The sequence below is a fragment of the Rhinichthys klamathensis genome, unplaced genomic scaffold (genome assembly GCF_029890125.1).
Source record: "Rhinichthys klamathensis goyatoka isolate OS25496 unplaced genomic scaffold, OSU_Roscu_1.1 h1tg000121l_1, whole genome shotgun sequence".
Taxonomy (NCBI): domain Eukaryota; kingdom Metazoa; phylum Chordata; class Actinopteri; order Cypriniformes; family Leuciscidae; genus Rhinichthys; species Rhinichthys klamathensis.
The window spans coordinates 7,412,521-7,484,609 of NW_026606658.1; the positions used below are offsets into that span (position 1 = coordinate 7,412,521).

A 72,089-nucleotide genomic window follows, 5' to 3' on the forward strand; every position below is an offset into this window, starting at 1 on the left:
GTCTTCTCACAGAGTGCGCGTACTTCGACCCGCATATCGTCCCCGGTCAACTGAGCGCGCAACAGCACTCATATTTGACATTAAATGTTGACTGACATGAACTTTTACTGATATTGGAATGTTCATTTTATGTGCATTTTTATAAGAAAACGTTTAAGAAATTGATCGATTGCTGAATATATGATAAAGAAGATATCAAGGGATAAATATATAGCGCAATGCCACGATATTAGTGTTTTATCGTTATATGTTACCTCTTAGTACTGTTTTTTATTCTCTTGTCGCGGGGTGTGTCCAGCAGAGCAGCACTGAGCGCTTGTCGGAGTCTGTCCGGATGTGTATGATGTCTGATCACTTGTTCCTCACCACTTGCACCAGTGCGCAGCTGGCGCGCAATGGATTTACTGTGGAAATTCTTCTATTTCGTATTTAACAAGTTTCCCTGCTCTCTGAATGGATCTGAATAAAGCGACGATGATATTCGTAACTTTTTGGATAATGTTGCCTGTCCTTGGTAAGTTGCGATGCATGTGTTCCAATGTTTGTTTGCGTTTAAATCAGCAAAAACTATAACAAATATAGATAATATTGTAATTCAGATGCATGCATATTTTTTGTTTAATAATGATGAGTATTATAATAACCTATTAGTATTAGTATTTCTAAACCTTGTAGGAAACAGATAGATTTATCTATCTGTTTTATAAAAAAAAGTGTTTTGTCTTTTACATAGCAAACATATAAGTTGTCTCTATTTGTATAAATGGGGTTCACTAACTAGGTGAGTGCTATTACCATGATTATGAACATTAGAAAATCGTAGTAAAAGCCAACTGTGACAGTTTTGCCATTCTGTCTCATTCACATTTGTAACTTTGTCTTTTCCCTGCACAGATCTAGTGCTCTTCTCAAAGGCAGATGCGATCGCACAGTCTCGTTCGGTTCGAGTGGACTGCGTTAGGGCTCATGAACAGTGTTTGGCGAAATACATCTGCAGCACTAAGTACCGAACCATGAGACAGTGTGTGGCCGGGAGAGCCAGTAACTTCAGCATGCTGGCTGAACCCGAGGCGCAGGACGAGTGTCGGAACGCCATAGAGTCTATGAAACAGAGTCCTCTGTACGACTGCAAGTGTAGGAGAGGAATGAAGAAAGAGAAGAACTGTCTGCGCATCTTCTGGAGTATATACCAGAGTTTACAGGGTGAGCAAATCCATGCGTAACACCACAGTTGAACAGAATGAAAAATGTTCATGCTCTATAGACCCCCCTTTTTTAGTCTAAAATGCATTTAAAATGCTGCTGTTATAACCATGCGTTTAACATGGATAAAGTTAAAACTTCTGGTTCTAAGAATGGTGCATGTAAACAGTTTGAATTCTTACTTGCTAAATTATTATTTCTACTACATTAGCTTACTTTGATGGTTTATCTTCCAGCCAATGATTTGCTGGAGGACTCGCCATATGAGCCAGTAAACAGCCGTCTGTCTGATATTTTTCGTCTGGCTCCCATCATATCAGGTAAGTCTAATGTTATATCTCCACCTCACACTTATCTGTCAGTTCACACTGCGTAGCCTACAAATCAATTGCCAGCTTTTGGTTTTATCTGTTGATTCTAAACATATGCATAAGGTGCTTAATTAATGCATAAGGTATAGGCCTATGTGTATGTCCTATGGATAAAGGTGTCTGCCAAATGAATTAATTTAAATGCGTAGTGGCTTATGAATGACCTGCCTGCATCTGTCATTTATGAATGTGTGCTTTGTAATGGATTTTAGAGATTTGAGTGAACATATTTCAGTGATGTCCTTGGAAAAGAGTCAGTGCCGCATACATTCCTATATAGAGGACTAACAGAACAAGTGCTGCTGGATGGAGAAGGTATAGTTATGCACTGTAGATGGAGCTGTTCCTCCCCTGTTCAACTACTGTGAGATCTGCTGGTGTTGAAGATAACTGACTGCATCTCTCAATCTGAGCTGTTTGACTGCAGAAGTTTTGCAGTAAATCTCCATGGTGACAGACTGTAGGTCTGTTCCAAAACCTAGTGAGCTGCCCAGTTGCCAACTGCCTACATGGGCAGCATTCTAACCATCATTGAAACTCATTGGTGACACTGCGTAAACAGCACCTCCATGCGGGACACAATACTCCGCACCCATTTTAAGACTCGACTAGCAATTTATTTCAATAGCGTTTGACATTATGTCACCATGCTGAGTGAAATACTATATGCATTAAAACAAACAACTATTGCATAAGAAAACCTGTGAAAATGCATGATTTTCCGCATTGAGTAAATTGTTAATTTGAGTATATATATATATATATATATATAAAACTCAATTACATGGCATCACATGAAAGTACCTGGGATGTAGAGAGACGCCAATTTTTCTTTCATTCCACTTCAAATCAATAAAGCCAAACGAGAAATGCAGCTTCTGAAATTGCAGCCTTGTTCTTTCCTGAAGCGCTAATCAATGCTTAAATATAAAAATAAGCTTAAATTTAATGGTTTCAACAGCTGTTGATTCTTTAATCATCAGTCTGGTACTATTAGAGCATTATTACGAAATGCACATCACAGGCTTGCTTTTGTTTTGTATGTGTGTTGACTGCTTGTGCATTTGTGGCAGCTGACTAGGTGTTGTACATCCCCAGAGAGAGAGACATTCATTTGAATTATTTATATTTGAATGCAAAATGCAAATGAATATTAATCTCATAACGAGTCTCTTTACTTATTCCTCTCATTTCTAAAGCAATCCCATGAAGAAGAAAAAAAATGTGCACCAGAAGAATATGAAAAAGGTGCACCGGTTAATGGCACGTCCAGCAACACCTAGTAATAATTCACAGCTGGTCTATACAGGAGTGAGCAGGATGTTTATGGCTGCTGCCAGTGCAGCTTCAATAAGAACTGATTTGGTTGAGAGACTCAAGAGCTGCTGTGCCAGATTTCTACATGGCCCAGATGGAGAGACATTCCTGTTCTTGAGGTGATGCAATGTCTGGGTTATACAGGCCTAATGAATCTGTAGAGAACTCTGCATCCTCCACTGCATCAACAAAGAATGGTACCAGACCCATTGTAACAGAATAATGTGGAGAGAAATGTAGTTACTTGTATAATTACTTGTACAGTGCCTAATATGCAACCCCCCTCCCCACCAAAAAAAAAAAAAAAAACTCTGGTTGGATGGTGTGCAACGTGTGTCTTGCGAGTAAATAATTTTTATATTTATGGTCATGAACCAATGAATCAGCCCACACGCAGGACCCCAATAATAAATGACCCTAATCTCTTACTCATAGTGGGACATCTCTTTCCAACACATTGTGTGGGCGTTTTATGGCTTTTCAAAGCAGAAATGGATACTCGTGTCTGAGCCTCGTTTTACACAGTGCCAACAAGCACCAAATTTCAATTGGTTGTTGGGTTTTGTTCGATCAGTGTATTAACCTGTTTGTGTTGTCAGTCAGTATGAGCATGACGGTTATGTTTACATACTGTAAATACAGAAGAAAACGTCAGAGTGTTCCTTTTTTTGTTGGTTGATTGGAATGTTGTTCCAGGATCAACAAAGATGTTGATCCAGGAACATGTTGTACTGTTGGTTGAAATGTTAGTGTTTGTTGGGGCAGTGTGAACCAGCCTTAAGTTACACATAAACTGTCCTCAGACTCGATTTAGACTTATAAAAAACGAACTAGACTTGACTGAAAGTGATTATATTTACATTTAGCCATTTAGAATAAGTGAGATACAGGAAGCATTTTGTGATTACTACTACTTTTTTCTTCTAACTTCGAGATGCACTGTAAAAATAAGAATATGATCAATAAGTTATGAAAACATATGTTTTTACATTGCTTTAACATCGAAATCAGTTAAGGAATTTTCTACGTATTTATACAAGATTCAACTAATTATTTTAAGTCAATCAGTAAATGACTTAAACATCCAAGTTTATTTGTGCTTAAAAATTGAAGGCAGCTATTTTTTACAGTGTCAACATGAAAAACTTGACTTTTAAGACTTTATCATTTAAGACTTCACTTAGACTCTGTGGCATAGACTTGTGAATGTGTCTGGTGCACAGCATTGAACCAGTCATGTCAGTACAAAATGTACTTATGAGAAACATAATGCTAAGCAAAGAGACCGAAACATGTACTGTAGTCAACAGAGTATCAGCTTTCTCAAACTCTTTTCATAGTCCTGACTAACAGAAATGCCTGGTCATCTAATTGTAGCTGTCCAGGGCTCTAATGCAAAAACGCCAGTGTTTCAGTAAATGTGTTAAGGTTACACTTCCTGTCAGAAACATAACTGAGATCAATATGAATGGCCGCATTAAGCGTCTAATAATTGCTGAGCAAGACAGTTCACTCTCCATCTTAGCGTTTTAAACTTTGACAAACTTATATTATCCATAAAGATGCATCATTGAGGTAATAGCAGTCAAACGGGTCGGATAATTATGCAGGTTTTACGTCATGTTTATGAGAGGCTGGATGCCTCTTAGATGACTGGTATTGTCAGAACTGAGTCTTTGTTCAGAATGCGTCTGCATGTATGCAGTATGCTGTGCAGGCACTTTTCCTCCTCTTTATTTGATGCCACACCCTGAAGCTTTTGTAACAGATCCTCTTGAGCTGTGGGATCTGTGGGCTCACAAGAAAAAGGAAGGGGGGAAATCAGCCATGTGAAGGAGGAAAGACATACCCTGTTTAGTGAAAGAGTAGCCGAAAGGGTCAGGCAGAATTGTACTGAATTGTACAATGGTTGCCAGTAGGCAGGCCAATTAGTGGATGTTATAAAGCTTATTAGGCTCTCCACAGTTGGAAATGGATGTTTACCCAACAATAAACACTCTGTCATCATTTACTCACCTTCACATTGTTCCAAACCTGTATGACTTTCATTCTTCTGTTTTTGTGCTTCCAATGAAAGTCAATGGAGTCCAAAACCACACTGAAAAAAAAATTCAAAATTTCTTCTCTCCTGTTACACAGAAAAAAGAAATACATACAGGTTTGGAACAACACGAGTAAATTATGACATCATTTTCATTGTTTGGTGAACTATCCCTATACACTCCTAGTGTATAGGGATTATACAATTATAAAATTATAAAAAGTATAAAATATTTTAAATACAACTTTAAATGGCCATAGGTAAAGACGGTATGTAGAAGACTTAGTAGACATCTATCTAACCACTTCATGGGTGGCCAAATGGCTCTTTCTTCGTCTATCAGTGCTGTGGCAAAAGAAACTTGTTTGTTGTGCCATTAATCATGAGACATTCATACCAAATAACCACTGGAATACATTCGCCTGGAAATGCTTGAATTAAAACGGGTCTTTTCCATAAATCAATAAAGAAAGCAGTCATGAGAGAAGAAGAATGATCATACTGTCACTGTAGAGCGAGAGTTGTGCCACCTGATCAGTGAGGAGCTGGAGCAATGAAGACAGAGAACGGCAGACATTGTTGGATTAATACATTAATGAACCGTAGGGAAACTTAAAGGGATAGTTTTTCCAAAAATTAAAATTCTGTCATTATTTACTCACCCTCATGTCCAAATCAATGATGTTGGTGTTGGGGGGGGGGGGCTTCTTATTTAAAGAAAATAAATAATTAGAGGATTAAAAGTGATTTAAGGAAATAAAGAAATAAGAATGGTTTGTAAAATAAGTTATAGACTTAATTGTGCACACATTCTCTCTTATGTCAAAAACGCAAAACATTTTTTTTTGTCTCGTCAAATAGATTCAGTTATGAAATGACTCATGTAAATTGTAGCATATTTTCAATTCAAAGTGGCAAAATGTTATTGAAGAGTTGAGTAGTTTGCATCACTAGATATTTCTATCGGTCCCTGATGTAAAACAGCTGTCAGATATTAAATGTTTACTTGCGTCTTTTGCCGCTAAAACTAAACCATCCTGCTGGAATTCGCAATTTGGCCATTTATTGGGGGGAACTTGTCCCCCTCAGTGTCTATGGTGGTTATGGCTCAGAGTCAGCATCAAACTGTCTTCTTTTGTGTTCCACAGAAGAAAGAAGTGTCATTCTTTCATCGAAGTGACAGAATGTTTTAGAGCTATCTCTTTAATGGAGCAAACATGGGGTTCAAATTTGTATGTGGAACCAAAGATCATAGTGAAGACTAAAACAGATATAATGTTTTGCAATCAGTTTAGACAGATGAATCTTGTTCTGTGCCTTTTTTCATGTTCCTGCATTGGTTTGTCAATAATAGAGTGATCACAAATGGCCGTTCATTTCTCTCGCTATAAGGGCTACTCACAATCAAATGTCAAAAATGAGCCCTTTTTTGGGGATAGCATATCAAATCATTTTTGACATGCCTTGACTAAGGCTGCATTTATTTGATCAAAAATACTGTAAAAACTGTAATTTTGTGCAACATTAATTCAATTACAATTGTATTACTGTGATGGCAAAGCTGAATTTAGTATGAATTCGGTTTGGGTCACGTGTTGAAAGCGCTATATATTTCATCATTTAAGTAAAACAGACCTTGCATGGAAATTAAGTGCACATCCCTGTTTCTGACGCCCTTACAAGCGCACCGTCTCACAGGAAGGAGAGATGGAGATACTATTTCTCTCACATGCCGAACTGCGGCTGTCCTGGCCATCTGAATTATTCACACCCTCGGGCTGGTCCAGAATGTAGTAACAAGTCCCATGTGGCCCTGTCCTCAAAGAGAACTGATATGCATTGAGGTCAGAAGGACCATGTCCCCTTCTCATGCAAGATGGTCTGCTTCCTTTCATTAAATGCATAAATTTGGTTGTATTCAGTCACGCCGCTCATCCAAAACATAGTTTGATTAAATATGAAACAGACAGAGAGTCTATTGAAAGAAGAAATGGGGTAATTATAAAGGCATCTGATGAATACTAAATTAAAATCTTTTCAATGTTACTACATATATATTTTTAAAAAGGCCTTTAATGTCTGTCTCTGGCTAATTTATTTCTGGATGCGTTTTACTTAGTTTTGGTTTTGATCCATAATTCCACTGTCTCTGTAATGACAAAGAATCCTGTCATTGTTTTAAACATTCAGTAGGATGAAATTCATATGCGTAATGTTCATTTGAATTGCCATAGTCTGTTTTAAGAAAATCATTTCAGACCTTCACAGTTATTGGCACGAATCGCAAAAAGCCTATAAGAGAGGAAGAGGTTATTAAATATGAAAAAATGTCCCTGTCAGCAGTTATTGTTTGGAAGTGCAATTTGATTTCCAATCTCATTTCACATCATTGACATGGATGCCAGGGCCGTACGGTTCATGAATCCCAACCAGCTGCCACAGCCCGAGGAATGAAAAGACAGTGAGAGACAAACAGAAAGAGAGAGAGAGCTTTTATGTTTGTATAGAAATAGACTGTTTTCCACATTATATAATAATACTCTGCTATGGATTGAGCATGTAAACACTGAGAAACACACAAAACAAATGTCTCAAATCCTCATCTCACGCTATGAGAAAGATGTCGGCCTCGTCAGAAAACACGTAAACAGCTTGATGATTGCTGGAGGCAAAAGTGACATTTAAAGCTTGTGCGTGCTGTGTTGTGTACAGCTCATAAGCGTTGGGTAATTACAAATGTCTGGATGGTTGATTACAAATCATTCAACATCAATAACTCTGTCAAGTGTGTACAAAAAGGGGAAATATAGAGGAAAGGCCTAAAACACTCTTTGCAAAATATTTTTGAGTGGAAACTTTGATTTGCCTTCCATTTGAAATCCCTAACCTCTTTTTACCTCCTGTTATGATTATAGCTGTAAAAAAAAACACATAACACTTTACAATAAGGTTCATTAGGTAACATTAGTTTGCATGAACTAATAATGAACTGCACTTACTTACTTACATTTACTAATATTTTATTAAAATCTTGTTAACATTAATGCACTGTGAACTAACAATGAACAGCTGTATTTTTATTAACTGATGTTAACAAAGATGAACAAATACAGTAATAATAATTAATGTTAACTAATGAACCTTTATTGTAAAGTGTTACCAAAAAACTATTTTAAATTCATATTGCTGTGGTGTTTCTGTCATGAATGATTCTTGAACGAATCTGTTAACTGAATTACACAAAATTACACTCACTGGTCGACACCTATGGTGTAATGATATAATCAGTATTTGAATTTTGTTGGTGAATAGAATCAAAAGATTCAAGGAGGATGATTCAAAATCTCTGTTATAGCACTTCTGTGATCTGTAGCAGTTTGATCGAGGTAATGAATCAATGCCTCAGAATCAACGAATCAATTCGTTTTCAAATCCACTCTCAGCCTTAGTTAAACTATTTACTCAAAGCCACTATCATCCATATCCAGAGCCGGACAGTAACGGAGTACATTTACTTGAGTACAGTACTTAAGTACAATTTTGAGGGATCTGTACTTTACTCGATTATCATTTTTGGGGAGTACTCATGACTTTACTCAAGTACATTTGAGAGGCAAATATTGTACTCTTTACTCCAATACATTTCTATCCATAACTGTAAGTACCCGAGTAAAAAAAAAAAAAGTTAAAAAAAAAAGAAAAATCTCGGAAACCCTCAATTTGTTGTTTCCCTCTCAAACGTGATTGGATTGTGCAGGCGCCACTGATTGGGACAGCCTATCAGCAATCACTTTCAGCTTTCCGCCAAAGTCAACTCCATGGTCAGATTTTATATTACACATTAATGTAAGCCAAGCATTTGGTTTGATGTTCTTGAGTATGTGGTGTGTTTAACACAGTCAGGTTCAAATGTGGCAGTGGCGTAGCCACGAGGGATTTCTGATTTCTTAAAAAAAAAACTTTAGGAGGCAAAATATATTTTTACTGATTATGTGAATTACACTGCGCAAACCAAAGTAGGCTACTACCCAGCGAATGAAGAAGGGTTGGCACTCAGTCTCCACAGTACATAAAATATTAATTTTGTTTTATTTTATTTTTCGGGTTAGCATTTATGAGGAAAAAACAATGTTATGGACGTGTTCTCCGTTACAGACGTGAGCGCTCTGAAAGCGGCATAAAAAAATGCTTTAAAACTTTCACAGAGACATCAAACAGAAAACACAAAACCTTTCTTTAACCTGAATTTCGTTTTGCATTAATTGTATCTTAATTTTAATCAATGTTTCATCAACCAATTGCCTGGGTTTAATAAATAAGAAGTAAATAGCAGACGATAGATAAGAAACGGAGGCGCCGGCACGTGAACTGGATCTCGTCTCATAAATGAACCGAAACTCAGTGTATAAGGTAGCCTACTTGCCTCTCACAGACATGTCTACTTTTAAACAGAAAAATTCAAAACGAAAGAAAACAGACTACAGACTGCTCTCTGCTTATGTAATCCGTATGAAATGTGCATTTCTCTCTGGCGCATTCACTACTGAAGATCGCAAGTCAGCATCGTCAACTTCATCTAGCCGACACTGACAAAGAAAACACTTGTTTATTAACAAGTGTTTATTAATAAACAATTAAAATATCTCCTTGCTATATTTTACATATTCATAATCATTCCTTTTGCCAGTTATTTGTGACAGCTTTTAGGTGCTTTATTGGCAGCGCCAACCTTACATGTGGTGTGTGTGTGTTGTCCCCGCATTTAAAGATGGGACCCCCCCAAAATTTAATTAAATTAAATAAAGCAACATGGTAAAAAGATGAAAATGACTTGATTTTACTTTCAATTCCTTTTACATTCTCCAAGGTATTAACATTAACATTTTTCATAACTCCATGTAGGACGTTTCTGTGCATAAATGTAAGCACTGTGGCAGTAGATTAGTAATGCAATATTTAGAAAATCTACTCCTGTACTCTTGATACTCAAGTACTTTTAAAAACAAGTACTTTAGTACTTTTACTTAAGTAGACATCTGAATGTAGTACTTTTACTTGTACTTGAGTAAAATTTAGCAAGGGGTATCTGTACTTTTACTCAAGTAACAAAGCTCTGTACTCTGTCCGCCTCTTCCCATTTCTCCCTACAAAAAGAAAGTGGATTTCGATTGAAAGCAGTTACATAAATATCACTCCCCTATTGCATTCATGTATGAAAGGGACATGATATGTTCTGAATCAACGTGATGGGCCGCGATGGTCTTAATTCATAAAGCTGTATCTGTATGTCATTGACCTTTTCATAAGAAAAGATTAGCACTATTAACTAGACATCATTAAACGGGTCAAAAGTAGAGTGCTACATAACACAGCATAACTGTTCATATTTTCACATCAAACGCTGTTTATATCTGATGCTGTATCAGGAAGTGACACCGCTGTCTGTGTTGTGTTTTTTTTCAACCGATCATAAAGTGCTTTCACTGCAGTACTGCGTGAGCTTGCGTGACCAGGTCATCCAAAGGCACGTCATCTGTCAGTGCTGAGATTAAGGACAATACAATGACCCACACACACAGAGAGAGAAAGACTTGAACACCCACACCCACAGTAGAAGAGTATAGACTGAATAGGCCGTGAGAGTGTAAAGGCTGTCAAACATATATAATACAAATCCTTTGGAGTGGATTTTGGAGAGAAGCCTAGCGAGAGAAAGAGGAAATCCTTTATTCTAATGGGGTTGGGTTGACAGCTCTATGCTGTCAGTTCCTGAGGACTGATCCCCCGCTGTGGATGTGTGCTTCAGTGTTTGTGATGTATGAAGCCTATAGTTATCATTTCCTGACTCCAATATTGTGGGAATGTGAATGGGAGTAACGCAACCACCCCCTCCCTCTCTTTTAAGAGTGTGCCTGCATTCATCAGTGGATTTATCACATCTCTCTAGCTAACTTTAACTCCTTTTCTCTGACTCATTAGCCATTCAAAAATCTACATGCATGCCCAAGCAAGTCTGATTTGGAGCATGCTTTAGTGATACTGTGCTGCTGTTAAATACTGTAATTTAACAATGATCAGGACAAAGGGAGTTGAGAAGGAGGTGTGGCACAAAAGGATGAATGCAGGGTTTAAACTGAATTCTGTGCCTCCTAAGTGAATGCCGCAGCTGCCTGTCCAAACCTCTACAGTGGATGCCACTTTCTTCTCCTGGACTAGTGACCTTAAGTATTGAAATTCCTGGACCTGTTTTAACTGAGTGCTCTCTAGGTAGACAATGACCTGTGACCCCTTTGCCATCACTTTGGTTTTGTCTGCATTGATTTTCAAGCCATATGAAGCGACAGTGTGCAGTATATCCGTTGCTTCAGCATTGGCGCTGTCGTCGGCAAACATTAGATCTGTTGAAGAGTGATCTTTATCAGACTGGACTCCACACATGCCCTGGAAAGCATTGATGCCGTTGATTACGATGTTGAATAACAACAGGGAGACGATGTCCCCTTGACGAACTCCAGACTTGATTGTAAACTCCTTTGATAATTAGTTCCGGATCCGTATTTGGCTAATTGATCCATTATAGGATGCTTGGAGGAGTTTAATGATCTTCCTGGGAACGAATTTGGTCTCCAGTGTCTCCCATAAGGCAAATGCTTAAAGCTTAAAGTCAATAAAGACAAAGATGGTTTGCTGTCCACTTCAAAAATTTTGGGGGAAAAAAGATGAATTTTTTGCAAGCCTTGAAATTATACAATGGCATGTTACAAATAAGGGGGAAAATAGCTCACAGTACCACTGTCATAAGGACCAATAATATTTAATAGTAATTATAAAATAATAGAAAGTATTTTGCATCATAATCCTTATTATTATTATTATTATTAAATTATTAGTTAACACTTTATTTTACAGTGTCCTTGTTACATATGTTGCATGTACTTACCACAGTAATAAATTATGCATAATTACATGCATCTAACTATATGCAACCCTAATGCAAATTATGCAAATCCTAATCCTACCCATAACCCTAAGTACATGTAGTTCCTTAATATTACTCAGTACTTAAATATATAATTACACTGTTACAATAACACCTTAAAATAAAGTGTAACCAATTATTATTTTACTATCATTAAATTATTATTATTATTATTATAACATATTTTGGTCCATATGTCTCTGGTGCTTAGCTTTTTTTTTTTTTACCTTGCATATTTATAACAATCATGTCCATTGTATAATTCACATCATTCTATTCTAGATCATATAATGGGAAAAAATGAGAAAAATAGTTAAATAATAGCACTGTCATATGGACAAAAAATTATTATAATAATAAAATATTAGTTTGCATTTTTATTACTACTACTACTAATAATAATAATAATGATAAAATTATCATTTTTTTTCACTATAAATATTTTTTTTGTTCCTATGACAGTTGTATTATTTAGCATTTTAGCATTTCCTCTTGTATATTTGTAACAGCACCACGTCATTGTATAATACACAGATTTAAATGCTAGCTCACTCCACATATAAATAAACACTTTTTCTAGATAATCTCATGGACATTTGAGTCGCAACAGCTGTATGTCTTTGACTTGAATCTCTCACATCAGTGAAGGTCAGATAATCATTCATTTTTTTTATTCAAGTTAAATCGAGCATCTCTGTATTATTTAGCTGCCAAAGGCAATTTTTGACTTGCATTTGGCACTTAGTGAGTGTTCATTTTACACCCCGCATACATCGCTTTTTCATTCTCAATTTATTAATGCCTCAGTCTTGGCTCCATTTCAAACAGATTAATATATAGTGGCGTGTGTGTTTTACTGCTAATGTATGTAAATTGAAGGCAGAGCCCCAGAGGGAAATTACTTGGCAGTTGTTGATGGTAAAACATCAAATACCAGTTTTATGTCTTATTAGGCATTGATTTTTTTTTCTGGATTGAAAGCCATCAACAGTGCACTCTTTATTAATTACACTCATGAAATGTTATGCAGTTTAATTGCTTGGTGTTTGGACATACATACACACACATACACACACACACACGCACACACGTACACCCACACCCACACACACACACACACACACACACACACACACACACACACACACAGCCGCTAGTCATCATTTACTCTCTTTAGCAAGCTCCCAAAACACACAGTCAAACATCTAGCAGTAATGTGACTCCCTCCATTGTCACTGCTACAATAATAGGGCAAATCCATCGCTGGAATTTCACTGCTCCACTCACTGGAGTATCAATGACCCCCAAATCCCTCTGGCTCTGGTAATTATTTGAGATCATACTAATCTATGTAAGTAACTGAGTGTCCATTACCTCAGTCTGTTCGGGGTCAGCATTTTACAATCTCTATCAGATTAGAGTAGTCATGATACAAAGATTTTAGAAGTTAAAATATTTTCAACATGCTCAGTAAAACAATTTGTCAGGTTTGATGAAGTAACATACTAAACCGTACTTGTTTGGCTAAGGACTACGCATTCATAGAGAGTTAATTGAAAGAGTGTCTGAGAACAGTGCCGATTGACGATATTTGAGGGCATGAACTCTGGAAAGAAGTCCGCTAATATAAATTTCCTTATAAAGTTGTCCTGCTTTTCACATCGTCAGTCGTTTGATCGATGCCTCAAACTGCCGGTCTTTTCGAGCAGAGTTGCATCAGCTCCAGATGGATCAGCTCTGTAAACATACATGGATCAGCGTGTTTATTAATTCCTTTTGGGTAAATGACACTCATCAATAAATCAATAGACTCCACATCCACTGGATATTTTCAAATATCAATTGGACTGGCTAATTCCCTTAAAGTGCGCTCCAGAGTTCAGTCATCGGCAGACATCACTTCAGAGGGCCATTAAATGTCCCAGGACAGCAGTTTAAGCGGATAGTCTTTTACACAGAGCTCACAGTGTTGTTTAACTAGCAGTTCTCTCTTTATTAAAGAGCCCAGAGATGGTCAGCGAGGGCTCATCTCGTAACAAACCCTCATTGTGCTGTAACTGCAATTTCATTAATTGATAGAAGGTTCCAGTCCAATGGATTCATTAGCTCCATTTCTAAGAAGAATCACCATATACTGAACTACGCAAAGAGAAATTGTACTGCTCTTTCAAAGCTCATGAGACTTAATGGGGTTCTCAGTTCATGTTTCATTGAAGGATCAAATGAAGGTTTTCAGGCGTTCCTTCTCAAATAAACAACAGCACAAAATGAAGACAGTTGTCATGTAAAATGAACAGATGAGAATTGTTAATAAATTGATATTTTTTGTTATTTTGCCAAAAAGAAAGACAGAAAGCAATGAAGGAAGGTAATAAATAAATAAAGCCATAAAAGGATAATTGAAGGAAGGAAAAAAAAACTGATTTTGGGGGGAAAAAAAGGAATGAAGAAAAAATGAAAGAAGGAACGGAGTAAAGAGGGTGGAAGAAAGGAAGAAAGGAACGAAAAAGGCAGAAAAAGAAAGATAATAAATAAATAAAGCCATAAAGGAAGGATTGAAGGAAGGAAGGAAGAAATAATGAATGAATGAATGAATGAATGAATGAATGAATGAATGAATGAATGAATGAATGAATGAATGAAAGGAAAGGAAACAAAGAAACAGAAAAAAGAAATGCAGGAAGAAGAAAGGAAAAAGGAAGAAAGCAAGGAAGGAAGGTCTGAGGAAGATAGAAATAAAAGGAAGACAGAAAAGGAAGAAAAAGAAAGGCAGAAACCAAGGAAGGAAGGTAATAAATAAAGCCATAAGGAAAGGATTGAAGGAATGAAGAAAAAAGATAGGAAGAAAGGAATGAAGAAAAAAGAAAGAAGGAACGAACGGTGGAAGGAGGATGGAAATAAGAAAGAAAGAAAGAAAGAAAAACATGAAGGAAGGAATGAAGAAAGGTAGGAGGCAAGAAAGGAAAAAGGAAGCAAGGAATGAAAGAAAGAAAGAAAGAAAGAAAGAAAGAAAGAAAGAAAGAAAGACAGAAAGAAAGAAAGAAAGAAAGAAAGAAAGAAAGAAAGAAAGAAAGAAAGAAAGAAAGAAAGAAAGAAAGAAAGAAAGAAAGAAAGAAAGAAAGAAAGAAAGAAAGAAAAGAAAAAAATAAGAAAGAAAGTAAAACATGAAGGAAGGAATGAAGAAAGGTAGGAGGCAAGAAATGAAGGTAATATATAAATAAAGCCAGGAATGAAGGAACGAAGGAAAAAGATAGTAAGAAAGGAATGAAGAAAAAAGAATGAAGGACCGGAGGAAGGAAGAAGGAAGGAAAGAAAGAAAAAGGGAAAAAAGAAGGAATTAATGAAAGGGTACAAAGAAAATGAAAGAAGAAAGTCATGAAGAAAGCAAGGAAGAATGGAAGGAAGGAAAAATAAAAAAGTAAAGTTTGGGGAATAAAAAGAAAGATAAAAAAAGGCAGATGAAAGCGAGAATGTGGAGATGGGCAGAAAGAGACAGTGGTAGACACGGAGTGGGAGATCAGTTATGGAGTCTGAGTCCTCATGATTTGATTTGCTGCAGTGGCGTGTGTTTTTATTGGATTGGAAGAGTTGGAGATTATTCAGCATCCGGCAGAAAAGCTCCAGGTCTCTGCCATCAGCACTCCCAATCTCTCAGGCCACTTAAAGGAGAGCTCACTTATTATTCCTGCGCCCAAAGAGCAATAAACAACAGAGCGCTCTGCTGCCTGAAGAACACGAGGCCACATCAACACACACACACACACACAGTTGAGTTCTCTGAGGTGAACATGGCCAGGCTCTCAGCCGAAACGAAAGCTGAGGTCATTATTACACACACTATGGACAATAGCATGGGCTTTTAATGTTGGTTTCATATAAAACCAAGTGGTATTTACTTTAAAATAGTCATGAAACAGAAGTTGCGATAGTCTTTTTTCCATATTGTGATCTGTATCCAACTGAAACGGCTTCTCGAATTAAAAAAAAAAAGTAGGGTGGGACTTGAACACATGTGAGTGACAGGTCGTCCCGTTCTTGCACCAGTAAACACATATATTATGCTATTATCTTTTTTTATTATTTTGCAGTTAAAGGAATAGTTCATCCAAAAATTAGCCCATGATTTACTCACCCTCAAGTCATCCTAGGTAGGTGCATATGACATTCTTCCTTCAGACGAATACAATCAGAGTTATATTAAAAAATGTCCTGGCTCTTCCAAGCTCTTTAGGCGCAAGTAGACTGCGTATGTTCGTTTGGCTGGAAGATAGAATTTTACTTTGTAACGTGTTAAAACGTCTTAACTTATGGTGGATAGATGCACTTTTATGATGGATAGATGCACTTTTATGATGGATAGAGGCACTTTTATGATGGATAGATGCACTTTTATGATGGATAGATGCACTTTTATGATAGATAGATGCACTTTTATGATGGATAGATGCACTTTTATGATGGATAGAGGCACTTTTATGATGGATAGATGCACTTTTATGATGGATAGAGGCACTTTTATGATATAGATGCACTTTTATGATGGATAGATGCTTTTATGATGGACAGAGGCACTTTTATGATGGATAGATGGAATTTTTTTTTAAACCTTTATTTAACTAGGAAAGTCACATTGAGGTTAAAACCTCTTTTGCAAGTGAGACCTAGTCAAGACAGTGGTCAGATAGCAGGATTTAAACAAATTACAAACAATAATAAGAAACCAATCACATCATCATGTTGTATCATTAGATACAACAAAGACACAACAAAACAAATCTCCATGACAACATGTTATACAACACCATGACACAACAAAACGCAAACATTTAGGTACTACATAATGCCCTACATACTACTATTCACAGAAGCAAACAATATTAAATCATAAATTTAATAAAAAGTTAAGTGGTACTGGCATTGGCATAGCAACTACAGTTAATAGTGACCACCTCCTTTATTCGATATTTAAAATCATTTAAAGAAATGAGGGATTTTAGTTTAAGTTTGGACTGCAAATCGTTCCAAGACCAAGGGCCATAATAGAACAGACTTAGCTTTCCAGCCTCTGTTCTGATAGCAGGGACTTTGAACTGAAGCCATTTATGTGACCTGAGATTGTGACCGCTTTGAAATGATGAAAATTTCCTGTTTAAATAATTTGGAATTTTTCGTAAAATGACCTTATAAATTAAAATATACCAGTGTTCGAGCCTGCGCAAATGAAGAGATGACCATCCTAATAAATTGTACAATACACAATGATGTGTCCTAAAACTACAGTTAGTGACATATCTGAGTGCTGAATGATAGAGGGGGTCAAGTTTGGACAGAGTGGACAGAGAGGCAAACCTGTAAATGGTGTCTCCATAATCAATCTGGGATAAAAAAAGACCATTAACTAAGCGTTTACGTGAAGCCAAGGAGAAACAAGACTTTAGCCTATACAGAAAGCCCAATGTGAATTTTAATTTCTTTGCAAGATGATCAACATGGCATTTAAAATTTAGGCTTTTGTCCATCCAGATTCCCAGATATTTATAATTATCTACAGACTGGATACAGACTTCATCCAGTGACGTGATGGATAGGGATGGTAGTTTTGTACGCCCAGTATTAAAAACCATGACTTTAGTTTTGTGTGGGTTTAAAAGCAGCTTTAAATCTAATAAAGCATGTTGCAGGGTATCAAAATCTGCCTGCACTTTAGAAAAGGCCAACTCAGCTGTGGGGGCACAAGAGTACAGAACTGTATCGTCTGCATACAGATGATACTTACAAAATTTAAGCTTGTCACAAATATTATTAATATAAAGTAGGAAAAGCAAGGGTCCCAAAACTGAACCTTGTGGAACACCCTTTGTAACAGGAACTGGATTTGACATATCATTACCATGTTTGACCATTTGCGAACGATTGGTCAAATAGCTATAGAACCATTTGACTGCATTGCGACCAATACCAGCTCTCATCAGGGTATTAACAAGTAATGAATGGTCCACAGTATCAAACGCCTTTGTAAGGTCTATGAACAGAGAAACACAGGTAAATTTATTATCTATAGCCTCTTTGAAATCATCCGTGACTTTTAAAGTGGCAGTTATTGCACTATGCCCTGACCGGAACCCGGATTGCATTTCATTTAAAATGTTATGCGAGTGCAAATATAATTTAAGTTGAATAGCAACTAATGATTCCAATATTTTTGAAAGAACAGGAAGATTAGAGATCGGTCTAAAGTTGTTCATATCATATCGATCACCAGCTTTGAAAAGGGGTGTAATATATGCTTGCTTCCATTTGACTGGAACCTGGTTAGAATTTAGTGACATGTTAAAAATGTGAGTAATAGGCTCAGCTATGACCGGTGCAGCCACCTTTAACAGGAAGGGATCCAGACCATCAGGTCCAGGCGCTTTTTTAGGGTCTATTGAGGTCAGTGATTGCAGAACATCTTGAACTTGTATGGCTTCAAAATCAAATGAGAAAGGATGATGGATAGATGATGGATAGATGCACTTTTATGATGGATAGAGGCACTTTTTTATGATGGATAGATGCACTTTTATGATGGATAGATGCACTTTTATGATGGATAGAGGCACTTTTTTATGATGGATAGATGCACTTTTATGATGGATAGAGGCACTTTTATGATGGATAGATGCACTTTTATGATGGATAGAGGCACTTTTTTATGATGGATAGATGCACTTTTATGATGGATAGATGCACTTTTATGATGGAAAGAGGCACTTTTATGATGGATAGAGGCACTTTTATGATGGATAGAGGCACTTTTATGATGGATAGATGCACTTTTATGATGGATAGATGTACTTTTATGATGGATAGATGCACTTTTATGGACTTCAAAACATAAAACGGTCATTCACTGACATTATAAAGCTTGGAAGAGCCAGGATATTTTTTAATATAACTCTAATTGGATTTTTCTGAAAGAAGAATGTCATATACACCTAGGATGACTTGAGAGTGAGTAAATCATGGGTTAATTTTCATTTTTGGGTGAACTATCCCAAGCCATTATTTTAATGATGTACCATAATAAATTGCTGTTGGATTACGTCTATAAATTCTGCTCAGGATCAGTGTATCACAAGAGGATATGGGTTAGCTTTATAGACTATGACATGTTGCAGAACCTGTCCACATGACTGCAACTTCTAATCAACAATTAAACCTTGAGCTTCATGTCAACGGGCTTGTCAAACGTAAGTAATGGTTTTTGTAATAGGTGATTAACCTTAAGGAACTAGGTTGCGTTCAAATTTAATCACATCTAACCATGTCACGGAAGTCCACAATAAGCACAAATTCCTCATCAAAACACATAATTGCAAAATGCAGCGTTCCATGCACATGTAAGAGCTGCAGCCCATCTAAGAAAAAGTTGAGTTACTGAAGCGGGAAGCAGAGGAGGAGAGAACACCGAGTCATCATTAGAGTAAAGAAGAATAAGCTCACTTAATACACGGCTCACTGGATACTTGATTCTGATTAGTCAATCTGCAGTCAAGTCATTTTTCCATATGAAATATTTTATAATATATGAATATATATTAAATATACAGTTTGCTCAAATATAATTAGCAGCTTTATGCTGCACATTCAGCTGATCATTATTGCAAAATAAACTCAGTCAGTGTAGTCTTATATCACCCATAGCATCAAAGCTATATTTAATAACAATAATTTATATTAAATTTCTTTTAGGTGGCTAAAGAGTCTGACGGCATATGTATTCTTACAGGAATGAAAGTCTGTTAAAGCAAACAGACAGCTTAGAAAAGCGAGAGGAAAGGCAAACAGAGTTTTCAGGGTTGTGAACTTATCCATGCGAGTGAGAGTGAAGGATTTACCTGAGGTTGTTTGTTCAAGAGTCTCAAACGCTGTGTAGATCGAGAAGAGGGAGACAAAAGGAAAAGTGCGACAGCGCAAGCAGCTGAGAGAAGTTCTTCAGGCAAAATACTCAAATGTAACAAATAAAACCTATTTTAAACCTTGTTTAGATGCTTGTCTAATTGTCTAATTCTTGGTAGGAAGTACAATGAAAAGAGCTCGAAATTGGTATGCTTGTGGCATTTTGTGTGGGATCTGTTGAAGAAATTTCTGAGAAAGAAACGAGTGAGAAAATAGAACATTCATGTGGTTTTATTTTCAGACACACTAGACCAAATTGGTGATGTTTGATGAACTCTTATCTAGAATATTTAGTAAAGTACACAGTAGTACTACCGTTCAAAAGTTTCGTTTTTTTTAAAGGATCCCCAGAAGTGACAAAAAAGTATACAAAAATCCATTCCAAATAAATGTTGTTCTTTTGAACTTTCTATGAATCAAAGAATCCTGTAAATTATTATTATTATTAAGCAGCACAGCTGTTTTAAACATTGAAAATCATTTTAAAAAAAAACGTTTCTTGAGCAGCAAATAAGCATATTATAATGATTTCTGAAGGATCATGTGACACTTAAGACTGGATTCAGCGTTGCTATCACCAGAATAAATTACTTGAAAAAATATATTCCAATAGAAAACAGCCATTTTAAGTTGTAATAACACTTCACAACATTACTGTTTGCTGTATTTTGATCAAACAAATGCAGCCTTGTGAGTATAAGAGACTTCTTTTAAAAACATTAAAATAAAAAACTTTTGAGCGGAACTTTTGTTGCTACTAGCATGACCAACAAGAATAATTACTGTTTTCAAAAAGGTTTGCCATTGGCTGGTCAAACAGATAGCCCCGCGCCAAACTCAAGCCATTGGTTGAGCCACTGTTGCAATGTGTGGAAGCTCAAACAAACAGAAGTAATGCTTTGAAATTGCCACAGAGACATAGTGTTTACACGTTTCGGTGTAATCAACCAACAAATGGCTTACTCACAGTTGTCTCTACATATCACTCATGTAACACACTTCATCTTTAAATATACTTTGAACAAACTGTCATTTTCCTGAATGTTAATCAGTAGTATAGTTACTCTCACACATACCACATACTGCCTGACACATGACCTCTAGTCCTGTGAATGCCGTACGGCACGTCCTCAGCCAGAGGACGTTCACAGAGAGTCCTAAAAGGTCAACAGTTGCCCCACTCTCAGCAAGTGTTCTTTGACATTTACAGCGCTCGATCGCATCAGTAATATCAGCCAGTAGTGTTCGTAACTCTCCCTCTAAATCTCTTCCCGCATAGGTGAGGCGGCCTTTACGAAAGACAACAACTGCCTGAACGCCGCCAAGGCCTGCAACCTGAATGACACGTGTAAGAAGTATCGCTCCTTCTACATCAGCCCCTGCACCAGTCGAGTCTCGACTACTGAGGTGTGTAACAAGCGCAAGTGCCACAAGGCCCTGCGGCAGTTCTTCGACAAGGTCCCACCGAAGCACAGCTACGGCATGCTTTACTGCTCCTGCCCCTCCGGGGATCACTCGGCTTGCTCCGAGCGCAGGCGTCAGACCATCGTGCCAGCCTGCTCATACGAGGACAAGGAAAAACCCAACTGTCTCTCCTTGCAAGCCTCCTGCAAGACCAACTACATCTGCAGGTAGGATGGAAGACAGCTTGTTTTACACGTCAAGGAGGAAAGTGCTTGAATGTTCACTATACTTTTCAGCGAGTTCATTATTAATCCATAGAATGGGGTAGATGGTGTCTGAGAAAAGAGAGGACGATAGTCATAAGACTGCCGGACTGTCACTTGTGTGCTGAGTTTGTTTAATGAGGAGATATATTCTGTGGACTCTTGTTCATTACTGCATGTAATTTTTTTTTTTTAGATCTCGTTTAGCTGACTTTCTCAGCAACTGTCAACCTGAGGCGCGCTCCATTTCAGGATGTCTGAAGGAAAACTATGCAGACTGTCTGCTGGCATATTCAGGTCTCATTGGTAAGTTCAGGAACATTTACTGTGTCTTACCCCTTACAAAAATGTATTGTGGCATTACAGTGTTATGGTGCAGTGATGGTGTCTAACACTAGAGTATATCTTTTTTTTTTATTACCATAGTGTTTTTTTTTTAATGACACTACATTTTTTTAACAAGCCATGGTGAAAAAAACAAAAAAATGTGGGGCTGTTTTTTTAAGTGATCATCATCCACACAACAGCCCTATGAGGTTACTGTTACACTAAAATAACTTTAATATTAATAACATTACTGCATTATTTTAAGCTTAACATATCACTTGGTAATTTAGAGATATCATGCAACTTTGATGTATACATTTGCATATACATTTCCAAAAATATTTGTTTATTGGGTCACACTTAAAAATGTATGAATGTCATTGCATTAGATACAAATTTTAAGGCAAGTTTTATTTATTTTAATAAAATATAGGTCAAGCACAGTTAAAGCGAAACATTTCACAAAAAGTTTGTTTGGTTTTAAATGATAAAACAAAGCTATAGAATACTGTTCAAAAGTGTTTTATTCTTTATTTTTATAGAAATCGCTTATGCTCACCATTTATTTGATCAAAAATAAAGTAAAAACAGTATATTGTGAAATATTACATTTTCTATTTGAATATATTTCAAATGTAATCTATTCCTGTGATACAAAGCTGAATTTTCAGCATCATAACTCAAGTCTTCAGTGTCACATGATCCTTCAGAAATCATTCTAATATGCTGATTTGGTGTTTAAGAAACATTTTTTATTATAATCAATGTTGTCAATAGTTGTGCTGCTTAATGTTTTTGTGGAAACTGTGATACATTTTTTCAGGATTCTTTGATAAATAGATGCTAATTTTTGAAGATGCCACTTGGTTTAATATTTTCCATCCAATGGAATGACTTTCATATACTTCTAAGTGTCCAAATGTGTGGGGCGACTGTATATTTCGCTTTTGAAAGTACATGATCTACTGATCTGTGACATGTTGTCTTTGGTTTCAACACAAATGACCTTTGCATTTTGACCCTTGGAATATGTACCAGGTACGGTGATGACCCCTAACTACCTCCGTGCCCCTGGCATCAGCGTGTCTCCTTGGTGTGACTGTAGCAACAGCGGAAACGGAAAAGCAGAGTGTGACAAGTTTACCGAGCTTTTCACCAACAACCGTTGTCTCCGTGAGTAGACTTCATTCACAGCTGCTGCTGCTGCTGCGTCTACTCTATATCATTGGTTACATGGCGTTATGCTCTGACTGACAGAATTTGCCCATCAACACTGACTCTAAAGTTGAATTCTGCTCCGTTGCGTCTTCATGGACATTCACAGTCTGCACCAGTAAATCTGATCTCTGCGATTTGTGTTGCTGTGCGGTTCAGGGCAGTCTGATGGCCGAGAGACAGAGAAATCCCTCTTAAATGGGGCGGCTGAGAGGGGGGATTGACATAAAAAGGCAATAAAGCATTACTCAGGTGTCCATGGGCCTGGAAGAGTACGGAAAGCATGCATTATTTTGTCAGGGAGTTATTCAAAAACATCCATTTAGATAGATGAACTGAATACAGGGAGCTAGACAGAGAGCAGATGAGATGGAGGATTTGTCTACATGAGACAATGGCCTTTAGGATGACAGCCCGGATGATATAGCAGTACCGACACATCCACACCTCATATCTGACACGTCCTCATCTGTGTGTGCTTTTGTGTTTACGTATAGAGAGAGAGAGAGAGAGAGAGAGAGAGAGAGAGAGAGAGAGAGAGAGAGAGAGAGAGAGAGAGAGAGAGAGAGAGAGAGAGAGAGAGAGAGAGAGAGAGAGAGAGAGAGAGAGAGAGAGAGAGAGAGAGAGAGAGAGGGAAAGAGAATAGACTGTCTGCCCAATAAGACGTTATTGAATTCAAACAGCATAAGATAGCATAAGCTAAATGTTTTCTTAGCTCTTTTTAGTTTGTAATGAACATATATGCCATTATTTGTATATGACAGTAGGCCCAGTACTGATAAGATAGTACCAGGTTTATTAGGAAGCATTTACACTGCCAGACCTAATGGACACATCACTTATTTTTTAAATCAATCAAGTTAGTTAGTGTTAAAAGTAGTTAGTGCAGGTACCAATATACCAGTGCTTTTTAGACACCATCAGCATGCATGGGAACAGTTCTGATTCTTAAAGGGATAGTTCACCCAAAAATAACAATTATTTTGTCATTTGTTCACACTCATGTCATTCAAAACCTGATTTTCTGCTTTTCATCTGTGGAACATAAAATAAATATTTTGAAAGAAAATTCAAATTTTAGTTAATGGGGTCCAATGTTGGGGTTCGATCTTTTTGTGTGTGTGTTCCACAGAAGAAAAAAAGTCATATTTGGATCAATGTGACTAAATTATGACAGAATTTTCCTTTTTGGGTGAAGTATCCCTTTAAAAGTAAATCAATGCAAAAAATAGGTAAGCAACTAAGCATCTATTATCATATTAGATTACAAGAAGAAAATCTTTTCTAATAAATCAGTTATAATTAAACCAACGGTCATTTACTTGCCTTGTGAGCCTCTGAATCTGGCCACTCATTTGATGGCCATCTAATGAACCAATAAGAGCAACTCATAGTAACAAAAGATGTGTGAAAGAGAGTGAGAGAAAGAATACTATCTTGTATGATGCAATATGATATGCAATATAAAGATCCTCATACAATCAAAATTACCTCAAAATTACCTCAAATTCGCTCCTGAAAGAATAAACGCTCAATACTCCCTCTCTCTGACCTCTCGGCTTTCAATACTCGGCTTTCAATACAATAAACGCTCAATACTCCCTCTCTCTGATTTCTCGGCTTTCTGATATCGGCATCACTGGTTCCGCTCTTTCCTGGCTCATTTCTTACATCAGTGACAGAAAGTACTATATCAGCATACAAGGGTATAGTTCTGCCACTGCTTCACTTACACAAGGTGTTCCTCAAGGTTCAGTTCTTGGCCCACTATTGTTCATCATCTATATATATCCACTTGGTGACATCATACGCAGGCATGGACTTCAATTTCACTCACTCACTGCATGTATCAGGGACATCAAGCATTGGATGTCTCTTAATTTCCTCAAATTAAATGATAAAAAAATCAGATATTAGTGATTGGCTCTACTGCCTCAGTCAAAAGGATGGACCAGTCCTTTGATATTGATGGAATTCATGTTAAGCCTTGGTCATTGATTCGTAACCTTGGTGTCTTATTCGACTCAACTCTATCTTTTGGCTCTCATATTTCTTCTCTTGTTAAAAACTCTTTTTTCCATCTCCGTAATATTGCTCGTCTACGATCTTCTCTCACTATAGCTGATGCTGAAACCTTAATTCATGCATTAGTCACATCACGTCTGGATTATTGCAATGCTTTATTTCTTGGTCTGCCCAAAAAACTCATTACAGTATGTTCAAAACTCAGCAGCAAGAGTTCTCACCTCCACCAGGCGGTCTGCTCACATTACTCCTCTGCTTCATGACCTTCACTGGCTACCCGCGGCATCACGTATTCACTTCAAGGTCTTGCTTCTAACGTTTAAGTTATTAAATGGTCTTGCACCCCCATATCTGTCTGATCTACTTAACACTTACCGCCCCTTAGATCAGCTGAACTTGGTTTATTGTCCATCCCTAGTTTCCAGTTATCTACCGTAGGTGGAAGGTCATTTGGTATTAATGCTCCGAAATTATGGAATTCACTACCCCTTACACTTCGAAATATCACATCTGTGGCTACATTCAAGACTCAGTTAAAAACATCTATTTAACATGTATTTCGTATAATGTGACTGTATGTATCCTTTGTGACTGTAATGTGTGTGCGGGTGTGTAAATGTATTGTAATGTACAACGTAAAGCAACCTTGAGCTACGGAAAGGCGCTATATAAATAAAACTTCTTCTTCTTCCCTCTTTTGCTCAGACAGATGAAAGTCTGCTAAAACAGAATGTACAACTGATGTCAATAGTCTGCCTTGTCTCTGACCCAAGATCTCCCCAGGGTCATATTATATAATCTGACAACATCTAAAAAATCTGTCCTCTAAGCCTTTAAATCTATATAATATCTACAGTTATGCTTTGAATACACATTCATTCTTATGAGAGCAATGCAATCTTAAAGGGATAGTTCCAAACCTGTACGAATTTCTTTCTTCTGCTGAACACAAAAGAATATATTTTGAAGAATGTCGATAACCAGACAGTTAATGGGCCCCATTGACTTCCATAGTATTTTTTTTTTTATGGAAGTCAATGGGGCCCCTCAAATATTTGGTTATTGACATTCAGCAGAAGAAAGAAATTCATAAAGGTTTGGAACAACTTGAGGGTGAGTAAATGATAATAGAATTGTCATTTTTGGGTGAACTGTAACTATAGCAATAACTAATGGAGAATGTAGAATGAGGCTTTATGAATCTTTAACCCTTAAGACACAGAGTCAGCTTGCAAGCCTGGCCTTAAGAGAATCTCAACACTCGCTCAATAATAAGGCCAGCTCTTCTCTGTTAATAGATGGTACTTAATACACAAGCAGTACTCATCAATAATCTCCCACTTGCCCTTTAGCCTGCTGTGGCGTGAGGTAAATAACAGACTCTGAAGACAAAAGTGCTCTTGAGAATAAAGTCATTTAAAAAAGACAGTTGAGTCATAATGGCCTCCCTCATTTTATCACTGGAAAGGTCCCAGAAACTTCAGAGTAAGTGGAGGTCTTCCTGCACTTCCACACTGAGGCTAAGTGCCTCTTTATCAGAATTCATCTGCTACAGTGTTAAGAAATTAAAAAAGAAGCTCTTATTTCAAAAACGTTCCAGATAGCGGCATGTCGGTGTCGACTCTATTTTAAGCAGGGTGAGAATGACTATTGAAAATTCAGTTTGAACAGTGTTGTTATTAACATAAATAAATAACAACACATCCTACCTTTATAACATATAAAGTAATAAATAAATAAATAAATAAATAATATTTAAAATAAATAATATTAGATGAAGAACTTCAACTAAAACTTCTTTTATTTCACATTTCTCACAAGTTTGTTTTTAAGTTTATATATTATATTATATATGCAATGAAATCTCAATGTTGTGGGAAAATTAAAAATCGAATCCGATCTGTGTTGATTTATATTAAAATGATGCATTTAGTTTTGAGGGAAACATTTGTTTTTTTATAAATCAGGGAATAAATAGGCACAATTAGTCAAAATTGATGATACAATCATTTATAGCCATTGTAAAACATTGCATTAAAAATGTAATTTGTAACTGTTAAATTTCCTCTTCCTATCCCTTCCTATCATTATCAACCCCTCAAAAAAACAAAACAAAAAAACACCCTAATTTTATTTCCTGTGAGGTGTGGTTAATTAAATTCAACTTCCAACTCACTATTTGAAGAAAAAAAAAAGCCAATACTTATTTAACTAAAACTTTCATCTTCATTCCTGCATTATACAGGCAATGCCATCCAGGCGTTTGGTAATGGCACAGATGTTGGTGTGTGGCAACCCCAGCCACCCATCATGTCCACTCCACCTGACCCTTACACTCCACAAAGAGGACGGGACAGGACGTCCAACACACTGGATGACCCATCACACACCAATGAGCTGGACAGTAATGCGGACCATCTATACAGCTTCTGTGGAAGCCTGCAGGTATTGAAAACAAGCAGCACACTATATTTACTGACAGAAATTCAGTGAAATGTACATCCTAGTTTCTGAAGGTCATTAGAAATAAAGTTGATTAGGAAAGTAAGTGCGGTGGAAATGGCAGTGTAAAATGTCTCCTGGACAGCCAATCTCTTTTTTTCTCGGATCGCCTTTTAAACCACCATATTGACTATCTCTGATGGTGAATGACAGCTGTCAGTCAGACACATGTTGCCGCTGGCTCACTCAGATGGTTAAAGATGCACAGCCTACATCAACTTTATAAACAGCTGGCAGCTTGTTTGGATGCTTTCAGGCTTTGCTTAGCATACGATGACTTTCCTTTTTCGAGACTCGGAGTGTGATGAAGGTTTACTTTTGATTGATGGGTGTGGGCTGTTGCAGTGATAACACACACATAGGGCCTCTGGGTAGAAAAGAGATACATCAAACTGCCAGAGCTGTCATGTCAGAGCTAATTGGCTGGCACATTAACATGAGGAACACCCTTAAGCAGGATATACCCACCTATTACAGTCTCTCTGAGGGAAACATATCTTCACATATCATCTGTGCATCGAACTTCAAGACTGGCATGTCTCTAAAACAGTCTATGGGGCAAGTGTACTGTACAGCAACACGGTAAAATCAAAGTATAACCTTCACTTTTTAATGCACTATTATTCTTAGGCATTTTTGCTGTTCTCTTTGTACCTTAGCTAAAAAAAGAAAAAGAAATATAATAATCAATACCAAAATCCAAAGAGAAAAAAAACACACACAAAATGCACTCCGTTAAACATAATAATTGTATTATTTAATAATAATATTATTAGACCAAAAACATTTAACGGTGCATCTTCAGAAAAACTGCATTCATCTGGGCTTTTTTTTTCATAGTTAATATTTTATTTTTAGGAAGTTAGTTAAGCATGGTTGTGTTTTTTATTGGGTTTAAAGAACTTATAAAGCTCCACCTAAATTTTTTTTTTCCAATTTTTCATCTTATCAAACTGAATTGTTCATGTTAATGCTGTCAAAAATACAAGCTTCATATTGTATCCCTCTAAAACACATTTTTTTCACTTATTTTATTTAATACAGATGCTGTTGATAAAGCTCAACTTATATTTAATTTGGATTTTTTTTTTGCAGTTCATAATAGAGTCCAAATACAGATACTCTCCTGCAGATATAGCACAACAATTCATCATATTGGAGTAATAACAATATCATGATTTATTAGTAGACAAAGTTTCTTTTGTCAGATAGACTTCCAGGAAGGCTATTAATCATTCTATCCCACAATGCTTTTCGCAAGAATTAGCTCAATTCTCTCTCCATTGTGCGGCACCTTTATTATATTCCAGATTCTCTAGAGAATCACTTCATCGTTCCAACAAACCAACCTGTGTGTGTGTGTGCATGTGGGAAACGGGATAGCAGAGCAGTCTCAACTGGGTATTAAAATATATTGGTGTGTCACATATTAATGCAGACACACTGCCCTCCTGCACACAATGAAACACACACACACACACACACACAGCACATTGATTGGAAAGACCTGGGCCTTAGAGAGTGCTCTTTGGCTACAGCGCTGTATACGAGTCGTGTTTGTGTGTGCGGCTGTAGGTCTCATTATCATAACGTTACATCTCTCTCAGAGGCCAATACCGTATGACCTCTATTTGCCGTGGTGAGTTACAGTGCTTTATTGAAGTTGTGCTTGACTTAGATCGCGCTGGACTCGGTTTAAAGGGTTAATGGATGGAAATGCTTCAGTCTGGGAAATGGTTTATAACACAAAACCTTGAAGAGCTTCTTGCAAGTAATTGACTTTCAGCCTGTATTTCAGCTGGCCTCTTTCTCTCTTTCTTTATAGGCTCAGAAACTGAAAAGTAATGCTACTCTGGATGTTCTTTGCGTGGTAAGAACTACATTTCTACTCACATAGGATTTTCCAATGAGTTGGGGCCTTTTCATGCGATGCATTCTGGGCGTTTTTTGTCTATATAATCATGTGGACGTTGTTGACCATTGTAATTATAGAGATTGCAATTAGTTTTTTGTTTTTTTTGCGTCCTAATACATATCAAGCTGTTTTAGAATGCAAGACATGCTTTGTGTGAACAGACCTTATGATTCCATTTCATATAGAGGTATGCCAAGATATGAAAGCCAGTTTCCACCTCAGAATAAAACAGATTATGAGGTACAGTTGAGAATAAGAAATAACTTTTACATTGTAAGATATGTAAAGTCCCAAATTATGAGAAATACAGTCACAATTACAAGATATTCAACAATATTTGATTTGACTGACACTATTGGACGAGCTGGATGATGGCATCAATGTTTTATGCAGGACTGCTTTATAGTTCAAATGAACTAATTTATTAAATGATGATCTGTACAACATAACTGAATCAATACTAAACTAACTTCAGCTGAACAATGACACCATTTTCTTTAGAGCTAAAGAATTTTTTTGCATCATTTACCTGAAACAATCTGTATTTTATAAAGCTCTATTTAAATAAAGGTTACTTAAGGACTTGACTTGATATGAAGTTGCAATTATGAGACAATTTTGTAGATTTTACATCTTGTTATTGTGACTATTATTCGTAATTGCGACTATCTTACGTACACCTGCGACCTGCAGTTGTAAGATAATCGCAATGATCACAAATAAAGTCTGAATTGTGAGATATAAAATCACAATTGTGAGATATAAAGTTGTGATTTTAAGAAATACAGAGATGTGTGACCTTTTCTCATAGTTATAACTTAATTTTTTACTCTGAAGTGGAAATGGGCTTCCATGCTATGCACATTATGAAAAAACCTGCGAAATGCTTCAACAAGAACAGAGTGGCTAAAACATGAAAACATGACTTTCTCCACAGGATCCGCAGCTGAATGACCCCAGTAGGTTTAATGCAATCTCTCGGAGCTCGACTAGTGCTGTCTGCCTGATGGACTGGACTGTTCTCTTGCTGTCTCTGGTCTCATTCCTTGGGCATCTCACAGCCTCACAGACATTATAGCCGCTCGCCGATCAGACCTGATGGACTGCTGCTGCTGCCGCCGCCTCTGTACCATACAAAAATGTTGTATTTTGAGTTGTTTTTTCCGCAAGTGGTTCTTCTGTGCGCGGTGTGGTGTTTCGCTGTGATGAAACTATTCTTGATCCACCTGCTTTTTTTCATCACTTATCGGAGATAACGGACAAACACGGACATACTGTATTTGCGCATCAGAGGAAGGTCATCTAGGATTACTTCTGTTGCGAAAACTTTCTGCAAACAGGTGTCGCCCAAACCATTTTTTCTACCATCACAGCAAGATCTGGTTGAAAATACAAAGATGCATGGAGACCCCAGAACCACTTCTGACAATTAAAGATTGATGAAGCTTCTGCGTACTAGGGTGCTGCAGATGATCATGTATTTTCTCTGAGCGGATGCCACAGGAAAGCCTGCAGACTCCAACTAATACTTGAACAGTGTCAAGCAATGCACAGTATTTTTGAAGGCTTATCAGCAAAACTTGCTGCTCCTGTCCCTTATTAGGACCTACAAACTCCATTCTCCCTCAAAGTGGCAGTGCCCCAGCTTAGATGATACGGTATGGGAAATGAACATCAGGATAGATACGACACTTTATCATGGCAAAACACAGGCGCTTTTTTTTTTTTTTTTTTTCTGGATCCATTTTAGTTACCTTCCTCTCCAGTTAAACACACTGTAAGGATGAGAGCTTAGCACCAATTTGCTTATTTTGGGACTTTTTTGGGTGGGACTTGCCATTATCCTGGATATTTACTTGTAAATACCATCTTTGTTTACAATTACCACATTCTGCTTCTCAAAGTTTATTTCTAATCTAGCTATTGTATCACCTCTGTTGTGTGAAATATGACTTTAGTTTTAGTGATGAAATTCAGAAGTAACTACGAGGGTTGATACCACAGTCCAGTATATGTCAAATGTGCTGTATGTACATTCAGTGAGAACGGTTTCTTTCGCTCATCTAAAAGAAGTGCTTTCCAAGTATCATTTCTGCATTGTTGTTGTACTGGTTAGCTGTAAAAAGAAAATATATATATAAACGTATATAGATCAGGGCTGTAAGACATGCAAGAGCAAAGAGAAACTTACATTAAACAAACTAAAGATGGCCATTTAACTTCTGTCTTATTTTTCTTTCTTTTTTTTCGTTTTAAGTTAGATGCATAAGAAAATGTGTGAACTAGAACAGGTTTTCAATAGTGTAAATTCTATCACACACACACGCATGCACACACACACACGCACACGTGCATTAAATTGATCAAAAGTGAAAGTAAATACAATGTCAAAAAAGATTTCTATTTCATATTAATTATGCACTGAAGACTGGAGTAATGGCTGCTGAAAGTTCAGCTTTGCCATAAAATATTATTTCAAAATATGACAACAGAAAATGATATTTTTAATTTCAATATTTCACAATATAGCTGTTTTTGCTGTATTTTGGATCAATATTTTAATTTTTTTTAAATATGTTTAGGAAGAGGAATCATCTTAGGGGATCATCATATTAGGAGGGTTGTGGCATCAAAAAAAGTGTTAAAACCCCTGAGTTTGCTGTCAGTGTCAGTAAATGTGTAAAGACTATAATTGAAACGCTCTTGGATTCTCATTACCAAAATAGAACATAAACTGAATGACTGCCTCTATGGATTAGCCCCATTCGATTCACTGTGCCAGTGTGTCTTTCACATGCCAAAATAGTCATATGTTTTACACTTTGCAACATTAAACTCGACACATGAACAGAAAGCCATAAAAAGCTCTCGTGGTTTAGTGAAATGCTGTCGGTTTGACTGATGACTCAAAAGTCACTAACCATAGCAGTCCTTAAAAAATTGACAAAAAGCAGCAAAACAGAACATGGGTTAGTGGCATCAAAGTACAATTTTATGTTAACATGAGTTAATGCATTAGCTAAAGTTAGTTAATGCATTAGCATAAAGTAACATTTGTATATTAACAATACTTTTGCAGTACTTTTTAATTTTATCTAATGTTAATGTCTATATATACAAACACATTTTGTACAATTCAAGTTGCAAGTTAACAAATTAAAGTGCCCCAATTGTGCTTTTTCAGATATAATACCTTTCATGTAGTGTGTAATAGCTCTTTATGAATGTGAGTGTAAAAGTTTCAAAGACCAAAGTGCACAACAAATGGAGTTGTCGTCTCCCAAAACAACAAACTGATTCTGAACTGCCTGAAATAAGTTGTCAGTAATTCCAGTGTTACTTCCATAATTTGTATTCCTTTGCATAATACTATATGGTCTTTTTATTGGCTGCTCACAAACATTGTCTATTTTGACCCGCCCTCAAACACTGTAGTTGTAGCTGAGGCCGGGAAGTGTTGTCAACATCAAGTCAAGATGACACTGTTTTATGTGCTGTGAAAACAAATCCACTTTGTTTCAAGAACAGAGCGTTCTTGCAAAGGATGAGGACTCCGACTCGAATTGATACGGTAAAACTGACGCCATCGTAACTTTTCATATCACTGTGTATACAAGCGCTGAGGAAGCCTCCAGAGCTGAAATTCAGATATGGTAATGGCCGTTTGGTTTTAGACACGAACTATAAGAGGTCGACCAATCACAACAGACTTGGCCATCTGATCAATCAGAGAAGAGTAAGCTCTCAGAAAGGAGGGGTTTAAAGCGACCAAATCCTTTATCGAGACACTGAGAGAAAAGATGTGATGCCTCTTTATCCCTGAGTATATTATAATGAAATTAAAGTTTTTTTTTTTTTACCTTGCATGTAAACCTATTGTAGAAGAACTTCAAAACAAAACTAGGAACCTTTAAAATAGCATAATATGGGAACTTTAATGTATTAGGAAACAAACACAAATTGACAATGAGGTTACACTTTATTTCGATAGTCAACTTCAGACATTTTACTAACTACAAGAAACTTTGCAACTACGTCAACTAACTCTCATTAATTTGCAACATCGATTCAACTAACGCTCATTAGAGTATTAGTAGACTGTTAGGGTGTGGGTTAGTAAAATAAGTTGACATGAACTTGCAAAGTTACTTAGAGTCAGAAGAATGTCTGTTGGGGGAACAGAGAGTCTTCTATTACTCTAATGTCAGGTAGTTGACGTAAAACGTCTCAGGTTACGACTGTAACCATAGTTCCCTGAGAAAGGGAACGAGACGATGCGTCAACGACGCTTTGCGTTCCCAAAGCGTCGTTGATGCATCGCGAGTTCCCTCGAAAGGGAACGTCTCAGGTTACGACTGTAACCATAGTTCCCTGAGAAAGGGAACGAGACGTCAACGACGCTTTGGGAACGCAAAGCGTCGTTGACGCATCGCGAGTTCCCTCGAAAGGGAACTGCATTTATAGTTAGTAGAATGTCTAATGTGGACAATCAAAATAAAGTGTTACCGACAATGAACAATAGCCTAGTATAAATTAGAATTAAGCGAATTAACTAACAGAAGAGGTGCAGAAGCCAGTGCAGTTACCTGACTATTCTTGGCCATCTTATCAGGCTGGATTAACTTTCACTCCTAGCAGGCAGGATTAAGCGATAATGGGGACATGATTGTCAGTCGGATCACATCAGTCCACTCTCTCCCCAGGACAATTACACACAAGGACGCAACCCAGTTCACCTAGCACTCACTCAACATGCTGTACCAGGACGTGGTGTTTCTTAACACCAGACACCGCTTCAGACATGATGATTGAACATGTGTCCAAAAGATTGGTCGAGGATTTATTAGCGGTGTCACATTGGGAAAAAAGTGAATTTATAAGAAATATGCATGGTATGAAACAAGGAACGCTGAGAGGCAAGATTTAATAATCACTCAAGCGGAGCGTCGGTGGCTGTGGCGTCTGTTTGAAAGAAAGGGATCACAGCGCGCCATTGTAATTGCGAAGTATCGCAGATTTGCATCAAGCACAATATGAGCTGTGAAGCAGGAATGAAAAGCAAATAACACGGTATCAAATAAATGAGTTTTATGAGCCGGGTGTCTGGCCTGTCTCAGATAATTTTGGAATAAGAAAGCCAGGCTGATTAAAAAATACCTTAGAATAGGTCCTTTGTGCACAACAAGCACAGCCACACGCTAACCTCAGTGAAAGAGTAAAATAATTGTGTTACTCAAATAAAAGAGAGGCACAGAACATATGGAACAATGTAATCAGTGTGTACTGTCTGCTGTCAGAGAGGAACTCGTATCTAATTACCTCACCCTTGACCTTGGGGCCTGCAACGTTGCTCTTTTTTTCTGAGAACATCATTTGAAAAATTCTTTTGCCATTGCACAGTCCTACTTCTAAGCTTATGTCTAGACATTTATTTTATTTGTGGTAAATTTCAGGGTTTCAGTGGCTGTTTGTTATTGATTTCCTTCGAAGCTACAGAAGGGCACAGGTAATACAGTAGGTTAGTGATTTGACTCATTGATAAACATCAAAAAGATGCGAGACCTCAAAGTCCTGCACACTAAAACTAGAATACAAGACAGACAGACAGACAGACAGACAGACAGATAGAAGTGTAGGATATTCAATGATAATTGTGACCTTAACAAACCTGATCTAAAGTAATGGTGAAATATAACTTGTTTTTAATGCATTTCATGTTGTTTCCTAAGATGTGTGCTCATCTCTTTTGATCTCTGAACTCTGACCTCTAGAATGAGGATTATTGTCTAATGTCTGTGGTTACTGTGGTCTTGTTTCATAAGTGAGGGCGGAAAGGTGAAAGGGCAGACCTATGCCCAGCATGGAGAAAACATGCTGTACATGACTATTGAGCATGGGCCATTACATAGCTTGAAAGCAAAGTGAAGACGGAAGTGGGCAGAGAGACACTGAGATGGGACTCATACAGCTGAGGGGAAGCCGAAGATAGGAGGCTCTTTGTTATTACCCAAGGCAATTAGGCATAATGTCTGGTTTCTGCAGTCTTCAGTGCCATATGCCTGCTTTCTTTAAAGGGGTCTTGAATATAGAAAGACAAGCATCAGCTTTGTGACCAGATGAGCTCTGTCTGTGTAATTTGCAATCAAGCAGAAAACATTACCCGACATCAGAAGGGAAATAATGCCATAGGGTGACAATTCAGAGGGAGTATTCACGTCTTCTGCAGGGTCAGCAGCATTTGAGACATACAATTTCAGAAAGGGTTTGTGTCTGCTGATTATTTCAAAAGTTCAAATAAAAAGGCATTGAAACTAGCCACAGGAAAACAAGGTGGAACAAAAGACTGCAAAGAGCCATGCACACATGCCATCCTGCACAGAAGATAGTTTTCCTGAAAAAGAGAGAAAAGAAATATCCAAGGAAAACACGGATTATATACGTACATATTTCACTTGTGAGAAAACTATGGGTGCGACTCAATCAGCTCCCTAGTTCAGTAGTCAGGGCACTGATTAAGAAGTCGGCCATTTTATGGGATGTCACAATTACAAAATCCTTGTTACTCAGTTTATAAAAACAAGTCACATGTAGAGTAATGCACTTACCTTGGAAGTCTATGGTGCAAGACATTCCAGTTATTACATAGTCCATCTTCCTTTTAGCAATGGGAATAATATTCTAGGTGATGACCACATGACATTACCGATGTAATTACTGTGGGATTTATCTCTATTTATCTTTTACATGTCGGAATCTCGTAATTATGGTAATTCCGACATGGCGTGAACCCACCTTGTTTCCACCCAGAGGACCCACCAATTAGAGTGGTGCAGAGATGCCACATTTTTGCAGGCCAAAACCCCTGAAATGAGTTTTAGCAATTCCAATTCCTTCATCTTAGTCAATGGGTTTTTGGTTAAATGCCTGAAAAAAGGTCTGTGGTTATCAAACTCAATATATGTCCACATTTTATTCTATGACATAAAATACATCCATAATACCCTTCTAAAAAATATTTTACTTGTCTTGAAAAAGGCTGCTAAAAAGTGACTAAACGGGACTACAGAGATTGTTGGAGACATTAAACGTCATCAGCCAAACAGAAAAACGTATCTACTCACTTTCAGGGATAATATTTTTAAACAAAGACTGAAAGAGTTGCGTTCATTTGTGAAGATTACCATGATAAACAAAAACTGGTTCCTTTGACAAAAACCCAATAGGATTTTTCCACTGGCTTTTGGATCATAACAGAAAATAAGGTCTGTAAGTTTATGATTCTTACAAATTTGTTTATCATAATCTTCACAAATAACACATTATTTATAATACACCATTTTATGCCTATAAACCAACTGCTACAGTCGCAAGACTTCTTTGGCAACTCTTTCTGAAGACCTTATTTCAGGCATTTAACCAAAAAAAACCATTGACTTCAGGACAATCGAACTGGAAGAGCTAAAATGCTAACTCGTTCATAGAGGAAAATAAAACTATTCCTTCTAACTTAACGTGTCCCAGAGAAGCATGAGCCAGTGTGAGTAAAACTCATCCTCCTCCTTGCAGATCTCGGTGTTACAGACGTCATAAGGATGACTGATTTATCCATAACCATCGCTCATTCTCTCTCTCTCACCTCCTGTATTACCAACAGGCCACACTCTCATTAATATCTCTTAATGTTAGTGCCAGACACCTTGATTTACACTGGGCATTTCCTGCCAACTAAAAGCAATAAAGGCACGAGGCATCTCTCATAGCACTCATCCTCTGACACACCCAGAGAAATACGACCTCACCGGATACACACTCCACGACTTATACGACAGATATTGACAGATTCATCCATACGGAAATTGCACGTCTCAAACGCACATTAAAGAAGGGGATCAGGTGAAAAACAGGGAGGGAGGAGGAAAATTGATCGTTTGGTGATTTTATATTTCTTTTAACAGTCGCCATGCAGTCATCACTTTGACATTGATTGCAGCCAATCACAAATTTAAATTATCACGAGTTCAAACAGCGCTGACCAGAAACTAATGTGTATAGGCTCGGTATTGAATTCTTTGACATGGAAAATACAAAAACAAGCCAGGCTTATCCATCACTGCCTTCGATACATGGAATGATGTTACGGCTGTCTCCAGGAAAAACACACATACACACGCAGATCTGCAGTGAGTTATCCATTCGTCTCTCCAGAGAGTCTTTATGGGCATTAGTCAGCTGTGACAGCTCATTCCGTCTATGTCAGGCTGTGCTGTGCATCTACCTGAGCAGACTGAGTGACTAGCCGGCTCTGGTGACTGTCACAGTGAGGTGGACGGATAGAGGGGTGCATGTATATGAAACTGTACAACCTTCAGGGATCTATAATATTCATTAAACATAATGCATCAACCCTAATTTGGGTTAGAAAATTTAGTATTATAAAACCATTGCAGCTCTAAAATCTGATTGGATGAACTGCATTTCAGGCCGTTGCAACATAAAGCAATACGTCACAAGGGGTTGTGCTTCATCTTTACAGTCATTGAGTACCACAGAAAAGGGGTCCCATTGACAGTGGAAAAAATTGGGGGCTAATACTTTGGTGGTGGCAAAAGCCCAATGATAAACGACACCAATGTTCAACAGTTGAATTTATTAATAACAATAAACTTTTTATGCCAAGAATTATTAGCCTAAATGTACACTGTTTATGGTTGCACTTTAATACAGCCAGTCCAATCAGATTTTAGAACGATTATTTTAATATTTAAGCTATAAGGCAAGAGTGACTGTGCTATACGTTGTTGTTTTTGTATTACTAATCATTTTAGTTTAGTTTTATTTTTATTCGTTTTTTAATATTCATAAATAACTTTCAATTATTTTTATTTTGGTTGTAATTTTAGTATTTCAACATTATGTGTGGCAAGGGGGGCATGGTTCAGAGAAGTCTGTAGCGGGAGAGAGAGAAAGGAGACGAGCGGTAAGTAGGTCAAGTGCAAATGACGAACACCTGTGTCATGTTGCAGTAATTGGCGTGGAGAGACCGGATATAAGAGAAGGACTGAGGACTCGTACAAGATCGCTGGGGAAAGAGAATCATGAGATAACCTGCTGGAAAGAGGGACAGAGCCTGTTTTGTGAACTACTGTCTGTCCTGTAGCGAGTCTACGGTGAATGCGCTGTGGGCGCGACTTTTGTTTGTAGTTATTTTGAAGTTATCCAAATAAATACGTACGAGTCCCAGTCACGCCGACTCTGCCTTCTTCCTTCCAACCTTGAACCTCATCACACTGGTGCCGAAACCAGGGAAGGAAGAAGAACGCCGCCGCCATCATGAAGTCTCCATCGGGATCGCCATTTGCGGACGTCATCCAATCGCTTGCGAGTCTGCATCAGGAACACCAAGCCCTGCTGGGCATGAGGAACGACCAGGAGCGTCGGTTCCAAGCCCTCGTCCAAGCCCAGCAGGAAGACCGTGAGCTGTTCCGGAGCTGGATAGACCGGGGGGTTCGGGCCAGGCAAACTTCATCTGCCCCAGCCCCGCCCACTCACGTGCCTCTAAATAAAATGGGACCACAGGATGATCCAGAGGCTTTTGTGGATTTATTTGAGAGGTCCGCTGAGGCCTGTGGGTGGGCACCCGCGGACTGGCCAGTGTGGCTCATACCTCTGCTCTCCGGAGAGGCGCAGGTGGCCGTACAACAACTGCCAGTCCAGAATCTCCTGGTCTATGAAGACCTGAAACGCGCCATCCTGCAGCGGGTCGGCCGGAGTCCAGAACAACATCGGCAGAGGTTCAGATCGCTGGACCTCGGAGAAACCGCCCGACCCTTCGTGATGGCGCAACAGCTCCGGGACTCCTGCCGCAGATGGCTGATGGCTGAGGGAAGCAACGTCGAGGGTGTCATCGATAAGGTGGTGCTGGAGCAGTTCGTGGCACGGCTTCCGAGAAAGACCGTGCAGTGGGTCCAGTGCCACCGCCCGACGTCGCTGAACCAGGCCATCCAACTGGCGGAGGACCAGATGGTGGCGTGCCCCGGGGTCGGTGAACCCCTACCAGCAGCTTCTCTCTCTCTCTCTCTTCCCATGTGTTTCCCCCCCACTCCTTCCCCCTCTAAACCTGTCCCACTCCCTAGGTCTCGAGGGGGTTTCACGCCCCGACCGGCACCCCGATGGAGGAGTGGGCCAGCGGCAAGGCCGACAGCAGGTCCCAGAGTGCCGCCCAGGGAGGAGGAGCTGACAACCAGCAGCACCGCCGCAATTCCCGTTCCTCCGCTCTCTCCACACCAATTCCTTGACCCGCTTCCCGCCACTAGGGCGGCGGGGAGGCCTGGGCCGGCCTGTTGGCGTTGCGGGGACACGGGTCATTTTATCGATCGGTGCCCAGTGACGGAGGTGGGGACACTGATCCGGGTTCCGGACGCTCAGCAAGCCGCCTCGGATCAAGCTGGCCTGTACCAGATACCTGTGAGTATTAAGGGGGGTATGTATCAGGCTTTGGTGGATTCAGGATGTATTCCAAACCTCCATTCATCAAAGCCTGATTCAACCAGAGGCATTAGATAAGAGCCGCATGGTTAAAGTACGGTGTGTGCACTGGGAGGTGGTGAACTACCCCTTAATGTCGGTGGCTATTCAATTTCAGGGTCAAAAGCATAATATAGAGGTTGCAGTTAGCCCGCACCTCTGACATCTGCTAATTTTAGGAACAAATTGGCCAGATTTTAGTGTATTATTGGGGTATTTATGTGCGGATGTCTCTCTGAAGAAGGGGGAGCGGGGAAGGGGGGCGGTCGCTCAGCTAGGAGAAGCTGAGCCGGGACCAATGGGAGATGAGCCAGGGGAACGGAACGCTCTTGAAAGGAGAATCCTTACAGAGCGCGATGATTTTCCCCGGGAACAGTCCCAGGACGAAACGCTCAAAAATGCCTTTGAACAGTTGGTGAATCCACCGGCCAATCCAAAAGCACCATTGTGCCCACTTCCTCTTATGCAGGTCCCCTTCGAACGAATTGGCATGGACTTCATCGGGCCATTAGAACGATCTGCACAGAGGCATCGCTTTGCATTAATCCTAGTGGACTATGCAACGCGATACCCAGAGGCAGTGCCACTACGCAATATTTCTGCAAAAAGCGTGGTGGGCGCGCTGTTTCAGTTAATCTCCCGGGTGGGAATCCCGAAAGAGATTCTCACCGATCAAGGCACGGCGTTTATGTCACGGACTATTCGTGAAATTTACAAATTATTGGGCATTAAATCTATTCGCACCAGCGTTTATCACCCACAAACAGTGTCTGGCAATTAGATGGGCCGTTCTCACCCTCCGCCATTATCTCCTGGGACGGGAATTCACCCTCTGTTCGGACCACGCACCCCTGCAGTGGCTCCACCGCATGAAGGATACCAACGGATGATCCTCGCGTTGGTATCCTTCATGCAGTGGAGCCACTGCAGGGGTGCGTGGTCCGAACAGAGGGTGAATTCCCGTGGCACTACAGCCCTTTAAATTCAAGGTGGTCCACAGGTCAGGGGTGCAGATAGCTCTAGCTGACTTTCTCTCCAGAAATAGGGGGCGGGGGGTCCTGCAGGCCGGATGGCTCTGCTGGGATGGGGGTATGTGGCAAGGGGGCGTGGTTCAGCGAAGTCTGTAGCGGGCGGGAGACAAAGGAGACGAGCGGTGCGTAAGTAGGTCAAGTGCAAATGACGAACACCTGTGTCTTGTTGCAGTAATTGACGTGAAGAGACTGGATATAAGCCGCTCTGGAAAGAGAACGGGAGAGAGAGAAGGACTGAGGACTCGTACAAGATCGCTGGGGAAAGAGTATCGTGAGATAACCTGCTGGAAAGAGGGACAGAGCCTGTTTTGTGAACTACTGTCTGTGCTGTAACAAGTCTACGGTGAATGCGCTGTGGGCGCGACTTTTGTTTGTAGTTATTTTGAAGTTATCCTAATAAAAACGTACGAGTCCCAGTCACGCCGACCCTGTCTTCTTCCTTCCAACCTCATCACATTATGCTAATATTTACTTCTAATTTTAGTAAGTTTCATACATTTTTCATGTAAAATTTATATTTTATTTAGTTTGTTTTAGTTAACTTTAAAAACACTGGTGCTATATTGTGAATATACAGTATACAAGTATTGCAATATTGATTTTATAAAACAGTTAACATCTCGATTTTAAAATGATTTTTAATCAAAATGTTATATTAATAAGCATTTATTAATACAATTCTAAAGTAAATAGTCCCTAAAATAACAGAACATTGTTGCTACTACATCGTTGATCTTAGCAAAGCTGTAATTTTATTTTATTTTCATATGATCGATCTCTCTTTGATCATTAAGTTGCTCGGCAATAACAAATAACGTACAGTTAGTTTAATAAACTACTTGGTGGATGAATTGTACCAATTGAACATTGCTGTCTTTGACATATTACTGCTACTGCCACTATATAAAAGCAAAAGCACTCAAAAAATTTGCTTTTAGGCAATCCACTCCACATCGTTGCCTAACACCCCTTGACTGTGGTAAAATAATGGGCCACTATAACCATATTACAGAACAGAGATATTAGCTTTCAGGTCAGGGATAACAGGCTCAAATCAGATCAGTCTCTGAAAAACAGGTGGCTATGTTTCAGGATAGGTAAACCATTCATAGGCATGTTTTCTTGCCTCAGCAGTTCTGATAGTAATAGGGGCTTCTCTGAAATGCAAATAAAATGGTTCTTCAATACATTACATTGTCATGGTGATGCCTTGGTGATCAGAAAGGAGAATACTTAATTCAAGTGTTTGGGAGGACATAATATATATACACATTATCATTTATTTTACTGATTAAGCCAATCGATACAGTAGACTAACTAGTTATACACCTGAAGGACATGCAGTAATAAATGTATCCATTTTTTGTACATATTTTGTGCCGACAGGCACATTAACATTGGAGTACTTGCTAACAGCAATGAGCCCTTGCGAGAGCCACCAAATGATTGATTTTGTGAAAGCTGTGAAATGAGCTTTTCATATTCATAGGCGCTGGAATGATTCATGGACTTCTGAATATTCAAGTGTTTTATTTTTCCATTCATCTTTAAAATACAATGAGGATTAATGATATGCACTGAGGGATGAATGAATCTGTTTTTTTCTCAGTTACAGTGAGATGATTCCTGTGTAATCAGTCTGTAGAATTCCTGCGTGGCAATCTCTTACTCACTTCAAGATAAAAAATAGCTCTGAAACTAAATTCCTAAACACATCATGACCTGAAAAGTTCAAAAATGCCCAGAATAATCTAAATGAGCAGCTTCAGTTTAAATCTAGCCCTAAAAACAGACACTAATATGAATCGAGTTAGTTACATGTGTGACCAAAGAATCAAATCACAGAGGTATTACACAGGAATCAATTAGTTACAAAAACAAGTCAACATTTCTTTTTTTCCACAAACATTGTAAAAGACATGATTATTTCTCATCACCGTCATGTACAGCGGGTGGCCCTAAAATACCTATTGACCTTTAATATCCTTTATTAAAACCGGCAAAAAATACAAACAAAAACATTGAAGTACTGTAGCTACATGAAGAGAAAAAGAGCAATTCACATTAGATTCACATATTCAAGTCCATCTAAAGCAAACAAGTGATGAGTAGGTTGCTGTACACTTTTTGCTGTTGCCACAGAGAGGAAAACACATCTCCCAGATTTCCTGTTTTACCCACGGAGGGCTCAGACTCAGTCCTAGTGGTGGGTTAATCAGATTCAGAAGATCCAGTTGTGTGGTGAATAGAAACCTGTTTTGAGAAAGCCCATTGTTTGAGGACACAGTACTTGAGTGTATGAACAGTCTAAATCCACTCTCACGTGCTGGTCTCCTCAAAATTTTCTCCCTCGGTTGACATTCACAATATGTGAAACTTAAGTATACAAAAGTTCATTATAAAGAGATGAAGCGTTACTGCAAAGTAATGAGTCACTGCTCATTTAAACCTGTACCGTTGCAAAACGACAATAAAAATAAAGATAAGATCGGCTTTTCTAGGGTTCCCTAGCATTTCCTTAACAATACTATACACCCGTTGCAATGCGGCCTTCTGGCGTAAATTCTCCCGGTTTGTCAGGTCAGCGAGGCACGATTTCATCCCTCACCTAAAGACCGACTTCTCTCTGCGATTTACAAATGACACTTGGTTTCTCCCAAACCAGCTGGCTCCTCTATATTATGGAGCGTTACACTGCAGCTAACGGTCAGCAATATTTCAAGACATGAAGACGTGCTTCATGTGACACAACCCACAAACTGTTTAAAGTTTTCAAGCATAGTGTGAATGGTCCATGCAAAGTCTTCACAAGAAGAGCATAAGTATGAAATGTGTGAAACCTATGTATCTATCTAAAGACGGATTTGATCCATTCCTAACATGAGTTTACCAAGCATGAGGCTACCAGCAGCAGAACGTCATTAGCTTACACAACAGATAGCTTCCACGCTATGGCAAACATTTCTATAGTCCATCTCTTAAAATAAAAATTCAAAATAGCAAAAAATTGAGCAAAAACGTAAGTCTAGTTTGCGAGCATACAAATAGGTGAGCTGTTACACGAAACCCGTACACGAATTCGGCGACCGTCCCTAGACTACTAGAACGCTGCTTCTGACTTAGCAAGACACTCTGGTCCAAATGTACAAACCATGCTAGAGGCACATCTGTGCTTGGTGTGAAGCAGATGGGAGACTATTGGAGAGGCCCTCAACATTCAGAAGGCCTTGAGAAGACCGAAATGACTGTAAGGGAAAGGGCTCAATGGCACCCAGAGTTGGGTGAATCAAGAAGCCACCTGTTGATTGGATTCGGATGGAGTCGAACTGGTAAAGTGATGCTTGAGTTGGAGCAGGTGGTGATGGCAAGGTCATTCAAAACGGATCGAGATCTATTTACGATGTTCAATTGACGAGGAGAGATGAAGTGTCTGTGGAGTGGAAATTGAGGGCGCTCTGTCACCTAAATAATCCCCTCACATGGGGCCGCTCTAGGCCGCCGTCTGCCTGAAGCAGCACAAGAGAGGAGGTCGCTCTGGTAAAGGACAGCCCACCGAGGCCGCAGACGATTCAAACACAGGTGCCCTGGTGAGTGGGAGCCAGAGCTTTGCGGTTCTTGAAGCCTTGGCTTTTCTCTTTGAAGTCCATGGGCTTCTGCTGGGACGTGTCGATAAGAGCGCTGGCGATGGCTATACCTGCAGACAACACACAACAAAGCAAGCCGAGGGTCAGAGAGGAGAAGCACATGCTCACCGAGAGGTTTCAAAAGCAAAAAAGGTTCATTTACATGTCAAAGCAAAGTTATTTAAAAAAGGGACAATGGTAACTTGAAGCTATCTCTTTCAAAAGAACAAATATCAGCTCGTTCATTTTTATAGACGGATTCCTGACTGTTCATGCATAAAGAAAAATTTCCACTCATGCCTCGGAAGACTCAGAAGCCGCTCCTTGTTCAATGTCAAGGTCATCGGTTTCCAGAAGCATCCGTTTCTCATATTCTGTGACCACTTTTCTCTCATTCTAGGATGGGGGTTTGAAGTGAACCCGACTCCCAGCTCCCTACGTTTTGTGCCAAGATTCCGTCACGGACTGCTGTGGTCAAAACCATGGCTGCAACCCCAAAGCCATTTTTCAAAGCAGCAGCTCACAAATCATCCTACAAACACAACGGCCACTTCTGTGCTAGTCTGGCACTGCTCCCTCCCTGCTATTGAAGCAATACAATTATCGGAGGGGAACAATTCATTACTTCAGACAGGCCAGGGCAAAAGGAATTGAATTCAGCACATTGGTGAAAAGCTGGAGCTTCAAGCGTTCAGGCGAAGACGATTTACATCCAAGAACAACCTGAGCCTCAGACAGTTACACACTGCCCTACATCGATTTATTACCCATAACACCTGGCCTGCAGGGAGGAATGTGAAAACTACATGTCTGTCAACAGAACAGTCCCTGGGATTGAAGAGCGCAGTGTACGCCTACTACAGTAGCTGGATATGCATGAACTTGCTACTTACCATTCAGGTAAAAAAGGACTGGATATGAGCCAGTAATGGTGGGTCAGCATTGTTTGACAATAAATGCAGCTAGATTTTATTTTTAAACTGGGTCAGATCATGAGGATTTTGGGATAAAAGTTAGCTAACTTTCATAACTCAAAAATATCCTCTACACTGAAAAATAAAGCATTTAACTGTGCTGAAGCTGAGCTGAAAAATTGGCTTGTTCAGAAATGGTTGTACTTCAGATGTTAAAAAACCAAACATTAAAAAATGATCACACTCACTCATCAACAATGGGCAATCTGAAACTTGACACAACACAAAACAAAAAAAAACATGTACATATATCTTTAAGAATATTAAGTAATGACCGGCCACATTTAATCATCAGCAATGCTTACTGGGTAATCTTAAACTTGGCCCAGCCAGGTTTGAAAATGCAATGAAATAAAATAAAATACTACCAGCACTTATCTCCACATTTTGTCATTACATCACATAGAAAGAAATATTCCATATTATACAAGGCTGGACATGTATGTTTTCCCACTGAAAGAAAATGACGTCTTATTTGATCACACATGTATATAATGAACAAAAATTCAGTTGATTTTGTTAGCCAGGAGTGAAATGAATAAGACCTTCAGCCCCAAGGAAATCTCATAGTATCTGTGAATATAATCAATATGGTTAAAACCTGCTTGCGGAGTTCATTATCATGTCCAAGCGCTGGGTTGAGTGGGAGGCTGTTTTAGAGAAAAAAGGCACCATGTTTTCAGGATCATACTCACATCACACCAGGTAGACATGCAGACAGAGCAGGGTGACAGCTGACAAAAGCAGCCTTCTCTGCTCCAAACTCCTACATCAGTCAAACACCGATTGGTCTGCTCTGTGAAGGTGATGCACCGCTTTATCCTAGCAGACAAACACCTACACATCCACCCTGTTTTGGAACTTCCAAAAAGACGAACTAAAACAAAGCTCTTTGACGACAAAGAGACATCTGTGCGCAAAGCTCCTGTGCTTCTCTCCAAAAATAATCTTTGTTGATTCAGAACAGTCTCACCATTTTTTCCCCTTCAGTCTCTCTCTCCTTTCATTTCCCTCTATCTGATGTACCTCTTTCCAAAAGTGTTCATGACAAACTTCAACAGCCCAGCAAGCAGCCACTCTAAAGTTTTCAGTGCCATGAAATTACACGACAGATTCAACTTTCTTCAGATATCACCAAAAATACTCTTTTTGTGCATATCAGTTGTTGTTTTTATGTGCTGTTATTTGTTGCCCCTGTTTTGTGCTTGTCAAACAAAAGATGAGCTATTAGAGAAGCTTTACTGAAACAAACGTTTTTTTTGTTTTGTTTTTTTTTCAGATCAGTCAAGTTCCTGGGGAGAAAGTCAAGCTTAAAGGGACAAGGTCCCATAAAACAGCATGTTGACTGACAGGCCTGCTGAGAAGGGGAAGGGGTAAAAGGTTTTTTTTCTCAACCCAAACTTCTCACTCTGTAGCTCTTAAAGCCAGACAGGGGTCTATGAGACAGACCTCAAGCTGACGTGGCTTTTAAAGCACTGCCGTCTAAATATGTGCGCGTGTTATACGTCAGAACGAGCACTCAGAAAAGGTGCTGCCAGTTGAAGGTGAATGACAAACAAGGGGGAGAAAAAACTGAAACTGGACACCATCATTATTGTATAATTGATTATTTTTTGTTTTACATTTGTAGAGGTGTTCACGGGAACATGACAATCCTTTGTCTCAAAGTCAAGGACACTGAGAGGTACAATGTCTACTCAGATTTTCTTGGTCCAATAAGCTGTAACAGACTGGTAGATCTATTTTATTCAGGCTATAGACAGGAGACATTCAGACTGGGGTTAGCCATAGTGGTGTAAGAGGATATGACCGGCAGTCACAGACAAACTTACATCAGACCATCAGGGGAACACTGGAGAACGTTCTCTGACTTCCTGCATGAAATGAATTCTCACGTGGGGAATGAACCAGACTGCAACATAAGCGCGCAGTGGGCATGATAATTCGGTGTAACACATTAACTGAGAAGCTGCCTGTACCATGTCAGGGTTTTAAATTTCAGTCAAATGTAATGCTAGGGCTAAAATTACCAGGAGGATAACACAAGTGCCAAAGAACATGCATGAACATTAGGGATGCACAATGCATGCGTATGATATCCGTTTTCTGCAGATATTAGATTTTTGTTTTTATATATCAATATAGACATTGGATATTTGAGCATGTTAATTTCCTTAATTTTTACATTTAGACTATATTGGCTGTTTTACTTACTTAAAAGATCTTACTTAAAAGATCAATCTTCTAAAACACTAATAATGTAATACCGCTGTTAAATGTAATCTTTAGCAAATCTCAAAATATCCTATTTTCATACTGTACATTATAATATTGTAATGCTTAAATTCATCTGTAGCATTCACAAAATGGTGAATTACATTGAATTAAAGCTTATACAGTTGATAAATGAATGCATTCTCAAAAAAATCAAACCCATTAACCTTAGGGTTGCTAGCACCATGCTCTGCAGTGTGAGCTTCAGGAAGGCTACATGTAAAACAAGTACAGGTAAAGTGGGGACACGTTTTAAGACACGTTTCTAAAATACTGACCTGACTGGCCGGGTGGAGGTACACCAGAAGCTCCTCGTGGGAGACACAAAAGCACTGTGAGCACTGCTGCTTTACCCCCAGAACAGGGTTCCACGGCCACTGGCTTGGGCGGTCCCTGTGGAGAGATCAGAGGAGAGGAAATGTGTCATCTATAACAAGCCGCCTCCTCAACACATCACCATTAGTCACAAATGTCACAGTACTCTATGTGAGATGACATTGTAGGATGTCTCTCGCACGTCGAAAATTCACATCGTGATCATCTCAGTAACAAATCACCTACCCTGAAACTCAAAGACTCAAAGCAAGCCACTTTCAAAGTTCACATCATGTACGCACACGCAGAGAAAATGTGACATTTGAGGTTGTCGACTACCAACTCGGGTCGTGTTGTAGCACCCGCTCTCTGTTCCTATAAATGCTACTCTGGATAGAAGTATGCATCAGCGGGTCTCTGATGCAGCATAGTGAAATGAGGAGGAAAAAAGCCACGGGCAATCACAGTGATTTTAAAATGTCATCTTTTATCTCACATTACAGATTATTCAGCTAAAATGCAGAGGATTGGTCCACTCACATGCATATGAATGCTTTTCTAAAAGGACTTGTTGATTGTTTTATGCGTTTTAATGACAAAGGGAGTCATAAACGTCTCTGTCATTGAATAAAAATGTTTTGTGTATGGGGTATTGTCTTTTAAGATTCCCTTAGCTCATTAATACACTCTCATCTCTGGCCCTCCAACACAAACTGACTCAGCTTTAGAGTGGCTTTATTCACCATTTAAAGAGAGTGCCTCTTCAAGAGCTCTTCCAAGAGCGTGCTGCAAGATCACAGACTTTGGCAACCAATGGCTCTCCACAAAATGACGCTTTAATATCTTACCCCAGTTGCCAAAATGTGTGTAAAAAAAACAACTGAAAAGGCACAAAAAGGGAACAGATGCCAACTAATATTTTCTGCCAAGAACGGTCCTCATGGAGCCTATAATCGGAATTAAACGCCAGACGTCAAACCAACAAAGTTACCCTAAGGTACCTTTCTCTAAAGCAAGAATGTTTAATACAAACCTGGCTCTTTCCCGCCTCAATAAAATTATGACAATTATTGAAGCATACAGCAGACATTTAAATTAGCTCTATGTGGCTTTGGATTGATCTGCAGATCATTAAAATGTTTGTTTTTTGTGTCCTATTGCTTCATATCACACAACCAAACAGACCATCCATTTCTACCTATTTTCCAGTTTAAAGGCACGATATGAAAGATTTTTGGATTAAAACTAGACCAATGTTATATATTTTTTTGACTTGTGTTCTTACATTATTCCAAATGTTTCCAAGAATGTTTAAATCCAGAGAAATAAGCAATTTTAACCAGGACACGCATCGTGTCCGTGCGTCACCCATCAATGACATCATACCCGTGTTACCCTTGATTTCCGGTTTTATTTTGTAGAAACCATGGAAACACCAACGCTTTAATATATTATGTTTTATGAGACAGGTGAGCAACTGTTTGGATACATTCATCGACAGAAAACTGTTATACAGCTCAACACAGTTAGTCTTATTGTTTAAATCTCGTTTTCTTGATTTACAGCGAGTGCCATGTTTGACCATACATAATGCAGATCTAGCTCACTGCACTGTGTAACAAGTGTCTCATAGTAGCCACATAGTAATTTTCTGAAATGTATTAAATATTTATTATAAAAAACAAATAAGAATGAAGTGCAAAATGTCCCTTTTAATAAAATCATAGACAATGCGTTCAGTTCTAAAATGAAAGAATTCCCAAGCCCATCACTCTCTCATTTTGTGAGAGGACTCATGGAACGTGATGGCACAGGCATGGAGGGGCTTGTGAAAGGTCAAATTAAGCCTGCGCTGAAAGTGATGTCCATCAAGCCCGGCAGACAGGGGCTGTTATCAGAGCAATATCTGTCTCTTTGAGAGGAAAAGAGGCCACTTGTGCTGCACTTAAAAAGTTCAAAGCCATTGTTTCTGAGTGACAGGGGGTGGCAAGGGGTGTCTAGCTTCCCTTCTAGCTCCCTCATTCCTCCGTGTGCAGAATATCACTGTTTTTCCTCTTGATTTTCTCTCTCTCCCTTACACTGCATGCTATTTCTTCATCAAAATCAGTCTGTAAAGATATCCTTCCCTTGCTAAAGACCTACTTGTATCTTAAGGACAAGGCTGAGTTCACACCATGGAGTAAAGAGAAACCATAAAGAATGGATGTCAATACAAGTATTTGTTCTGCTAGCCAGACTATCAGGGTCTAGTCTCTAATCCCCCACAGTGCACCCTATTTATCATGTGACAGACAGCACAAACAGTAACTGCTAATGGTTTGACAGCGGCCTCAAGACTCTTAAATCTGCCCATCATACACAAATGCATCCTCTTGCTTTTGAATGACACAGCAAACCTAATTATTTCAGGCAAAACACACCAATCAAGTGATTTATGCTAAATATCACACTTAATTACACATCTCCATTTTCATCCCCAGACTTAAGTATCCATTTCTGGCCACTGAGCTTGGTAGTTATGCATTATATAAAGATCCATTTTAATTTCACACCCAAACATACATTACAATAGACTCTTGCTCAAAGGGGTGACTACTTCCTTACACATCAAAGTACTTTGAAAATTATGCTTTTCTCTGTCATTTAAGTTAGAAAGCTTTGTAACACGTGACTAATTTTAATGGTTTTTTTTTCCTCTGGGTCTTTTAACCCTTTCCCCGCCATAGACATAATTTTCAATTATTTATGACACAACGCTTCCCAGCCATTGACAGAATTTTCCGGAAATCCATGGGTGTGTCTCAATCAGCTCCCTAGTTTAGTAGTCAGGGCACTGCTCAAGGCTGTCTAAAATCGCAAAATCCTTTCAGTGCATTGAAATGTTTGCTCCCTAAAAAGTCCCACAATGCATCGTGAAAACCAGGGAGCCTCGAAGCTCACTATGTTCCCCTAACGGACGTTCTGAAGAGCGAAACATTAACCACATGAGCCAACTCATCTAGTTAACATTCATGTGCACTATTTACTGGTTCACAACCTAGAAAGCTATGGAGTTGATTGTTATTACACATCTTCTGAAAGAGTACAGAATCTCTACAGCAGAAACAATAGAAGAAACAAAAGAACGATTGAAGCATTGCTGCACATGTAAAATAACGTGATCATCAAACAATATACAGCATGTAAATCAAAACTGCCTAACGTTACCAATAAAATGTCAACGCAGGGAGAGGTATAGATAGGACTGTGAAGCTTTGGGGGTGTTGATGGAAGCGATCTACTCTCAATCTATGTTTTGATCATCATTCTGAATCCAATCCAGACAATCTTTGACAAAAACATGATTTTCTTAGCTTTTAAAGTAGAAGCTCTGTTCTTTCATTTGATATATTGCATGTTCAGGTATTCATACAACAAAATATTCTAGGGATCATCATTTATTTTTTGAAAATGATCAAAAATGCTGGTGCTGACTGAAAATTTCATGAAAAATAATAATGATAGCGGGGAAAGAAATAGTTAATATATTTGAATGAAAATTCCTCACAGGAAATTAAAAAATAAAAATAAAACATGATTTTAGTTTAGAATAAAATATAATTGCAGTCTTTTGTGTATAAAATTGTATTAAAAAAAAGTACGATTTCTATCTATAAAACAGTTTTTTATACGATTAATGTTTTAAGGATATCACAAAATGACCCTAAAAGATTCTCATTAATCTCTTATGAGTTTGTGGGGACTGTGTATTCAATGTATAAACCAGCTAACAAGATCTTCATTCCTCCCAACAACTCCAAATGATCAGACGAATCCATTTTCATATGCTTACTCTCATTCTTTATGGTTTTGGATTCAGTGATATTCGTCTCATTCACATTAGTCTTGCACCATACAGATTAGAGTAATCCAATTGCAGGCCATTTAGGGAGCATTGACATAACACAGGTAATGAATGACAATACAGTTAAGAGCCCTACTAGCAAGCTAAGCAAAGGTTTTTTTTTTTTTTTTTAAACCGAGATTACAGCAGATTACATATAGCATACATGCTGCAAAGATGCACTGGAGTAGGTCATGTAAGAGGTTTTCATAAATCCTTAACTCACACAGTTTGCACTACAGACATGAATGTTAAATGCTGGGGCTTTTTGGGAAGTGCTGTGCTTTTACTTTTAACAGTGATTGGATTTACCTTTCTAGTCACTATACTATAGTGTATGTAAAACCATAGTATTATAAATATAAAGTTTCAGGTCAATCTGAAATTTTTATAATTTTATTCAGCAAAGACGTGTTGAGTTCCAATGTTGATAAATTTCCAATGTTGGTTTGATCAAGAGAGTTCCATTTTAAATACATGCTGTTCTTCTGAACTTTCTATTCATCAAAGAATCCTGAAAATAATGCTTCACAGTTTCCACTAACATATTGAGCAGCACAACTGTTTTCAACATTGATAATAATAAAAAATGCTTGAGCACCAAATCAGCATATTATAATGTTTTCTGAAGGATCATGTGAAGGATAAATCCAGAAAACTTAATATACATGAAAGACATGAACTAGCCAGCAAACAGATGTCATACAGCCCTGCTGATTTACAACTAATTGAGGGCCAACTCCATCCTACTCGCATGCATTGACTAACCTGATGAAAATAGCTCAGCACCACTGAGCCACATTCTAATTAGACACTGAGACACTTTATGGGCCTTGTCTTCAGGTCTCGCCGACATGTCCAAAAGTTTCTGTTTACTTGCTTTATCCTGTACATATTTCATTCACTGTTTTTCCACCTTGTATCTTCTTAATGTGACCAACTGGTGAATATCTGGTATTGTTTATGACCACATTCGATACCTCGTTTCATTATTTTGGTATCTTTATTCCACCCATCTCTAATTTCCTCTGTTGTGTTCATCTCTATATGCATTTAAAAATATGTCTCATAATATTGCTGCTGCTGAAGATGAAGCTGATAAACTGCTACTGCTGCTGTGAGTATTAAACAGCAGAGAATGGAAATGGAAATGCATTGCAAACCAGGTCATAAAGCAAGACAACAATCCTCTTCATCTATACGTTTCTCCTGCTTTTAACAGACGGCGAAGCATCTCATTTGCATGGCTAATCGGAGCATTTGCAGTGACAGGGAGCATGAGCGCTGGTCTGTAGATAAGAGCTCACTATTGAGCACTCTCAAACACAAGAACGGCTACATACACAGTATAATTGAAATGGCCCTCTCTTTGTTGCCTGGTGACAGCCTCCATCCATCATACTCTGCAACTGTTAACGGGCCCATATGTTGTGAGCTGGCCATGGTGGCGGAGCAGCATCTGTGTCATCTGCACCGTTTTAAAAGGGCTGGCCTCACATTGGCTTCATAATGCACTTCTGCTGACCTCGACGCACGACAATTTTTTCTCCAGTCCAGTTGAGCCCAACACAGACCATCCCAGCCTAACGCACAGACAGAGCAGTCTTAACACGACCTGTGGCAGACGCAAACTGACCCTGTAGAGATTACAGAAAGCAGCATTTCCTGTCATCATATCAAATTTCATGTGGAACAATGAACATGCCATCCCATTCCCAGCTTGCACTGTAAAAAACGGATTAGTTTAACTAAAAATGCTACGGTGAAAATCTGTTAATTGGATAACTGTAATACGGAGGAAAAACTGTAATAAATTTAAATGGGCCATTTAATGTAATTTTACTGTAAAAATACAGTTAAATTTAGTTTTTGGAAGTGAAAAAGAACAAGTCATCTTAAAATTTACAGTAAAAAAAAAAAAAACATGTAAATTTACATTCCAAGAATTCCTTTTGAGACACTTTACAATTGATGGTTTTTAACTGAAATAACTTTCTTTTTAGTTGTTTTTCTTCAGTTTTGTACATTGTTGTATCTTATACTGTTAAATTGATGTTTATTGCATTATTTTAGTGTCGTACGTGTTACCATGGTGTTCTGTATTTGTATGCATAACACTGTGTACACCGTCTATATATTAGTTTTTACCTCAGCTTGTGGAAAAGCTACTTGTGTTGAGCTTTGATTCTACATGTGGCTTTCTCAAAAAAGACCTGGTTTTGTTGGTTGTCAGTGTATTATAAAGGTACCAAACAGATTTTAGTACTTCAGTAGGTTGATATATTAACATTACACCAGTTGATAAAAAAAACGTTTTTTTTTTTTTTTTTTTACTGTAAATGTAAGTTAAATGCTTCCGAATTAGCATGTTGCTACCATATTTTTTATGGTAAAGTTCTAACAGCTGCCGCAGCTAGTTTTTTTTACGGTAAATTCCTTTTTTTTTTTTTTCTGTCTACCCATTATTTCCAAACATTTCTTCAACTGTGCTATTAATAATATTGCACAAAAACTATCTAAAAAAAAGAAAGTCAAAGAGGTCTAAAACAATATTGGACCCCACTGACTTTCATTGTATGGTCAAAAAATGTTAACGTTTATACAGATTTGAAGCGAAAAGGTTTAAGACATACAGTACATGTGCTTCAGACATACAGTACTGAGCTGTGGCACTCAAACAGGAGATGTGGCTGCAAATCCATGTTCTAATCCCTTTTTCCACTCATCATTTCCTAGCATGCCTCTCTTTTACTATCAATAATACATGCAAAAAAACTAAAAAGTCACAGTTGATGGCTCAAACAGACTTTGGTTAAATATTAACCATTAACATTAGTTTTGGGTAAGCTAAACTGTGATATCTACAGACAGAAGCATAGCTACAGACACACATTACTGTGCTGAACCGTCTGGGTTGTCCTCTTTTTTATTAGCAGGTTATGCTAAACAATTCAACAGCACCAGATGCTGTCTCATTAACCTTTGCTGAACAGAATTGCTCTCATTTCCCTCCTTTCACCTTCAGCTGCTGCCAGATCCTAGCAAAGTGGGGCCAACATCTGGATCTGCCTCAATAGACTCCAAGAAGTGTCAATGTTGATCACTGAACACATGATGAGAGCTGGGGAAGAACAACATGAGGGGACACATATGCTATAACACTAAGCCTAAATATATGTTTAAGGATTTCATACTAAGTTGTAGAATAAGCTAGAAATAATAAACAGACACATTTGTAGAGAGGCATGTAGAAGAACATCTCAGAACGCCACTGTTGACAAAACTGCAGAGAATGCTACTGAGCATTTGTTTTGAGTTTCATTAAAATATTCCCTAGCTTATTTTGAATACAAACTTGAAATGCTATTGCAATCAAAGCTTTGAGGGAACAAGTTAAAACAGGCAGCTCTGAAAGGTGGAGGGCCTGCTTATAACGGGTCTCTTGAGACTCTGTTAGTGGCAACTGCTTGGGAGATTTGCGCTGGTCGAAATTAAGCCATCGAGAGGCTGAGAAGAGAACAACAGGAATCCGGTATCAAAGGGTATCTCTCCTTCTACTACAAAGGTGACAGAACTTAAAAAGTGATGAGAAACAACAGCCTTTTAAAAAAGGAACGACATGTTGCAGACTCTCTTACCATACAATATGCTATAAGAAAAACAAAATACTGCATATGCGGTTACTGTACAATGAGAAGTCAAAATGTTGAGTATTAAAACAAATCCTGTTCACAAAAACTTCTACTCTCAACAGCTGGCTTGTGGACGCAATTTTACTGGAATTAAGTGGCTCTTTTCACAAGGCTGATGTCCCTGTAAATGAGAGCCATATGCTGATAAGAGTGAAGCTGAAGTTTGTTTAAAAAGATCTATGTTGAACAGCGTTCAGCTGGAGGATTGACGAGTATGTTGTTTTCTGCTCTCTTCATTTGTGGCGTGTCCTCCCACAGCCCATAATGCTCACTGAGCACCACTCCACTCTACACTAATGGATTCTGGAGAGGCACATCAAGTGCTGCTGGACGTGCGTTTTCAACGTCTCTGCTGTGCGGCAGGTACATCTGCGCTCACAGGTCTGTGTGCGTGTCTGTTGTGTAACAACCATGAATCCCGATGCTCTTAAATTAGAGCTGTCAAACTGCAAACAGTTTCTGCCTGGCACTGCTTATTATTTAGACTCTAAACCTCGTTAAGTTGATTTGAAAGGTTAGGTACATAATATATATATATATATATATATATATATATATATATATATATATATATATATATATATATATATATATATACACACACACTCAGTGTTGAAAAAAATGTCTGGATTATTTTTAAATAGATTTTTATATTATTTTGCCTTAACTATATATGTGTGTGTGTGTGTGTGTTTACATTTTGCTCTATAATGCCTTAATTAAAATAAAATATGGTAATTTTAAAAAGTAAAAAATTGTCAAATCTAGTAAAAAAAAAGTATACAAGCATGTTTTCCACAGTGTTCTACACAAAATTATATTAAGCTACAATTGATTCCCATATATTAATCTACCTTAAAAACAATAATGTAGCTTCAATTTTTAAATATTTTCTAGTGTCTTGGTGGGACTGCAAAAGGAATGCAATAATTTGTTTTTATGGAACTAAATGGCTAAATAAAAATGCATAAAACTCATTGTAATATTAACGATTTACCTGAATTGTATGTCATTATTTATATACTGAGCTATTTTTGTTGCATGTATACTAACTGTACACTGCAATTTTGTATGTAGATTAAAACCTATTTGGGTGGATACCAAGTTCAAAGGTCAAACTAACCTCGATTCCACCCTGAAGCAGTTCTACTTGAGTTCCGCCAACATCCAGTGTCACCGCGACCGATGCAAAAGGGCGACTGGCCATCTGCTGCCTTTCTCTCATCAGTTGCTGTAGCAGGAAGAGTAAGAGATGAAAGAAAGTGGGAAGAAAATATGATACATTAGTAAATATCTGTACATAAACTTTATAGTTTCAAACAAATCTAAGTTGTCAGTTTTCTTTGTCAAAATCTTTGATTTAGGGCTAAAAGTGGTGACTGACAGCATAAGTGACATGACTCAGAGAAAGTTAAGTGACATATTTATTGAGAGAAGGAAAACTAAAAGCACCTCTGGACACACACACACACACACACACACACGTGAGGCAGTATGCAGGGATTCTGATGTGTTTGAGATGATAAGAAGGAAAAAGATTACCAAAATGCAAGAGGCGAAAGTGCAAAGCAGAATAAAGCAGAGAAAGAGAGAGAGGCCATTGACAGCACACTGGCTGTTTTCCAGCACAGGCAGAAACAGGTGGTTTAATAATTCATTTGTTCCATATAAAAAAGTTTGGAGGACCTGGCTAATCAAATGTCTGCAAAGATTGGAAGGAAATTTCTCTTGCCACAACATGCATGACAAGCAATTATGCTGCCATTGATTGCGAGAGCATCAGTATTCCAGTGGTGGAGTTTAATTAATGATGCATTCCCTGTAATTTCTCCATGCAACTGACTGGCTGACTGCCCTAAAAGCAGGATTCACAACCTTCATACAAAATCCCATCCATAACCGATGGCACACTGCTTATTTTGTCTCTTTGATGGACATAGTTTATCTATCATGTGCACATGGTGCACAATTTTCCTTGCTTGTGCATACAGGAGATGACACGAAGTCAGAAGTACTTCTCAAGGTGACATCAATATATTTATCAATACCAACTTCTCATCTGTAATCAGAATGTGTAGATGTCACTGAGTGAAAGAGAGTGAGCATTCTTGAGTATTTGCGGGTGACACGGGTACAAAAGATCAATACACTGCAATACAGAGTGTTCAATCACACAGTACTATGCCAGTTGCCTTCATATTAGAGAATTCCACAGAGAACAATTAACATACTTTATCAGTGAAACATTCAATAGGCATCCTAATAAGACCTCAAATCCCTGTTTAAATTTCTCACTGCTTTTCATTACCAACAATAACATCAAACAATAATGAACAACACTTCAGCAGGTATGTAGAAAACAATTAGAGGGAAAGCTTTTGCCCTGGAGAGAAACTTTGAAAGACATTTTACTTAAGTGAACACTCCAAATCAGCTTCTCTCAGAGAGATGCAGGTGATGCCTCTATCATCGCTGGATAATCAATAGTAAAAACACACACACACAAAAACATGGAGTGGTCCTCAGCAGCAGTCAATCAATATCTAAATGTGGGCTGATTTGGGTACCAAGGACGAGGATGATTGCTATTGGATTTGTGACAAAGGAAAGCGTGCAGCTTTAAACTCTAATTGTTCCACATAACGGTGACGAAAGACAACTGCTGAGGTACTGTCACTTGCCTGGTTTCACAGCAATTCTGCACCATGTCCACGTCCTGACAAACATGTCGGTGTCCATACAAACACACATAAGTGGATTTCATATTAGGAAATCGAACAGCAGAAAATTCACTTCATTGCCCTGCACAAAAGGCAATCACGTAATTTCAGATAGTATAGGGTTCTGCAGATGAAAAACTAATAATAATAATAATAATAATAATAATAATAATAAGACCCATATAGGCTACTTTAATAAAAATGTATGAAATAAAAATTTGTGACAATTTAAAACTGAATCACCACTGGTGACAAATGGGGGGGGGGGGATTATTTGCAGTTTCTTCACATTTTATCTCATTGATGTTAATAACACTACCATTTATAAGTTTGGGGTCAGAACGCTTTTTTAAATTATTTTATTTAGCAAGGGCACATTAAAATTATCAAAAGTGACAGTAAAACCTTTATAATGTCTTTAAGAGGTCTATATAAGATTTATATTTAAAATAAATGCTGTTCTTTTGAACTTTCTATTCAATGAATCCTGCAAAAAAAAAGGATCATGTTTTCCACAAAAAAAAAAAAAATGCAAGAGTTTCAACATTGATAATAATAAGAAATGTTTGAGCACCAAATCAGCATACTAGAAAGATTTCTGAAGGATCATGTGACACTGAAGACTGGAGTATTGGCTGCTGAAAATTGAGAGAATAAATCAAAATATTATGTTAACAATATTACTGTTTTTACTGTATTTTTCATCAAACAAACAGCCTTGGTGAGCAAATCGAATTCAAAACATAAAAAAGCACCCCAAACTTTTGAACGGTAGTGTAACTACCTCTATAGAGCATTACCTCAGTGTTTTCAGCAATGCTTTTGTTGCACATGCAACAACAAACAACACGGCTGATTAAAACATTTTTTTTTAAATCCCTATTAGCTGGAACCACAAAGCAACATTTTTTTTTCCAAATCAACAGGGACACTGTAAATGGTTATCTTAAATAAAAAAGTAAATAACAGTGGAGATTAAAAAAAAAAGTTAAAAACATAATGGAGATAAAAATGTAGTGGTAAATGGCAGTACTTCACTTTATATATAATTCACTACAAAAAGAACACGTAAAATGGGAACACTGGTACTTGCCTTTAAGTGCCTTAATTATAGTACTCAAAAGTGACTGATGGTTAAAAGGAGGGAAACTAAGAAGCTTTGCACTCAATGAACTGAAGTGCACAATAAACACCTACAGTATGTATGTACACACTATGTGCGGTCACCCGCGGTTAAGAGTCATCCAAAAATATTTTTAATGATATTCGGGTCACGGTCGGTCGGTCGTTTGAAATAAAGATGTCAATTAAACCTTTGTAATTTATATAGTAGCTACTAGACACAATTTTCTATGAAATACATAGGCCTACACACGAAGATGACGCCCGAGCTCAGTCTGCAGGTAGAGATGGAGGCGGAGAGAGGAAAGATATGTAGCTCTAACAATATGCGATATGAAACCGAAATCACGACACTCAGATCCACAAACCTAAAGAATCGCGACACACCCCTTCCAACTTCCAAGAGTTATCCTTCCCGTCCAGATCCAATGCTAACCACATCTTTAAATTATATTAGTATTATTTGAATTTTGAAGTTAACATTATAAAATACGTAGACCAACACAACAAAACTAGTTGAGGATAGATTATTTAAAATTGGGGAATTCCAGCGTTATGGACGTGGCATTTGCAGTCAAAACTTGAAGTAGGCCTATAAATTCTCAGAAAATGCATTTAATAGGCTACCAATATATTGAAACGTCTGTTTATCCATACCCCCTTAACCCTCTGGGGACCAAGGTGTTTTTGGGGTCCTTGAGATGTTTTGACATGCTCTGACATTTGTGCTTTTTTCAGTTGCTTATAAACATATTAATGGCACAGGTGAAATTACACTCTATTTAGCATAAACAGGACTACCATAATGTGTGAGCAACATGTATGTACATGTTTGTATTTTTGAGAGAATATTGTTTATGCGTGGTTATTGAAAAAACTAAAAAATAAAGTTTTTGAAATAAGGACACAAAAAACATACTAAATATGAGTCCACAAGACTTTTGACTAATGTACGTTGTCGCCTAGAGTTTTTGCTTCAAAATGATCTGAAAATCATCCTTCCTAATCATTCACATAAAACAATAGATTGTTTTAAATTGTGAAAAACATTTTTTTGTTTGCCAAGGCAATATGCGGATGGGCGGAACGGCCCAACCCCTATCATGAATAATTAAGTGGTTCTCAGACAGTGACCCTGCATAATAATGAGCCTTTCATTCAGGGGTGTCACACAAGAAAGAATGTAAGGACAATATATATATATATATATATATATATATATTAGTGCTGTCAAACGATTAAAATATTTAATCGCGATTAATCGCATTAATGTCATAGTTAACTCGCGATTAATCGCATTTAATCGCACATTTTTATCTATTCTAAATGTCTCTTGATTTCTTTTTGTCCCATTATTTTTTTCTCATTTTAATGCTCTTATCAACATGGAAAAGTGGATCGGCTTGCTTTGTGCAAATGTTTTTTATTGAAAACAATCTTGGCATATACTGTTCAATTTCACACTAGAACATTATCACTTGGAGCAAATAATCTCTCACACAATATAACACTGTCCATCAATAAAAGGGTGAAATAAATACTGACGAGGTCCTGATATTGACGAGGGGGCGGAGAATTCGCATCAGCTGTGTGTGTGTGTGTGTGTGTGTGTGTGTGTGTGTGTGTGTGTGTGTGTGTGTGCTGGTCATCATCAAGTGGTATTCAGACTGGACGTGCTGCGATGATGATAGCTCAGTTCACAACGACAAAACACACAGATCACTTTGGTCTCGTCAATGGAACCATTTGGCAACTTTTTAAAAGTAAACTTTCCATTCAGAATCTTATTGGCATCCATTTCTGCGTCTCGCGCTCATCATCCACTCAAAACTGGACGTTTTGAACGTTCCTATAACATTCAGAAATAACTTTTTATAACTTAATGGGAACGTTATGAAAACATTCTTATAACCTAAAATTGTTAGCTGGGGAAGAGGAGAGATTCGCGATTGCACTGAACACGTTTTAAGTGCAGGCATATTCTCTGAGTGAGCCCAGAGAAAATTCTTACAAGAGCAGCGTGTATCTGAGAGCGCGCGCGCGCAGAGAGATTCGCGCTCGCGCATCCGGCTCGCAAGCCCAAACAAGTGTGTGCGGCGTGCCTGTTGTTTTGTTTCCGGTCTAGCTAGATCCGCTTGCGCTTTCAAAACGTCCTCGCGCGCCGCAAGCCATTGAAATGAATGGGTTTCATAGCGCAGCGGCCCGCATGCCGTCCTGTTGCAAAAGCATGTGAAAAAAAACCTACAAAGTTTGCTAGGCCAAAAAGACCGTTAATCGCGCGATAAAAAAATTAACGCCGTTAAAATGGGTTTGCGTTAACGCCGTTAATAACGCGTTTAACTGACAGCCCTAATATATATATATATATATATAGTCATTGCATTCTTTCTTGTATATATATACATAGCCTACATGTATATATATATATATATATATATATATATATATATATATATATATATATATATATATATATATATATATTAATATACACACACACACACACACACATATATATATATACAAACAATCAAAATATAAATGAAAGCCAGAAGCACATTTTTAGTCATACCTGGAAACAAATCCTGGTCAAATGCTATATGGGCCAGTCTACAGAATTGGTTCAAAGTTACAGTTGGAAACATCTTGAAAAGAAAATAGTCTTTTCCCATAAATGTCTTGTAAAGTATTATTTTTTAAAGTAGACCAATACAATAAAAATAAACCAGTCGCATTTCAAAGTCGCTCGCGAAATGACCGCCAGGTGGCGGAAAGGGACATTTATCAAAACGTAAGTGGGGCTAATGTCAATTAACAGTAAGGATGAAATTCTACAAGTTATGGTAATTTACAAATAAGCCTACAACAAACATTTATTTTTAAACAAATATTTTTAAATATGCAACATGCACGTTTAAACAACAAACAATACAATCTGAACCAGCGCTTCCTGTATTGAGACATGCAGCGCGTTTCAGTTACGATCCTGGTTCCAGTGGCCTTAATACATTCACGGCTTTTTAAAATGTCACAAAGCGTTTTGAGATGGTTTTGAATGAAATATTGAAGTTTATAATTAGGGTATTTTGGCACACCACGCCGAGTGGCTATGCATTATTCTAAAATCTGGCTTTATTCTGGCATGTTGAATTAGAGTTTGACAAACGCGGCGGCGCGTTCATTTGGATTTATTTTTCTCATAACAGCTAAAAGAACTTACTGTGTAATTGTTGGTCATACAGATAAGATATCATCTTTTAAAACTGTAAAAGGTCTACTTTTATTCATGTAGGCTAAAGTAGGCCTACAATCACAGGCTATCGACAAAACGTTTTCTCGCTCATTTGAGAAACAAACGTTTGGGCATTTCTCAGTGAGAAAATTCATAGCCGAGCGGTAGAACTGACGATTCGATCATCAAGATGACACGGGTTCAAATCCCGATCAAACATGGTCTACTGTAAATTTTATATTTATTAATGCAGAGAGATTTGTCTAGCTCTAAAACTCTGTTACACCATACAGTCTTTTGCTTATATTTATAAAATAAAATTACCATGCATTTCCATTTTACACTAAGGAACAATAGTATCCAACAGAACGACGTTGCATCTGTACCAATCGTACGAGGCTACCAATCGTAATTTCAAAAGCAGTTCTGTAAAAAAAGTAATTTTATATATATAGCCTATATATATATATTTTTTTTTTTATTAGGCCTATTATTATTATTATTTTGATTCCCTACAACCTAGAGTTTTTAAAAACATGGTTTTAAGTAAAGTGTGATTTGCCAGGGGGGACGGGGATTTCCTTCTGGTCTAAACATCCCTGCTTCTGCTGAATTATTTGAATCCCTACACCCCTCCCTCCACAGTAATCAATGCTATAGGCTACTTCACCAATAGACCATATCAAATATAAAATAGAGATATGCAACAAGCACGTTTAAACAACGACAAACAATAAAATCAAACCAGCGTTTCAGTTGTTCATTAGTTCAAGTGGCCTTAATGCATGCACGGCTTTTCAAAATTTCACAAAGCGTTTTGAGATTATTTTGAATGAAATATTGAAGTTTATAATTAAGTGTTTTGGCAGACCACGCCGAGTGGCCCTATGCATTTTTCTAAAGTCGGGTTTTATTCGAACTTTTGCTAACGACAAACGTTTATCTGTCGTCTCTTTCTCCAGGAACTGCGCGTCACAAAAATGAACCGAAAGCCACTTCAGCTCAGTCACTATAAGAAATCGGCTCTGTCTAAAGCCTTTAAATGTCTAAATATTCAGGCTAATAAATGTTATCTGATTATGTAATCCATATGAAAACGAGAGGTACAGCGGATGTACTCAAACATGTAGCCTGTAAGCGCTTCCCAATGAGAAAATGAAAAGGGTGAAAATCTCGCTCTAATTAAATGTAGCAGGCTAAATCGCCCTGAATTAAAATGTAAAAACAGATCAAATAATGTATTTGTCGAAATGTTGCGATATTGTTTCATTTAAGTTCATAATTATTCTATACATGTTATTTAATTTAGCAGCATTACCACAAAGCACCGTGTTTCGATATTTATTTGAATAATACAAAAAATAAAAACTTAATTCACAAATTGCATGCCTGGTTGAAAGGATCCAAAGATCCCTGTAGACTTTAATATTGAGTTGAACATTTTGTTCATGACAACAAATTAACATGCGTTTTTTCAGATTATATTTAGTTTTGCTTGGAAAAAGCTGGCCCAAACCAGTTTTATTTCATCAATTATTGAAATAATGAAATATTTAGTAATAAACTTTTATGACAGAAATATCACTAGGCTACATGTAACTTAAACCATTTAATTCCTTCATTATCAACACTGTCTAGAATAGCGATTTAAGTGTGAATTGCGACTTCTCTTTGTGTTAAATCAGCCTCAGACTCCGATAGCCTGTGGGGGGTTGGAGGGACAGTTCAGTGCTGTATCGTGCGCGCAGGACAATAGGCCTAGGTGTTAATGTTCCTCTTTCATATGGAGACCGAGGGAGACTAAATAAACTTGTTAACCCCCTGGGGTCGGCTATCGCGCCGGCGCGATTGTCTCGCTTTTTTTCTTATCAGTGCAAAAGAGACTCAAAATACTCGGTTGATTTTGATCTTACATATAAGTGTGATACATCATTAGATCCTGTTAAGTTTCTATTTTTTTTGTGGATACTCACAATAAAAACAAAGTGTTGTGCTTTTCACCAAATAAAGAAAAACAAACATGATGCGAGTTCTGCGTTCTCTCTGTCAGTGAAGTCCATTCTGAAACGCGTCCTAAGATTAACTGTAACTCCGCGATTACTTGTCACACAGGCAGGAGAGATTTTTCTTTATGAAGCTTGAATTTTCTTCTTTTAAATGAAGTAATTTATATAAAAAACAAATATTCTCAGTTTATGCAATCTGTATGAAAAGAGAGTGCTGTCAGTATTTTTTTTCCCAGCTCATTACACTTCATTACGCGTTAATCTGACACGCCCACGGAGGACGCGCGCTATTCAAACGCAAATGTCGAGGCAAGCCATGACAATGCCCACATCAGCCGTTCCACCGCGGCGGTAAAATGTGTGGTGTATTTGCTGCCTTTTACCGCTAAGAGGCGCTACATTCATAGACTCTGAAAAGTGTTCGTTTATTCCGGTTTAACTTTATTCTCTCTAATGCGTAATCTGCGGCCGCACCGCGCCTGATTCAGAGCGATGGAAAGCTGGTAGCAGATGTATTTAACAAGTGAAACGTAGTTAAAATAATTCATAATCACAATACTGAAATTAGGCTACTGAAATGTAATTGAATAAATAATAAAAACATTTCAACATAAAACATCAATGAGACTTTACAACTGTAACAGCGTACAGACGGTAGCTCAGTGATCAACGTATCAACACGAGCTTCGAGGAGCTTCAATAGACCCGAGATCGAATCTCAATGTGCATAGGCCTACATGTTGTTAACCGATGTTGTCCTACAGCGTTTATATTTTCCCACCTTGATTCTTAAATAGGTAACTGTTTATATCTGTTTACTTATTTAAAGTCAAGAGTTTTGTTTAATTATCATAACATAAATTTGCTACATTCCTGTAGAACCGCAGCCGCTGCACAAACGACCAAAACTGATGAAGGAAGATTGTCAGCCGATTGCATCAGAAAATGAAAATGAAGAAGCTCGTCTTTAGTCTGCTAAATCATTGTGTAATGTAAAAGAACACTAAAATGACTTAAGTTTGAAACCAAGTTCGAACATTTCAAGTTTTAAATAAAGTGTCGGGACAGTTTTTTTAATTTAAAACAGGGTTGCATCGGGTTTAGAGTTTATTTCTTTTGCGATGCAAAATAAGGAACACTAGGCTAATCTTATTCTTGCGACATTTTAAATTTGTATTGCCAAAGAAATTACAGCTAAATTAAACAATTAAAACAGTACAAAACGAAAATTGTCCAAAGAAACATAATTAAATTAAAAACATGCGTTTTTCTTTGCCTCTCTCGCGCTGGATCTCTTTTATCCTTACAATAATTTTGCCTGCTCATCAGGCTGGCTATCCGACACTCTCCATATGAAAGAGGAACATTAACACCTTTGTCCAGCAACTGTCCCTCCAACCCCCCCACAGGCTATCGGAGTCTGAGGCAGACTTAACACAAAGAGAAGTCGCAATTCACACTTAAATCGCTATTCTAGACAGTGTTGATAATGAAGGAATTAAATGATTTAAGTTACATGTAGCCTAGTGATATTTCTGTCATAAAAGTTTATTACTAAATATTTCATTATTTCAATAATTGATGAAATAAAACTGGTTTGGGGCAGCTTTTTCCAAGCAAAACTAAATATAATCTGAAAAAAACGCTTGTTAATTTGTTGTCATGAACAAAATGTTCAACTCAATAAAGTCTACAGGGATCTTTGGATCCTTACAACCAGGCATGCAATTTGTGAATTAAGTTTTAATTTTATTTTGTATTAGCCTATTCAAATAAATATCGAAACACAGTGCTTCGTGGTAATGCTGCTAAATTAAATAACATTTATAGAATAATTATGAACTTAAATGAAACAATATCGCAACATTTCGACACATACATTATTTGATCTGTTTTTACATTTTAATTCTGGGCGATTTAGCCTACATTTAATTAGAGCGAGATTTTCACCCTTGTCTTGTCATTTTCTCATTGGGAAGCGCTTACGTTTGAGTAGATCCTCTGTACCTCTCGTTTTCATATGGATTAGCCTACATAATCAGATAATATTTATTAGCCTAAATATTTAGACATTTAAAGGCTTTAGACATAGCCGATTTCTTATCGTGACTGAGCTGGAGTGGCTTTCGGTTCATTTTTGTGACGCGCAGTTCCCGGAGACAGAGACGACAGATAGCCTATACTGTTTTTGTCGTTAGCCTAATAATATGAATACAAGTTTACAGTTTTGAACGATGTAAGCTACTCTACTCTTATCTGTATGACCAAAAAATTACGGAGTCGCCTATTAAGTTATTTTAGCTGTAATAATGAGAAAAATAAATTAATCTAAATGAACGCGCCGCCGCGTTTGTCGAACACTAACTCACCATGCCAGAATAAAACCCGACTTTAGATAAATGCATAGACCACTCGGCGTGGTGTGCCAGAACACTTAATTATAAACTTCAATATTTCATTCAAAATAATCTCAACACGCTTTGTGAAATTTTGAAAAGCCGTGCATGCATTAAGGCCACTGGAACTAATGAACAACTGAAACGCTGGTTTTGATTTTATTGTTTGTCGTTTAAACGTGCCTGTTGCGTATCTCTATTTTATATATTTGATATTGATGAAGTAGCCTATAGCATTGATTAGCTGTGGAGGGAGGGGTGTGGGGATTCAAATAATTCAGCAGAAGCAGGGATGTTTAGACCAGAAGGAAATCCCAGTCCCCCCTGGCAAATCACACTTTACTTAAAACCATGTTTTTAAAAACTCTAGGTTGTAGGGAACAGACCTCTCTGCCATGCGCGCGCACGGTTTGGAGCACAATATCTGTCTCGCATGCACGCTCGCTCTAGATAGATTACGGGATATTTTAACTAATTTGCGGTATAATAACTAGTCGATCACGAGTGGCTCAACAGGTAGATCTATAGATAAACTATATCTTTCAGGAATTTGACCGACCGGGTTGACACTTCAGCGTGAGAAATCGGGGTTTTTTTTATATAAAAAAATATATATATATATAGCCATATATATATAGGCTATATATAATTTATTTTTTTACAGAACTGCTTTTGAAATTACTATTGGTAGCCTATTATTATACAGATGCAAAGTCGTAACAGAGTTTTAGAGCTAGACAAATCTCTCTGCAATAATAAATATAAAATTTACAGCAGACCATGTTTGTGCGGGATTTGAACCCATGTCATCTTGATGATGAACCGTGAGTTCTACCGCTCGGCTATGCATTTTCTCACTGAGAAATGCCCAAACGTTTGTTTCTCACATGAGCGAGAAAACGTTTTGTCTTTAGCCTGTGAGTGTAGGCCTACTTTAGCCTTTTACAGTTTTAAAAGATTATATCTTATCGGTATGACCAACAATTTGTTGTAGGCTTATTTGGAAATTACCCTAACTTGTAGTATTTCATCCTTAGGCTACTGTTAATAGACATTAGCCCCACTTACGTTTTGCTAAATGTCCCTTTGCGCCACCTGACGGTCATTTCGCGTACGACTTTGAAATGCGACTGGTTTATTTTTATGTGTGGATGGCTAAAAGGTGTGACTAAAAATGTGCTTTTGGCTTTCATTTATATTTTGATTGTTTGTATATATATACATATATATATATATATATATATATGTGTGTGTGTGTTTGTGTGTGTGCGTGTATATAAATATTTATTTATTTATATATATATTGTCCTTGCATTCTTTCTTGTGTGACACCCCTGAATTAAAAGGCTCATTAGTATGCAGTCTGCTCAGGTGAGAACTGCCTAATTATTCATGAGGGGGTTGGGCCGTTCCGCCCATCCGCATATTGCCTTTGCAAACAAAAAAATGTTTTTCACAATTTAAAACAATCTATTGTTTTATGAGAATGATTAGGCAGAATGATTTTCAGATCAATTTGAAGCAAAAACTCTAGGCGACAACATCCACTAGTCAAAAGTCTTGTGGACAGATATTTAACATGTTATTTGTGGCCTTATATTAGAAACTTTATTTTTTAGTTTTTTCAATAACCACGCATAAACAATATTCTCTCAAAAATACAAACATGTACATACATGTTGCTCACACATTATGGTAGCCCTGTGTGTGCTATATAGAGTGTAATTTCACCTGTGCCATTAATATGTTTATAAGCAACTGAAAAAAGCACAAATGTCAGAGCATGCCAAAACATCTCAAGGACCCCGAAAACACCTCAGACCCCAGAGGGTTAAAAAAGAGATTCAGCGCGAGAGAGGCAAAGAAAAACGCATGTTTTAATTTAATTATGTTGCTTTGGACAATTTTCGTTTTGTAGGCCTACTGTTTTAATTGTTTAATATAGCTGTCATTTCTTTGGCAATACAAATTTAAAATGTCGCAAGAATAAGATTAGCCTATAGTGTTTCTTATTTTGCATCGCAAAAGAAATAAACTCTAAACCCGATGCAACCCTGTTTTAAATAATAAAAAAAACTGTCCCGACACTTTATTTAAACCTTGAAATGTTCGAACTTGGTTTCAAACTTAAAGGCACACTGCGGAACTTTTGGCCACTAGTGGCGCTCGACCTGTAACTTTCACGTCTAGCGTCCCTAGAGGCCACAAGCTCCGCAGCACTGTCGCAAAAGTCAACAAACAGTCAACCGGTCCGCCCATAGACAGTGAGTCAGCTTCCCGTGTCTTTAGATTGTGTGTGCTTGCAGTGTTTGAGGCGGGCAGCCTGGCCGCGCTCGATTCCCTTATAGCAGTCTGCTGAGAGAGAGCAAGCGGCTTAGTGCTAACATGTCTGTGAGTGAATGTGGGCGCGGGACGGCGGGCCGGGCACATTTACTGCACTAAAAACACCGTCGGCCTGAGCTGACTGTAACTTATGTGTGTTGGTTTCGTTTTACAGAAACCGTGGGACATGTTGTGTGTACTGTTTGTGGGCACTGAGTCGTGGGAACGTTCACTACATTTAATGTACATTTGACATGAGTCGATTTTATTTGTTCGAGCCCTGCACTGTGGCGGGCTGTGTTTGTGTGTAGAAATGAACAATGGGCTGTGGGCATTTTATTACACTCATAACACCATCGGCTGTGGCCGGAATACCAGAAAATACTACACTGCTTATATGATTTATCTGTGTCACCTTGGAAACGGCATTTGTGTGCAGGCAAGCGTTAGCATCGGTCGGGCACCCCTCCTCCTGTAGCTCACGCCAGCGAGCGAACGCTAGACCAATGGTGATCCTCGTCCTGGCTTTTCATTTGTCACTATGCCTTTTACTTTTTTTTACTGTCCTCTGACAAAACCTTTGCCTTCTTCCTTGTAGCTATTGGTTCGGCCATGACGAAAACATACAGACGGCAATCAAACGCGAGTTGAGCACTCACGTCAGAATCTGAGGAAGTTGTGGGTGGTGGGGGAAGTGACGTATGCCGTAAAGCGGTCGAATTTTGTAGTTCTTTTTGTGCTCGGGTTCCTACCCGAACCCCGAAGTTACATAGTGCTAGGAAAAGCGATACAGACACCTTCAGGCTTTGGCAGACGTGTCATTCAACCTATTGTAAGTCGATGTACCATCTCAATGGGTTTTGGTAATATATTATAAAGGTTGAAAAGTTCCACAGTGTGCCTTTAAGTACAGTGTTCTTTTACATTACACAATAATTTAGCAGACTAAAGACGAGCTTCTTCATTTTCATTTTCTGATGCAATCGGCTGACAATCTTCCTTCATCAGTTTTTGTCGTTTGTGCAGCGGCTGCGGTTCTACAGGAATGTAGCAAATTTATGTTATGATAATTAAACAAAACTCTTGACTTTAAATAAGTAAACAGTTATAAACAGTTAGCTATTTAAGCATCAAGAAGGTAAAATATAAACACTGTTGGCCAACATCGGTTAACAACATGTATGCTACATTGAGATTCGATCTCGGGTCGTTTGAAGCTCCTCGAAGCTCGTGTTGTTGCGTTAACCACTGAGCTATCATCTGTACGTCTGTAAATGTTTTTATTGCAATGTTTTATGTTTTTCATTTCAGTAGCCTAATTTCAGTATTGTGAAACTACGTTTCACTTGTTGAATTCATCTGCTACCAGCTTTTAATCGCTCTGAATGAGCCGCGGTGCGGCGGCAGATTACGCATTAGAAAGAATAAACGAACACTTTTCAGAGTCTATGATTGTAGCACCTCTTAGCGGTAAAAGGCAGAAAATACACCCCACATTTTACCGCCGCGGTGGAACGGCTGATGTGGGCATTGTCATGGCTTGCCTCAACATTTGCGTTTGAATAGCGCGCGTCCTCCGTGGGCGTGTCAGATTAACGCGTAATGAAGTGTAACGAGCTGGGGGGGAAAAATCTGACAGCACTCTCTTTTCATACAGATAACATAAACTGAGAATATTTGTTTTTTATATAAATTACTTCATTGAAAAGAAGAGAATTCAAGCTTCATAAAGAAAAATCTCTCGTGCCTGTATGACAAGTATTTGCAGAGTTAGAGTTAATTTTTCGGACGTGTTTCAGAATGGACTGCACTGACAGAGAGAAGGCAAAACTCGCATCATGTTTATTTTTCTTTATTTGACAAAAAGCACAAAACTTTGTTTTTATTGTGAGTATACAGAAAAATAATAGACAATTAACAGGATCGATTGATGTATAACACTTATATGTACGATCAAAATCAACAGAGTATTTTAAGTCTATTTTTCTGCTATGTGAAAAAAAAAAACGGCAAAACGTTTGCGTTTCCGGTGCGTTTCTGGTCCCCAGAGGGTTAAAGGAGTCCAGACATTAGAAACATATCAGTCTACACATGCGTTTTATATTTATATGAGGGAAATAGGCTACTTACGCATTCATGCGTGCAAAACAAATATTTAACTTTTAGGAGGCAACATATATATTTTTTTAATTCTGTGAATTAGTACACTGGGCAAATCAAAAGTAATACTACCCACCGGATGAAGAAGGGTTGGCTTTCTACAGAACATAAAATATTCATTTTATTTTATTTTTCGTGTTCGCATTTATGAGGAAAAAACAATGTAGGCTAAGGACGTGACCGCTCTGAAGCGGCACTAAAAGACTGTTTTAAAACTTTCACAGAGACCTCAAACAGAAGACACAAAGCCTTTCTTTAAAGTGAATTTCGATTTGTACTAATTGAATCTTTTTTTAATCAATGTTTCATCAA

At 38.1% G+C, this 72,089-nt stretch overlaps 2 protein-coding genes across 2 annotated transcripts; one reads left to right on the top strand and one right to left on the bottom strand.

Annotated features, from left to right (window-relative positions):
- The first annotated feature begins 250 nt into the window (after positions 1-250).
- On the top strand, positions 251-30,967 carry gfra1b (gdnf family receptor alpha 1b). Its single transcript, XM_056255774.1, has 9 exons — positions 251-514; positions 895-1,203; positions 1,440-1,523; positions 21,132-21,483; positions 21,716-21,825; positions 22,885-23,019; positions 27,332-27,531; positions 29,414-29,458; positions 30,441-30,967. Exons 1-9 carry the CDS (start codon positions 454-456, stop codon positions 30,579-30,581), a joined length of 1,437 nt encoding a protein of 478 aa, XP_056111749.1. The 5' UTR covers positions 251-453; the 3' UTR covers positions 30,582-30,967.
- An 11,601-nt stretch (positions 30,968-42,568) lies between these two features.
- Positions 42,569-57,071, bottom strand: LOC130088790 (attractin-like protein 1). The gene is made up of 3 exons (XM_056255775.1): positions 56,943-57,071; positions 48,208-48,322; positions 42,569-44,752 (listed from the first exon to the last, which is right to left on the bottom strand). Exons 1-3 carry the CDS (start codon positions 57,042-57,044, stop codon positions 44,628-44,630), a joined length of 342 nt encoding a protein of 113 aa, XP_056111750.1. The 5' UTR covers positions 57,045-57,071; the 3' UTR covers positions 42,569-44,627.
- Positions 57,072-72,089: the final 15,018 nt, after the last annotated feature.

Bases quoted from the DNA above. Each gene is read 5' to 3' on its own strand.
- gfra1b (XM_056255774.1), top strand. From the start codon at position 454: ATGGATCTGAATAAAGCGACGATGATATTCGTAACTTTTTGGATAATG. The intron at 21,484-21,715 runs GTAGGATGGAAG...TTTTTTTTTTAG, and splicing joins AAGACCAACTACATCTGCAG to ATCTCGTTTAGCTGACTTTC. The intron at 27,532-29,413 runs GTATTGAAAACA...CTTTCTTTATAG, and splicing joins GCTTCTGTGGAAGCCTGCAG to GCTCAGAAACTGAAAAGTAA.
- LOC130088790 (XM_056255775.1), bottom strand. From the start codon at position 57,044: ATGAGAGAAAGGCAGCAGATGGCCAGTCGCCCTTTTGCATCGGTCGCG. The intron at 48,323-56,942 runs GTTAGTTTGACC...ATCTCTCCACAG, and splicing joins TGCTTCAGGGTGGAATCGAG to GGACCGCCCAAGCCAGTGGC. The intron at 44,753-48,207 runs GTCAGTATTTTA...TGTTGTCTGCAG, and splicing joins ACCTCCACCCGGCCAGTCAG to GTATAGCCATCGCCAGCGCT.